This window comes from Arachis stenosperma, chromosome 5, assembly GCF_014773155.1.
Source record: "Arachis stenosperma cultivar V10309 chromosome 5, arast.V10309.gnm1.PFL2, whole genome shotgun sequence".
NCBI lineage: Eukaryota > Viridiplantae > Streptophyta > Magnoliopsida > Fabales > Fabaceae > Arachis > Arachis stenosperma.
Genome location: NC_080381.1, coordinates 17210998 through 17283086, shown reverse-complemented (window position 1 = coordinate 17283086; position 72089 = coordinate 17210998). Strand labels below are relative to the sequence as shown.

Here is a 72089-nt window from a genome sequence, read left to right as displayed (position 1 = left end):
TGTATTGAATAAATTAACAAGTTTGATATTGTGCACTACTATATAAAATGCCTAATGTTAAACAAAATTATGAATTCTATAATAAAAAAAATAAAACAAATAATTAATAAATACTATAAATTTTAAATAGGCAATACATTCATAAGACTAATAATAACAATAACTTTATAATAAAATTTTGGTAACAACATATATCTTTTAAAATTAAATAGTAAAATTAGAAAAGATCTACCTTAAACACAAAATAACAATTATTGTAAAATAGTACAAAAAGATGTCTTATTTTATCTCATGTATTTATTAATGTATTGTATAAATTATATGGATCCTTTTTATTATAGAATCTTTACCCAATTAAAAATTTAATAGATACTAAAATTTGGTCATGGCAAAATGTGTTCTAATTTTTTAAAAAATATCAAAATACTATATTAAATATTATAAGTCAATAGGTAACTAAACTAAAAATCCTCAAATTAAAAATATAGATAACATTGTATATATTTTTATGAGTTACCGGATAAATTTTTATTGAATAACTAATTTAAGTACAAACTAAAAAAATGCTACTACAAATATTATTTAATGGCAATAACCGTAATACACATAACATCATTTAGTGATAAAAAATAAATCTTAATTAAATTACAATAACTAAATAATAAGTCCTTAATGATAAAAAATTATCAAATTAAAATTTAATAATGTATGGAATATAACATAAACACACAAAAAAAACAAAATAAAGTACAATGAATAAAGTAATTTTTAAAAATATTTTTGCAATTTTAGCGGACAAAAACTTCATCATATCGTTATTTTGTCATAATAAATTTAAAAAATTAAATTAAAAATATTATAAATTAATAGACGACATTCAAAACTTTTTAAAAAATACAATAGAAGCATTATCATTCTGAAAATACTTTTTGTATATTTTAGAATAGTTGAGAATAAAAATTTACTCTATCGAATATTTCACCTCATATATTACCTAGAACTTTACACTATGACGATTTTATATTACCTCTTTATTGTGTGGTTTTATAATTTAACATTTTAAAGTGTTTTATAGTAATTTTAATTTCAACAAAATATGATATAAATAAGATTACGTCAATATTAAAATAAAAAAATATTTATCTAATAAATTTGAAAAATAAATAATATATTAACAAAAAAATTAAATTAATTTCTTAAAAACAATAGAAAAGCGGCTGAACAGGCACGAAACGTGCCTGTTGAGCCGCTAGTTATAATAAATAGAATACATATTATTTTAAAAGTCTATTTTATTCTTGATATATGAAAAATTTCATTGACTATATCTTTATTCCTTCATCTTCTTCTATCAACCTGATTCGTATTTTCAACAAAATTAATTTATAATTTCATTTTCATTATCTAGAGCAAATTCAAACAATAAAATAAAATTTTACATAGATATATATTATTACAGTTTATGTCAAGAAGATTAAAGAAAGCAGCAAAAAAGAAGAGAAATAAAATTATAAATTGCAAAGATAAATGTAAAAATAAAATTATAAATTGTAAGAATAAATGTATTCTACTTCAGTAACTTGTATTCAGCCAATATATATACTCAGGATGAAGGTGAATAATAACAAAGATGAAGAAGAGAAAAGAGAGCCTTATTCGTAGAGAAAAAAAAAGAGAAAAATGAGATAAGGGTAAAATAGTATAAAAATATAACTTCATTTGTGTTTTAAGTCAAAAATTTGTGTCTTGCCTTTTTGAAGAGGCACAAATTATATGTATTTTATGGGTATTCATGTGTAACCGTGTCTCTCTCACTTTTGTGTCTTAATAACCAAACAGTGAACGTGTATATCATTTGTGCCTAGCCATTACCACACATTGAACTTGGATGTGATGTATGAGAAAACTTCGTACTCGAACACGAGGGTCGAGGATTACAACACAGATGACGATATAGAGTTTAGGGTTGGTCATAGATTCAGGAGTAGAGAGGCAGTGCTGCAAGGTGTAAAGAATTATAGCATTCGAGGAAGCGCAGAGTATCGAGTATTTGAGTCGGACCGGCTGAAGTACCACGTACGATGCAGGCAGTTCACCGATGGTTGTCATTGGATCCTCTGGATCGCCCTCGATAGAATCTCTATTGGTGAGTATTACTTAAGTTTACCTTGTCTTTAAAATTGTTATGGTTATTCTGGTTATATTTTAATTTCTTGACTCTTAACAACTTTAGAGAAGTGCGTAAATTTGGTGGACTGCATACGTATCTAGCCCCACCATGTTGCAAGATCATCGGCAGTTGGACAGCCACCTCATAGGCAGACTCATCTTACCGCTCATACAGTCAAGTCCATCAGTATCCATCCCTGTTCTACAAAGTACAGTGAGACAGAGTTATCACTTCAAGCTGTCGTATGAGAAGGTATGAATGGCAACACAAAAGGCAATTGCGTAAATATATGGTGATTGGGAGGAGTCATACAACAGGGTGTCACGGTTGCTCCAAGCATTGCAGAGTTGTTGTGCAGGCACGATATGTGACTTGAGTGATGTGCCATACTATGATGGACACGTGATGGTTCCGAACTGCAGTCAGTTTGACAAGGTTTTCTGGTCGTATCCTCCATGTATTGAAGCGTTCAAGCATTGCAATCCCTTCATCTCGGTAGACGGCAGGCACTTGTACGGCAAGTATAGAGGGATATTGCATTATGTCGGCAAGTCGGTCACACTTGACGTAGTTGTCCGAATCTACCCATGGATGACATGTAGTAGTTGTTAATGTTGTTGTCATTTTATTTTGTACTTCAAGGCGTCGCAATGTGGTAGTGGATCCATTATGTTTCATTAAGTTGTTTTCATTTTAGTTTTGTCGTTGCCATTGTTAATGTTGTTTTCATTTTAGTTTTGATAGCTGCCATTGTTAATGTTGTTTTCTACCTTATACTAATGATTTGCATACATAACGGGTGACAAAAAAAAGATAATAAGTAAATAAATAAGTCAAGTAATGCCAATTCATACAACATTTTCAACCAACGAGTTACAAGATAACTACAGTAAACATACATAAAAAAAACTACTAAAGTATCATTCTACCACTATAGTAAACAAAAAGGATAAACTACGAAAGTATTAATCGTTAACGATGCTGGTCCCCATGGTAATGAAGACGCTCCCTGGTCCCACAAGGTGAGGCCGTGTCTAACGAGCAGGTCTGCAGGCATGCAGGTCTTGCTGAGCTGGTGGTGGAGGAGGGGCTGATCCATGTGACAGGGCGGAAGAGGCTGAGAATAGCACGAATATGCAGCATCAGAGGTTTGAGCCGAAAACTGTGGTGGATGTGGTGGATACTGCAGTGGAGGAGGAAAAAGGGAAAGGAGAGAAATGTGGGTCAGGAGTGGTCCCAACCCATCTGTCAACGAGTTGCTTTTATAGGCACCATTTGATCTTATCTCATTTACAGTATACATGAGATAAGTATGGTCATATCTCCTTTACACTGTAAACGAGATAAGGCATATATCACAACGCGTTTATAAACGTGATACGTGGAGACGTATCACAACGTGTTTATAAACGTGATGCATAGAGGTGTGTGCGTGCCTTATCTCGTTTACTATTTATAAACACGAAAACGTGATAAGTTAAAAATGGAAAATGGTAAAAATTCCAAAAATTACGTATTTTAGTAATTTTAATATTTATTTTATTTATTTAAAAAAATCATGTTAATTACTATTTTAGTTTTTGGTTACCAAGTCCATTTTTTTATTTTATATTACAGTTATAGTGAGTATATATATCAAAATCAGTCATTAAAATCAATTATTAACATAAAATATATACTAAAATATAAATTTTGATATACACAATATTTTTTACATTAAATGCTTTTTCCTTAACTATTTGCCAGAAAAATAATGCTATACATCCAAAATTTTTTATGGACTAAATTTAACCAAGTTAAATAATAAGATTTAAAATAATACTAGTGTTCATACCCCGACCCAATGTTAAGGGCCCAGGTCCAATCGAAAGGCATGATCCAATAGATTAAGCCTAGCAAAGCACCCACCTCCATTCTAGAGGTCGGTGTCAACCCGACTTGGTACGAAGAAGTCGGTTGTGAGATTAGCTGGCAGATAAATACTCATTCAAATGGGTAACCGCCCCTGAAATCTCTCTAACCACTTCATAAAGCCATATCTTAACCTCCCTAAGATAATGGGACGGTTATTATCCTAAAGATACGGCACTACTCCAACGGTGGTTATTGGCTCACCACTATAAGTACACTGACACACCTCAGGTATTCCTAAGTCCAATACTCTCTAAGACCTGCTTACACCCTTGCTAACTTAGGCATCGGAGTGTCTTTGCAGGTACCACCCCCCATTCACACGCGAGCACAAGTCGGACGGAGCCTCCCGAGTTGCGGACCTACCTGGAGTCCTCCTCCATCACTCACTTGGGCCGCCAAACGCCATCCCTTGGACTAATCTCCGGTTACCCACCGTAACAACTAGCTATAACTAATTTTTGTTATGTTAGACAAATTTGGATGGACTTGATCAATAAAGAGATTTGGATGTCTAGTATTATCCTTACTGAAAACTATGAAACATAGACACTTTAATGAGTTACTGTATCTACGTGTCAGACATATTTTGGACAAGACCCTACTCGCGTGGCTTAATAAAAAAAATAAAAGAATTTTTATGAACATGTTTGAACACATTTAATATCATCACGTGTCAACATGTACAACTTTATTTTTAATATGTATTATTGAAATGAGTTTAAAAATAATATATATTATTATTTATTAAAACAAAAAATATTTTAAAAATTTTATATAATTAAAAAATATTACAAACAGTTTAAAATATAACTTATATTTAATATCTACAAAATATTAAAATATTATTATAATTTATTTAAAAAATATTTTATATTTATCTATACCAATATATAAAGCCAATCCCAGAATTTGGTGTCCAATTTTTATAGATACCATTTGTCCTCAAATAATTCATTTTACAAATCAAATTTATGGACAAAATAGTAATAATATATTTTTGTTTATAATTTAAAAAAAGTCATTAACCCATTAAATAACTGCTGTAATCGTGAGGAAATTAAATAACTGCTCCACTTACAAATATTTTTCACTGTTGTCGATTCTTTTTTCTGCATCTTGCTATCTTTTGGTTCTGACATGTATTTACTAAGAAAGGGACACCTGCACATCATCGTGAGAGAATTTGACAAGGAAGTTGATACAATTTCTATACTAATTCTATTGCCAAATATAGGTACCTTTTGAAAAATAATAATAGACGTTATGATAATATAAGTGATTGGTATTTTATATTTACGGTTTATTTTATTTTTGAGTACTAATTTTTAATTTAAAAAAAAAATTCAAAGGACAAGTACTATTTATCTTATTCCATTTTTACATCTAAAGTTTGTATTTTTTTGTATAATTATAGATCGAACACTACTACTCAAATATATTCTATAATATTAAAATTTATCTATAAATATATTCTATATTTATTAAAATTTATCAATATTTTTTTTGCATTGTTTGATACGTATTATCAAAGTTTATGTTTATTAATTGATACTTATTATTAAAGTTTATGTTTATAATTTCCTAAACTATCTAAACTATTGATTATGTAGAGTATTAAATTTAACATTTATTTATAAAGAGTACTAAAATTGACATTTACTAATTTTTTAAGTTATTGCAAAAAGATTAATTAATTTAATATTATTCATCTGTCATATGATTGGCATATAAAAGATGTAAAAAAATTTATATTTACTAATGGTAGAATGAAAAATCTCTACGTATATTTTGTTAATTTTTTTCTTTATTTTTAATATGTTCTATATTATAAAATATTATTTTTTATTAATTATTAGATTGACATATAACACAATAAATATAATAAATATAGTAAGATACAATAAATATAGTAAGATACGAACTTTGTTAATTGATTTTTTAAATAATCTGACAACTTAAGATAAGAACTTTGTTAATTGATTTTGTTAATCTCTTTCTTATTTTTAATCTATTTTACATTGGATAATATTATTTTTTATTAATTATTAGATTGACATATAACATTTAAATGGGTTAAGATAAGAACTGTGTTATATATTTTTTATTATTTCAACTTTCATGATTATTTCGTTCTCTTTATTTTTCTATGTGATAGACCAAGTAAGTTGTAATTTATTAGTTTTCTTATATATATATTCTATTTTAAAAATTATTTTATTTTTTTAGGTTTTCTAATATGTTTTATTGTATTTTTCTTTTACTTTAAAAATTTTATGATCTGAAGATTAAATGATTCTAACCATATGATTAAGGAAGAAGTTCAAGATAATAAGTTTGAATTTTGGTAAATTCATTGAGTCTAATTGAAATAAACACATTGAAATATAATAAATAGAATCTTTACTACAACATTTATTAATGAATAATTACTAAAAAAAATATTATCTATACCAATGTATAATGGAATATGGAATTGTGGTATCCAATTTTTTCTTCTTATTTTACTCCTGTTTTCTTTTTATTAAAAATTGGCTTTATCATATGACAGGACTTCAAAATAGATTTCAATAAAAAAAACTGCTACTACTTACTCAATTTTTTATTTTATTTTATTTTTTTCAAAAACTGGACGACAGATTCAAAACTGATTCACTTTCAACCCACGACAGAATTTAAAGTTAATTCACTTTCAAAAAAAACTATTAATACGTACTCAATTTAAATACCGATTCACTTTCAATAACAAAAACTTCTGCGCCTTCAATAGTACTTTACTCAAGAGAGTTAAACATCTGTTTTACTTTCAATCGTGCTCTTGCAACCTTATGTTCTGACAAATATAATTGGAAAATTCAACGAATCAGCAATCATATTATATCAACTAATATAATTCCTATTTCAAATCCATTGTCAAGTACATAATTAGCTACAATTAGACAAATGGTAAGAGCCATCCATCATCATCATCATCATCATCATCATCATCATCATCATCATTTTGTTTTAGGTAACATAAAATTTAACATGTATTATGATAATTTAATTTTTTCGGCTATAAATTCAATTTTTGCTTAATATCTGTATTCTACTCTTTCAAAAATCTAGAATTGAAAGCGCATGATAATGGAGTTGGTCCAAATAACAGACGTCATAGTAACATAATTGGTTGGTATTTTATAACAAAATTAATTAAATTAATATACACTATTTATATATTTCTGATGCTTATTATTTAACTAAAAAAATTACATATATAACAGAGCACTCCTTAATAAAAAATACAAAAAATTACTAGAATTTGGTGTCCAATTTTATTTAGACTTCGTATATCCTTATATAATTTATTTCATAAGATAAATTTAGTGGACAAAATAATAATTTTTTTAATATTCCATCTTTATCATATAGTATATAAATAATTAAAAAATTAAAATAAACAATGTATTCATAAAACTAATAATAACAAATAGAATAAAGAGAAAAAAATTAATATATCACTTATTTTTTGCCATGTGTATTTTTAAATTTGAGTGATTAAATATATTTTACAAAGTAATAACTATAAAATGAAAATAAATTTATTGCTCTAAATTATTAAAAGAAGTATTGAGTACTCTTTAACTAAAATTTTTATTATAAATTTATTACAAAAAAAATATTTATGTTTCAAATTAATGTAGATGCTTGGGATAAAATATTAAAAATAAAAAAATATGCATTTGCATTCTCATATTAAAAAAATAAATGAAGTCATTTTAAACACAAAAATACTACTTTATAAGATAATTATAAAAAGTTGTCAAACATAATAATTTTATTATCAAAATAATATTTATATATTGTGTTAAATTAATGTAACATAATGATTTTTAATATATTTGAATTTAATTTTTTTAGTTTTTATTTTAATTTATATATTTTTATATTTTAAAATTTTGGTAATAATATATATTTTTTATAATTTTAAAATAAAACCAGGAGAATTCTGACTTAAATACAAACATAATGATAGAAGAAGAATACAGGAATATTGATATTTCATCTCATGTATTTAAATACATGGCATAAATAAAAATTAATCCTTCTTATTATAAAATTATTTTCTATTTAAAAATTTAACAAATCCCAAAATTTGATTACGGTAAAATGGGTCATAATTTTATAAAAAAAATCTAAATACTATATTAAATATTACAAACAGCGATTGGATAAATAATTTTCAAATTCTAAAATTAAAAACATAGATAACGCTTTACATATTTATATGAGTTACTGAATCAAATTTTATTGAATAACTATCTTAAATATCAATTATAAAAAAAATGCTACTGTATCAGCCAATAATAATAATAATTGTAACAGCCCAGACCACCCGCTAGCACGATATTGTCCGCTTTGGCACACAAGGCCTCACGGTTTTACCTTTGACGATAGGGATGCTAGCCGAAGCCCCCACACTCACTCGTCAAAACGCGTCATGCTAGGGAGAGGTATCTACACCCTTATAAGGCATGCTTCGTTCTCCTCCCCAACCGATGTGGGTCTTACAATCCACCCCCAGGGAGAGGTATCTACACCCTTATAAGGCATGCTTCGTTCTCCTCCCCAACCGATGTGGGTCTTACAATCCACCCCCCTAAGGGAGTCCAGCGCCCTCGCTGGCACATCGATCCGGGTTCTGGCTCTGATACCATCTGTAACAGCCCAGACCACCCGCTAGCACGATATTGTCCGCTTTGGCACACAATGCCTCACGGTTTTTGCATTTGACGATAGGGATGATAGCCGAAGCCCCCCACACTCACTCGTCAAAACGCGTCATGCTAGGGAGAGGTATCCACACCCTTATAAGGCATGCTTCTTTCTCCTCCCCAACCGATGTGGGTCTTACAATCCACCCCCTAAGGGAGCCCAGCGCCCTCGCTGGCACATCGATCCGGGTTCTGACTCTGATACCATCTGTAACAGCCCAGACCACCGGCTAGCACGATATTGTCCGCTTTGGCACACAATGCCTCACGGTTTTTGCATTTGACGATAGGGATGATAGCCGAAGCCCCCAACACTCACTCGTCAAAACGCGTCATGCTAGGGAGAGGTATCCACACCCTTATAAGGCATGCTTCTTTCTCCTCCCCAACCGATGTGGGTCTTACAATCCACCCCCTAAGGGAGCCCAGCGCCCTCGCTGGCACATCGATCCGGGTTCTGACTCTGATACCATCTGTAACAGCCCAGACCACCGGCTAGCACGATATTGTCCGCTTTGGCACACAAGGCCTCACGGTTTTACCTTTGACGATAGGGATGCTAGCCGAAGCCCCCACACTCACTCGTCAAAACGCGTCATGCTAGGGAGAGGTATCCACACCCTTATAAGGCATGCTTCGTTCTCCTCCCCAACCGATATCGTCAAAGGTAAAACCGTGAGGTCTTGTGTGCCAAAGCGGACAATATCGTGCTAGCGGGTGGTCTGGGCTGTTACAGACGGTATCAGAGCCAGAACCCGGATCGATGTGCCAGCGAGGGCGCTGGGCTCCCTTAGGGGGGTGGATTGTAAGACCCACATCGGTTGGGGAGGAGAACGAAGCATGCCTTATAAGGGTGTGGATACCTCTCCCTAGCATGACGCGTTTTGACGAGTGAGTGTGGGGGGCTTCGGCTAGCATCCCTATCGTCAAAGGTAAAACCGTGAGGCCTTGTGTGCCAAAGCGGACAATATCGTGCTAGCGGGTGGTCTGGGCTGTTACAAGAACCATCCAACCTTAACCCTACCCGCAGTCAACCCACAGGTATCTGACCTTATTTGCGGGTTTTCACAAATATACAATATTATTATATAACCTAATGAGCATGTAAAAAAAATTCAATCCAAAAGACATAATCATCCCACAAACAACACAATTGTCCCATAAACAACATAACCATCAAATGTTCAATTCTACATAAAAGTTTTTGCTACCACCCCTACTCTATGCTGCGTATGTTATTAATCGGCTTTCCTCACCTAACACTAATAATTTGTCACCATGTTAACTTCCTAATCATCATAAACCTAAACAAAACTTCTTGAAAGTTTCTGAATCTGTATGCTTTCCATATTTGAAACTATATTCTTCAAATAAATTTTATTATAAATCGGTTTTATTTGTATTTATTGGCTATGCTCCTAACTATAAGGGATATAAGTGTTTGCAAAAGAATGATAAAATTATTATTTCCATACATGTTCTTTTTTATGACTCCCAAGTTTTTTTTTATTTTGAGTTATTCCCTCAAACAAATCCATCACACCAAAAACAACGATTCTCTTAAACTCAACTTATCATGCCAATTCTTCCATTATCCTCCTCTACTTCACAACAATCCATCTCTTCTTCTCAATCCTTAACCAATTCAACTAATCTAAACACTTCACAGTCTGATACATCACCTCACCTCCTCACACTCGATCATCTCCAGAAACACCTGTTTGTTTGTCCTCAAGCAATATGTCACAACCACATACTACTTTATACTGTGACAACTTCCTATTCAAGGAATTGAAATTCAGTTTGGTAGTACATGTAAGACCAAAATCACTCAAAATTATCACCCAATGCAAACTCGATTTAAAATTGGCACCCTCAAATCAAAATTGTTTAATGCCACTATTGAAAGCTTAGATTTGATAAATAATCCTCTTTCTACTATTACTCAAACTTTGAAGTCACCATATTGGTATAAGACTATGCTTGAGGAACTTCAGGTTCTAAACAACACAAATGCATGGACTATGATCACATCACCACCTACAGTAAAAGTCATTGGGTGCAGGTGGATATACACCATTAAGAGGCACCCTATTGAAAGTATTTTAAAGTATAAGGCTAGATTAGTGGCCAAGGATAATCATCATAGTGAAGGCATCGATTTCGACCAGGTTTTTGCTTCTATGATTAAGCCAACTACTATACATGTTGTTCTAACTATTGCTTTTGCTTTTAATTGTCAAGATCGACAATGTGACTTTAATAATGCCTTTCTTAATGGTGATTTAAGTGGGTTGGTGCTGATAAAACAACTACAAGATTTTTAATTTGGTAATCCTAATCAAGTTTGTAAGTTGAATAAATCTTTGATGGCTTAAAGCAAGCTCCAAGGTCTTGGATCTTAAAGCTTTCGGTCACCTTAGTAAATTTTGGCTTCACTAAAACTCGTTCTAATCATTCCTTGTTTATCAAGCATTAGGGCACTTTGAAGTTGTATATTCTTGTTTATATGGATGATGTTTTAATTACTAGAAATGATTCTAGTACCATTCAATCTACTATTGATTAATTACAAAAAGCTTTTTACTCAAAGATTTTGGTGAACTATCTTAATTTTTGGAAATTGAGGCTCAAAAGCTGCCTTCTGGAGCTTATTACCTCTGTCAGACCAAATATATTGGTGATTTACTTAATAAGTTGGAATAAATAATTCTAAAGTTGTGGCTAACCAATGGTTACTAATTTGAAGTTATCCAAGCATAGAACTGGCTTGTTTGATAATCCAATATTGTATCGATCTATGGTTGCTTTTTTGTAGTATACTACTCTAATAAGACCAGAGATTTCATACAGTGTCAATAAAGTTATCTCTTAGGTTCCGTTGATTAGGAGATCATTTTTCACCATAATTCTAATTTTAGATTGTTTGCTTTTGCAGATTCAGACTGTGGGTCTGATGTAGATGATAGAAGATCTACATGTGGCTTTGGTGTTTATTTGATATCCAACATTGTATCTTGATTGAGCAGGAAGCAATCTTCTGTTTGTCGCTCAAGCATTGAGGCAGAATATAGAATCTTAGTTGTGCAAATGCTGAGATGGTGTGGATTCAAAATCTGCTCAGTGAACTTTAGATTTACATTAATGGTGTCCCAATACTGCAATAACATTAGTACAGTTCTCCTTGTGGCTAATCCTATTTTCTACTCAAGGGCTAAGCACTTTGAATTGGACCTTCATTTTGTGAGAAAACGTGTTAATCAGAACCAATTACATGTTACTCATATAAGATTCCAAGAACAAGTTGCATATGTGTTTACTAAAGCTCTCCTTATTGACCCTTTCACAAGGTTGTATGTCAAACTTAAAATTACTTTTTGTTAATTTGAAAGAGGCTAATAAAAGATACAATAGTATATATATATATATATATATATATATATATATATATATATATATATATATATATATATATCATCCTCATGCATTGGTGATTAGCAGAGTAGTACATTGTAAGCAATATATCATATTATTTTTTTACTCCTTTCCTGTAATTCTTGCTCCAAGCATCTACAACAATTCGTTTTCTTCTTCTTTAAATAATGGTAGCAAAATTCCTTTATGGTATCTAGATCCTAGGATTTGTAAAGATCCATGAATCACCTTCAAAAGATTCAACTCACTCAGCAAATACAACACATAACAATAACAACAATAATTCTGTCAACAATTCAATTTCTCTATAAATTTTTAAATTTCAACGAAAGGCCTTTCAATTCTATTGAAGACAAGTTTGGAGAAAACAATCACAGAATATGGCAGCAATAAGCACTTGCTGCCATTAGAGGTCAAGCATTAGAAGCATACAAAGATAAAATTTCATAACAATTTTTAGATTAAAATCATCAAAATGCTGGTATTAAATCTCTTCTATACAAACAATGGATCCAAGATGACTAAAATCTGGTTTCTTAGTTGTTGGCATCTATGGATACAACTTTCACACCGAAGATGGTACATTATTCTTATAGCTATCAAATATGGGAGAATATTGAGTCATATTTTGTAAAATCAACAAAATTTAGAATCAAACAATTCAAAATAAATCTCAATATCATCAAGAAACAAGACTTACATCTTCAAAATATATTACCAAGATAAAAACTGTTGCTGATTCATTGGCTGCATTGGAAAAGCCTCGTAAACCAAAAAAGCAAATTCAAGCTATTCTTAATGGGTTAAATGAAGATTACCAGATGCTTCTCACTACTCTCAATACAAAACTAGAAACTTCTACATTGTGTGAGGTTGAAACTCTTCTTTTAACAGATGATCAATGATATACTTGAAAGATTTAGGAAGTAGAAAACACGATTATTCAGGTCAATGTAGCTCAGAGTTTATATCCAACTATTCCACACTTCAATCAAGGTAATAGAGGAAAAAGAGGAAGAGGTGGAGGATGGTGCACGAAATTGCAATAACACTTTTGCAATCCCGCACAACTAACCAGCAAGTGCACTGGGTCGTCCAAGTAATACCTTGCGTGAGCAAGGGTCGATCCCACGGAGATTGTCGGCTTGAAGCAAGCTATGGTTACCTTGTAAATCTTAGTCAGGATATCAGGAATTATCAGGATTGATTGTAAAAAGCAAAAGAACATGAAAAAGGTACTTGTTTTGCAGTAATGGAGAATAGGCTGAGGCTTTGGAGATGCTCCATCTTCCGAATCTCTGCTTTCCTACTGTCATCTTCATCAAACACGCAAGGCTCCTTCCATGGCAAGCTGTATGTAGGGTTTCACCGTTGTCAGTGGCTACCTCCCATCCTCTCAGTGAAAGCGATTGCATATGCCCTGTCACAGTCATAGCGGAATTCATCTGTCGGTTCTCAATCAGGCCGGAATAGAATCCAGTGATTCTTTTGCGTCTGTCACTAACGCCCCGCCTTCAGGAGTTTGAAGCACGTCACAGTCATTCAATCATTGAGTCCTACTCAGAATACCACAGACAAGGTTTAGACCTTCCGGATTCTCTTGAATGCCGCCATCAGTTCTAGCTTATACCACGAAGATTCCGATTAAAGAATCCAAGAGATATCTACTTAATCTAAGGTAGAACAGAGGTGGTTGTCAGGCACATGTTCATAGTTGAGAATGATGATGAGTGTCACGGATCATCACATTCATCCGGGTTAGGAGCAAGTGATATCTTAGAATGGAAGCAAGCATGATTGAATAAGAAACAGTAGTAATTGCATTAATCCATCAAGACATAGCAGAGCTCCTCACCCCCAACCATGGGGTTTAGAGACTCATGCTGTGGAAAGTATACAAGAAACGTGTAAAAATGTTATGAGGTCATCAGGTGTCGATTACAATGTCAAAAGATCCTATAAATAGTAAACTAGTATCCTAAGGTTTACAGAAATGAGTAAATGACAGAAAAATCCACTTCCGGGCCCACTTGGTGTGTGCTTGGGCTGAGCATTGAAGCTTTTATGTGTAGAGACGTTTTCTGGAGTTAAACGCCAGCTTTCATGCCAGTTTGGGCGTTTAACTCCAAGTTTTATGCCAGTTCCGGCGTTTAACGCTGGAATTTCTGATGCTGATTTGCTACGCCGGTTTGGGCCATCAAATCTTGGGCAAAGTATGGACTATTATATATTGCTGGAAAGCCCAGGATGTCTACTTTCCAACGCCGTTGAGAGCGCGCCATTTGGGCTTCTGTAGCTCCAGAAAATCCACTTCGAGTGCAGGGAGGTCAGAATCCAACAGCATCTGCAGTCCTTTTCAGTCTCTGGATCAGATTTTTGCTCAGAACCTTCAATTTCAGCCAGAAAATACCTGAAATCATAGAAAAACACACAAACTCATAGTAAAGTCCAGAAAAGTGAATTTTAAATAAAAACTAATAAAAATATAATAAAAACTAACTAAAAGATACTAAAAACATACTAAAAACAATGCCAAAAAGCGTACAAATTATCCGCTCATCACAACACCAAACTTAAATTGTTGCTTGTCCCCAAGCAACTGAAAATCAAAATAGGATAAAAAGAAGAGAATATACTATAGACTCCAAAATATCAAAGAAACATAGTTCCAATCAGATGAGCGGGACTATTAGCTTTTTGCCTCCGAACAGTTTTGGCATCTCACTCTATCCTTTGAAGTTCAGAATGATTGGCATCTATGAGAACTCAGAACTCAGATAGTGTTATTGATTCTCCTAGTTAAGTATAATGATTCTTGAACATAGCTAGTGTATGAGTCTTGGCTGTGGCCCAAAGCACTCTGTCTTCCAGTATTACCACCGGATACATACATGCCACAGACACATAATTGGGTGAACCTTTTTAGATTGTGACTCAGCTTTGCTAAAGTCCCCAATTAGAGGTGTCCAAGGTTCTTAAGCACACTCTTTTTGCCTTGGTTCACAACTTTATTTCTTTCTTTTTCTTTTTCTTCTCTTTTCTTTTTTTTTTCGAAATTTTTTTTTCACTGCTTTTTCTTGCTTCAAGAATCAATTTGATGATTTTTCAGATCCTCAATAACAGTTCTCTTTCTCCTCATTCTTTCAAGAGCCAACACTTTTAACATTCTCAAAACAACAAATTCAAAAGACATATGCACTGTTCAAGCATTCATTCAGAAAACAAAAAGTATTGTCACCACATCAAACTAATTCAACTAGTTTCAAGGATAAATTTCGAAACCCTGTACTTCTTGTTCTTTTGTGATTAAAGCATTTTTTCTTTTAAGAGAGGTGATGGATTCATAGGACATTCATAGCTTTAAGGCATAAACTTTAATTTTATTAATCATGAATTAAGAACAAGACTCAAAACTAAATATAAGATTAAACTAGAAAATAAAAATAGAGAACAAAATAATAAAAAAAAACGCAAAAACATAGGCTACTAATGATAGAGGTTTTCACAGAGTTAGGACTCAACAACCTTGATTCTGAGAAGTGGATGCTCCCTCAGCTTGGGAGGAGAGCTTTTGGCGTTTCATCTCTTGAATTTCACGCCCCTGCTTCTCTTGTTCCTTCAGCAATTTGCAGAGCATGCAGTTTTGATTCTGCTGTTCTTCCTTCAGTTGCTCCATAGTTTCTTGCAACTTGGTAATAGATGCTTCTAGGCTGGTCCAGTAGTCAATTCTTGGGAATTCAGGGAGAAATTCCTGCGCCCTCCTTTTGATAGAGTTGTCTTGCACTTGTCCTTCCATTGACTTCTTGGTGATTGGATGTTCAATGGGTATGAACTCATCTACTCCCATCTTTACCCCAGCCTCTTTACAGAGCAAGGAGATCAAGCTTGGGTAAGCCAATTTGGCTTCAGTGGAATTTTTATTTGCAATTGTGTAGATCTCACAAGCAATCACATGATGAACCTCCACTTCTTTTCCAAGCATAATGCAATGAATCATCACTGCTCTCTTGATGGTAACCTCAGAACGGTTGCTAGTGGGCAATATGGAATGCCCAATGAAGTCTAGCCACCCTCTTGCAATTGGTTTGAGGTCTCCTCTCTTGAGTTGGTTTGGGACACCTTTAGAATTGGTTATCCACTTAGTTCCAGGGAGGCATATGTCCTCTAGAACTTGATCCAATCCTTTGTCTACTCTCACCATCCTCCTATTAAAGGAGTCAGGATCATCTTGCAGTTGAGGCAACTTGAAGATTTCTCTTATTTTGTCCAGATGGAAGTACATAACTTTCCCTCTGACCATGGTTCTATAGGTATGGTAAGCGGTTCCAGTCATTCTCTGCTTATCTGTCAGCCACAGATTTGAGTAGAATTCCTGAACCATGTTCCTTCCAACCTTTGTCTCAGGATTGGTTAGAACTTCCCAACCTCTGTTTCGAATTTGCTTTTGGATCCCCAGATATTCATCTTCTTTCAGATCAAATTTTACTTCCGGGATCACTGACCTCAGACCCATTATTTTGTGATAATGGTCTTCATGTTCTTTGGTTAAGAACTTCTCTTGATTCCAAAGATTCTTTGGATTAGTCTCTTTCTTTCCTCTTAAATTGGTTTGTTTTCCCTTAGGAGCCATGATCTTGATGAATCTTGGCTTAGTGATCACGGAAAAGCACACCAAACTTAGAGGTTTGCTTGTCCTCAAGCAAAAGAAAAGAGAGAAGAGAGGGGGAGGAAGAGGAAATTCGAATGGTGTGATGGAATGAGGGAGCCAAACGTGTATTTATAAGGTGGGGAGGGGAGTTTTCGAAAAAGAAGAGAGAAATTTGAAAGGAGATTTGAGAAGATATGGAAAGGAATTGAGAAAAGGGTGAAATTTTTGAACAATGTTTGTAATTGATTTGAAATAAATTTGAAGAGTGGTTTTGATTTTTGAAGATTTGAAAGTGAATGATGAATGATTGAAGTGTGATTTTGTAGAAAAGTATGGGTGAGAAAAGGAAAGTTTGAAAAAAATTGAATTGAAAACAAAATGGTGGTCCCCCCACCAAGCTGGCGTTAAACGCCCAGAATGGCACCCATTCTGGCGTTTAACGCCCATTTGCTACCCCTTTTGGGCGTTTAACGCCCAGCCAGGTGCCCTGGCTGGCGTTAAACGCCAGAAATCCTTTATCACTGGGCGTTTTTCAGAACGCCCAGGATGCTGCACACCTGGCGTTAAACACCCAGAATGGTGCCCATTCTGGCGTTTAACGCCCAAAATGGCACCATTCCTGGCGTTAAACGCCCAGAATGGTACCCATTCTGGCGTTTAACGCCCAAAATGCCCCTTACTGGCGTTTTTTCGCCAGTAAGCTCATTTTCTCTGCTTTTTGAGCTGAATCCTTCTGTAACTCTGTGAATTCCTTCATTTTTGATACTTGCCTTTGTAAGAACTAATTATATACCCTCCTAATGACTGGGTTGCCTCCCAGCAAGCGCTTCTTTACTGTCTTTAGCTGGACTTCTGCTAAGAATCACTCAAGTCTCAATCTTGAGCATTCCTGCTCAAAATTGCCTTCAAGATAATGCTTGATTCTCTGTCCATTAACAATGAACTTTCTGTCTGAATCAATATCCTGAAGCTCAACATATCCATATGGTGACACTCCTGTAATCACATACGGACCCCTCCACCGGGATTTGAGTTTTCCTGGAAACAATTTGAGCCTGGAGTTGAAGAGCAGAACTTTTTGTCCTGGCTCAAAGACTCTGGTTGACAATCTCTTGTCATGCCACTTCTTTGCCTTTTCCTTATAGATTTTTGCATTTTCAAAGGCATTGAGTCTGAACTCCTTTAGCTCATTTAGCTGGAGCAGTCTTTTCTCACCAGCTAACTGAGCATCCATGTTTAGGAATCTGGTTGCCCAATAGGCTTTATGTTCCAGTTCCACAGGCAAATGACAGGCCTTCCCATACACCAGTTGGTATGGAGAGGTTCCTATAGGAGTCTTGAATGCTGTTCTGTATGCCCACAGAGCATCATCCAAGCTCTTTGCCCAATCCTTTCTTCGGGCCATCACAGTCCGTTCTAGGATTCTTTTTAGCTCTCTGTTAGAGACTTCTGCTTGCCCATTTGTCTGTGGATGATACGGAGTTGCCACTTTATGGCTGATTCCATATCTAACCATAGCAGAGTATAGCTGTTTGTTGCAGAAATGAGAGCCCCCATCACTGATTAGTATTCTGGGAATACCAAATCTGCTGAAGATGTTTTTCTGGAGGAACTTTAGCACGGTCTTGGTATCATTAGTGGGTGTAGCAATTGCTTCTACCCACTTAGATACATAGTCTACTGCCACCAGAATGTAAGTGTTTGAGTATGATGGTGGGAATGGCCCCATGAAGTCAATTCCCCATACATCAAACAATTCTATCTCTAATATCCCTTGTTGAGGCATGGCATATCTGTGAGGCAGGTTACCAGCTCTTTGGCAACTGTCACAGTTACGCACAAACTCTCGGGAATCTTTATAGAGAGTAGGCCAGTAGAAGCCACACTGGAGGACTTTAGTGGCTGTTCGCTCACTTCCAAAATGTCCTCCATAATGTGATCCATGGCAGTGCCATAGGATCCTTTGTGCTTCTTCTCTGGGTACACATCTGCGGATCACTCCGTCAGCACATCTCTTAAAGAGATATGGTTCATCCCAGAGGTAGTACTTGGCATCTGAAATTAATTTCTTTCTTTGCACATAGCTGTACTCCTTGGGTATGAACCTCACAGCTTTATAGTTTGCCATATCTGCAAACCATGGAGCTTCCTGAATGGCAAAGAGTTGCTCATCTGGGAAAGTCTCAGAGATCTCAGTAGAAGGGAGGGACGTCCCAGCTACTGGTTCTATTCGGGACAGATGATCAGCTACTTGGTTCTCTGTCCCTTTTCTGTCTCTTATTTCTATATCAAACTCTTGCAGAAGCAACACCCATCTGATAAGCCTGGGTTTTGAATCCTGCTTTGTGAGTAAGTATTTAAGAGCAGCATGGTCAGTGTAAACAACCACCTTGGATCCTACTAGATAGGATCTAAACTTGTCAATGGCATAAACCACTGCAAGTAATTCTTTTTCTGTGGTTGTGTAGTTCTTTTGTGCGTCATTTAGAACACGGCTGGCATAATAAATGACGTGCAAAAGCTTGTTATGCCTCTGTCCCAACACTGCACCAATGGCATGATCACTGGCATCACACATCAGTTCAAATGGCAATGTCCAATCTGGTGCAGAGATAACTGGTGCTGTGATCAGCTTAGCTTTCAGGGTCTCAAATGCCTGCAGACACTCATTATCAAAGATAAATGGAGTGTCAGCAGCTAGCAGATTACTTAGAGGTTTGGCAATTTTTGAAAAATCCTTTATAAACCTTCTGTAGAATTCTGCATGCCCAAGAAAGCTTCTGATTGCCTTAACATTGGCAGGTGGTGGTAATTTTTCAATTACCTCTACCTTTGCCTTATCCACCTCAATTCCCCTGCTTGAAATTTTGTGTCCAAGGACAATTCCTTCAGTCACCATAAAGTGACATTTCTCCCAGTTTAAAACCAGGTTAGTCTCTTGGCATCTTTTCAGGACAAGTGATAGGTGGTTAAGACAGGAGCTGAATGAGTCTCCATATACTGAAAAGTCATCCATGAAGACTTCCAGAAATTTCTCTACCATGTCTGAGAAGATAGAGAGCATGCACCTCTGAAAGGTTGCAGGTGCATTGCACAGACCAAAAGGCATTCTCCTATAGGCAAACACGCCAGAAGGGCAAGTAAATGCTGTTTTCTCTTGGTCCTGAGGATCTACTGCAATTTGGTTGTAGCCTGAATAGCCATCCAAAAAGCAGTAGTAATCATGACCAGCTAGTCTTTCTAGCATTTGGTCTATGAATGGTAAAGGGAAATGATCCTTTCTGGTGGCTGTATTGAGCCTTCTGTAGTCAATACACATGCGCCACCCTGTGACTGTTCTTGTAGGAACCAGTTCATTTTTTTCATTATGAACCACTGTCATTCCTCCCTTTTTGGGGACAACTTGGACAGGGCTCACCCAGGGGCTATCAGAAATGGGATAAATAATCCCAGCCTCTAGTAATTTAGTGACCTCTTTCTGCACCACCTCCTTCATGGCTGGATTTAGCCGCCTCTGTGGTTGGACCACTGGTTTGGCATTATCCTCCAATAGGATCTTGTGCATGCATCTAGCTGGGCTAATGCCCTTAAGATCACTTATGGACCACCCAAGAGCTGTCTTGTGCGTCCTTAGCACTTGAATCAGTGCTTCCTCTTCCTGTGGATCTAAAGCAGAGCTTATAATCACTGGAAAAGTGTCACCCTCTCCCAGAAATGCGTACTTCAGGGATGGTGGTAGAGGTTTGAGTTCAGGTTTGGGAGGTTTATCCTCCTCTTGAGGAATTTTTGAAAATTCCTTTACTTCCTCTAGTTCTTCTTGATCAGGCTGAGCATCTCTGAAGATGTCCTCAAGCTCTGATTCTAGGCTTTCAGCCATATTGACCTCTTCTACCAGAGAGTCAATAATGTCAGTGCCCATGCAGTCATTTGGTGTGTCTGGATACTGCATAGCTTTTACAGCATTCAACTTGAACTCATCCTCATTGACTCTGAGGGTTACTTCCCCTCTTTGTACATCAATGAGAGTTCGTCCAGTTGCTAGGAAAGGTCTTCCTAGAATAAGAGTTGCACTCTTGTGCTCCTCCATTTCCAGCACCACAAAGTCAGTTGGAAAGGCAAAAGGCCCAACCTTGACAATCATGTCCTCTATTATGCCTGATGGGTGTTTAATGGAGCCATCAGCAAGTTGGAGGCATATCCTGGTTGGTTTGACTTCTCCAGCCAACCCAAGCTTTCTGATAGTGGATGCAGGTATTAGATTGATGCTTGCTCCAAGATCACATAGGGCTGTCTTGGTACAAGCACCTTCTAATGTGCATGGTATCATAAAGCTTCCAGGATCTTGAAGCTTTTCTGGTAAGCTCTTCAGAATGACTGCACTGCATTCTTCAGTGAGAAACACTTTTTCAGTTTCTCTCCAATCCTTCTTATGACTTAAGATCTCTTTCATAAACTTAGCATAAGAAGGTATTTGCTCAAGTGCCTCTGCAAACGGAATCTTTATTTCAAGAGTCCTTAGATAGTCTGCAAAGCGGGCAAATTGCTTATCCTGTTCCGCTTTGCGGAGTTTCTGAGGATAAGGCATCTTGGCTTGATATTCTTCAACCTTAGATGCTGCAGGTTTATTCCTTACAGAAGTGGTTGAAGAGGCCTTGTTAGAAGGATTATTATCAGCACTCTCAGGTGTCTGATTCTCCCTTGGCGTTTGAACTCCAGGATTGGGAGGAAAATGGGCGTTTAACGCCAACTTTTCCCCCTTTTCTGGCGTTTGAACGCCAGAACTGGGCAGGGAATGGGCGTTAAACGCCAGCTTTTCCCCCTTTTCTGGCGTTTGAACGCCAGAACTGGGAAAGGAATGGGCGTTTAACGCCAGCTTTCCTTCCCTTTCTGGCGTTTGAACGCCAATAACATTCCTCTCTGGGCTCTTACTGTCCTCAGAGGGATTTTGAACAGTGGTTTGGTTATCCTCTGTCAATTGTTCCTTGTTTGCCTTCTTGCTCCTTTGAGTAGTGGTGTTCAGTGTTTTCCCACTCCTTAGTTGAACTGCTTGACATCCTTCTGTTATCTGTTTAGCTATTTGCTATTTTGCTTGATTCAACTGCAGTTCTATGTTCTTGTTAGCAACTTTAGTATCATGGAGCATTTCTTTAAATTCTGCTAACTGTTCTGTCATCAGGAGCAATTGTTGATTAAGCTCATTCATCTGTTCTTGAGGATTAGGATCAGTGACTAATGCCATGACCTCCTCTTTTGGAACGAACTCACTGCTAGAATATAAGTATTGGTTTCTAGCAACAGTGTCTATAAGCTCTTGAGCTTCTTCAATTGTCTTCCTCATGTGCATAGATCCACCAGCTGAGTGGTCTAAAGACATCTGAGCTTTTTTTGTAAGCCCATAGTAGAAGATGTCCAATTGTACCCATTCTGAAAACATTTCAGAGGGACATTTTCTAAGCATACCTCTATACCTCTCCCAGGCATTATAAAGGGATTCATTATCCTCTTGTTTAAAGCCTTGGATGTCCAGCCTTAGCTGTGTCATCCTCTTTGGAGGGTAAAAATGATTCAGGAATTTGTCTGATAACTGTTTCCATGTTTTTATGCTTGCTGTAGGTTGGTTATTCAACCACCTTTTAGCTTGATCTTTTACAGCAAATGGAAACAGTAATAGTCTGTAGACATCCTGATCTACCTCTTTATCATGTACTGTGTCAGCAATTTGCAAGAACTGTGCCAGAAACTCAGTAGGTTCTTCCTGTGGAAGACCAGAATACTGGCAATTTTGCTGCACTATGATAATGAGTTGAGGATTTAGCTCAAAGCTGCTTGCTTTGATGGGAGGTGTACAGATGCTACTCCCATATGCAGCTGTATTGGGGTTAGCATATGACCCCAGAGTCCTTTTGGACTGATTAATTCCACTTGAGTCCATAATGGACAAAAGGGAAATGATAATGATTGCAAAGAGATAAATTTTGTTTTGTTTTTTTTTTTTGAATTATCCGAAAATTAAAATAAAAACAAAAGGAAAATAAATAAAGAAAATAAATTCGAAAATTAAAAGAAAATAAGATCAAGGCAAATTGAAAACTGAATCAATTAGTTAATTAAAAAGATTCTGAAAACAGCAATTAAAAAGATATGATTGAAAAGTTTTTGTGAAAAATATTTGATTTTTTTAAAAAGAGGAAAGAGAAAAACAACAAAAAGACACCAAACTTAAAATTTTTAGAAGATCAAACACTAATTTTCGAAAATTTTAAAGGAAAAACACAAACACCAAACTTAGAATTTTTATGAATCAAAAAGGAACTAAGAACAAGCAAAATCGAAAATTAAAAGAAAAGCAAAAGCATGCAATTGACACCAAACTTAGAATATGAAACTAGACTCAACTAAAAGACTCTAAACCAACAAAAATAAAACAGTCCTAATCTAAGCAACAAGATAAGCCGTCAGTTGTCCAAACTCGAACAATCCCCGGCAACGGCGCCAAAAATTTGGTGCACGAAATTGCAATAACACTTTTGCAATCCCGCACAACTAACCAGCAAGTGCACTGGGTCGTCCAAGTAATACCTTGCGTGAGCAAGGGTCGATCCCACGGAGATTGTCGGCTTGAAGCAAGCTATGGTTACCTTGTAAATCTTAGTCAGGATATCAGGAATTATCAGGATTGATTGTAAAAAGCAAAAGAACATGAAAAAGGTACTTGTTTTGCAGTAATGGAGAATAGGCTGAGGCTTTGGAGATGCTCCATCTTCCGAATCTCTGCTTTCCTACTGTCATCTTCATCAAACACGCAAGGCTCCTTCCATGGCAAGCTGTATGTAGGGTTTCACCGTTGTCAGTGGCTACCTCCCATCCTCTCAGTGAAAGCGATTGCATATGCCCTGTCACAGTCATAGCGGAATTCATCTGTCGGTTCTCAATCAGGCCGGAATAGAATCCAGTGATTCTTTTGCGTCTGTCACTAACGCCCCGCCTTCAGGAGTTTGAAGCACGTCACAGTCATTCAATCATTGAGTCCTACTCAGAATACCACAGACAAGGTTTAGACCTTCCGGATTCTCTTGAATGTCGCCATCAGTTCTAGCTTATACCACGAAGATTCCGATTAAAGAATCCAAGAGATATCTACTTAATCTAAGGTAGAACAGAGGTGGTTGTCAGGCACATGTTCATAGTTGAGAATGATGATGAGTGTCACGGATCATCACATTCATCCGGGTTAGGAGCAAGTGATATCTTAGAATGGAAGCAAGCATGATTGAATAAGAAACAGTAGTAATTGCATTAATCCATCAAGACATAGCAGAGCTCCTCACCCCCAACCATGGGGTTTAGAGACTCATGCTGTGGAAAGTATACAAGAAACGTGTAAAAATGTTATGAGGTCATCAGGTGTCGATTACAATGTCAAAAGATCCTATAAATAGTAAACTAGTATCCTAAGGTTTACAGAAATGAGTAAATGACAGAAAAATCCACTTCCGGGCCCACTTGGTGTGTGCTTGAGCTGAGCATTGAAGCTTTTATGTGTAGAGACGTTTTCTGGAGTTAAACGCCAGCTTTCATGCCAGTTTGGGTGTTTAACTCCAAGTTTTATGCCAGTTCCGGCGTTTAACGCTGGAATTTCTGATGCTGATTTGCTACGCCGGTTTGGGCCATCAAATCTTGAGTAAAGTATGGACTATTATATATTGCTGGAAAGCCCAGGATGTCTACTTTCCAACGCCGTTGAGAGCGCGCCAATTGGGCTTCTGTAGCTCCAGAAAATCCACTTAGAGTGCAGGGAGGTCAGAATCCAACAGCATCTGCAGTCCTTTTCAGTCTCTGGATCAGATTTTTGCTCAGAACCTTCAATTTCAGCCAGAAAATACCTGAAATCATAGAAAAACACACAAACTCATAGTAAAGTCCAGAAAAGTGAATTTTAAATAAAAACTAATAAAAATATAATAAAAACTAACTAAAAGATACTAAAAACATACTAAAAACAATGCCAAAAAGCGTACAAATTATCCGCTCATCAGAGGACGTTTTCAAAGAGATGGTAGAGATTTCTTTTAATCTCAAATACCAGAATGCAAAATTTATGGTAGAATTAACTATATAGCATGGAATTATTTTCATAGGTTTAATCAAGCAATACCATCTCTATCTCAACCTCAAACAACATCATCAAGAATGAACAATTTTAATTTTGCATCATCTTCGGCATCATCACAGTCTTGTTCCACATCCTTTATATGTAACACCCTAATTACCCTACGTCTTACCTCACGTCGTAAAGCAAAGGTTAATCAAAGGTTACGACAAGTCTAAAGCTTATACGTATAATATATAGAAGAAGTAATATATTCTAGAAGCCCGATGAAGGATACAACTCAAAAACAGGATTTGAAAAGCGCAAAACGTACTCACAAAGCTTCAAACTTAACGCACAAGAAATAGATATAATATAATAAAATATAAGACTATAATAGTATGAAGATCTAACCACGGCTCGCGGAGTTTAAGCCGGCTAGCTATATATAGACCATACAGACATCTGAAAGTTAAAACAGCTTATACAAGTTTTTCTCTCAAAGTAAGCCTCTAGGTAAAAGTAAATACAAAAGTGAGAGATAATACAAAATAAGCAAAAAGACTCCAAAACGGATAGAGATCCTCCGCTCTGCCACCACCAAAACAACTCATCGAGGTGGGTTACGACCTGCATCTGAAAAATAGCAACAGAATATGGTATGAGAACCGGAGGTTCTCATTATGGTAACAGTGCCCAATAAGTAAGATATAATGCTCTGGGATGCCAAAGGCAATCCTAGGACTTCACATCAAATACAGATATTCAAGCTTAGAATAAATTAAATAAGTAAAGAACTTAAACTATAAACAGGGTTATCTAAACTTAGGGGAAATTCTAACTAATACTAATCACACTGCTGTATCCCACAGCCTTCGCCAACCTAACCTCCATGCGATCCCATCGCCACCGCCTACCTAACCTCCTTAGCACCAGACAATCACAATTAATACAAACAAGTAAAACGCAAGTAATATACATGTACAGCAAGTAAAATAACTAGCAAATAAGCATATTATTCATTTAGGCAAAAGATGCAATTAGGCAAAGCAAACAAAACACATAGTAGATGGACATGATGAATGCATGTCCTACTGGCTTATGATATCACTTGTCGGTCTATGAATGTCAACCCGACACATCCTTGCGGATGTCGCTTTTCTGCCACGTCCAAGGATATAGCGCCTGGTATGCTTTTGTTCCGAGGATATAGTGCCTGGCACACTATCGTTCCGAGGATATAGTGCCTGGTACACTCTTGCGGCAGAGAAGGAAAACAACAACATCTATTTCATCATAAATCATTCCAAGGATATAGTGCCAGGCACACTATCATTCCAAGGATATAGTGCCTGACACACTTTCCACATCCAACAAGTCCATCCACCTCAATCATCACCAGTCATCACCAGTTCTCATCTCAATCCACTTTCATTTATCAATTCTCAACATTCCAAGGATATAGTTTCTGGCACACTTTCCTTCAAACACTATCATTCTAAGGATATAGTGCCTATCACACTCTCCACATAATTCAATAATTTCATCATTCCTTTCCAGGTTCTCAACTCATCACAACCATCATCAATTCATAATTTTCCATTCTGAACTCATTAGTTCATTAGTTTTCTCAATTCGTTGTCAGTAATTACCAAGTTCACTACTTTTCCTTCTCTCTCAACCAAACTCATCCTCAGTACGCCGGAAACCTAAACCTCCATTCTCTAACTTTCTAAGGTAATACCCAAATCAACTCTACCCAAGACCTTATCTATGTTTTAATATCCAAAAACAAACCAAAAGTCTTAAATAGGTGTCTCAAAAGTTTACAAGTTTGTTGGAAAGGTGAAACAGTTAAAAACAAGAGTTTAGCTGAAAAAAAGGGCATGTGCGTATGCACAGGGGTGTACGTGCGCACGCCCAGGATTTTTAAAAATACGTGCGTATGCATAGAAGTGTGCGTACGCACAAGTGTGAAAATTTTCAATTCTGTTCACTCACACAAGACGTGCGAACGCCCTCAACAGAATGCACCTTCCAACGTGTGCGTGTGCACAGGGCTGTGCGTACGCACAACTTGCAGAACTTTGTTGGTTATGTGCGCACACAGAGCGTGCTAGCGCTCTCATCAGTAGTTGTGTCCCCGTGTGTGCGTACGTACAAGGCTGTGTGTGTGCACAGATTCAAAAATCCACGGGGTGTGCGTGCGCACAAGGCTGTGCGTGCGCACACAAACCAGCAATCACAAAGTCTGCAGAATGCACATAATTCAGATTTTGACACCAAACTTTGAATGATCATATCTTTCTCTACAACATTTAGATTTCCACAAAATTTAAACCATTTTAAAGCTTGTTAAATTATCTTCCATTTGATATAAAATACATCAAATTCCAATAACCGTAGCTCAAGATATGATCCATCAAAGTTAACCCAAAACTCATTTTTACCAAAAAGTCACAAGTTCTCAACTTTCCAAAATCTCAACCAAAATTAAATCAAAACCATACCAAACTCCAATTTACTTCATAACTCACCCTTTGTATCACAATGCACCCTTCATACCAAATTTTCCTTCACATTTCATTATTCTCATTCTTAAATATCAAATATATACTCTATAATCATTCCTCCACCAACACATTCATCAAAAATTATTCTATCACTATCAATCTTCATCATCAACCTCATTCATACTCCATATCAATAATCAACAATATTACTCATCCAAATTCCTCAGACATCATATAATCAACAACATTATTTAACAACACTAACAACATCAATAATTCCTCATACATAAATACTTCACTTACCACCCATCATTATCATAAAAGTCACCCAATGCCAACCTTACACACCATCAATAACCCACCAACCTTAACACAACATCAACCACAAGATTCAAAATCCAAAATTATCATCAACATATATCATCACACATCACAATCATCAATATCCTTTACTCCAAACCATCACAAACATTTTACATTAACTTATTACCTTAAATTCTCATAATCCTCATTATTCATCAATATAACTAATCACCATCAATACTCACAAACACCAATAATCTAATACAACCAACAATTTTATTAATTCACATATAATTATTCATACGCCAATATCATTCAATCCTATCTTAGGGTCAACTAGCCTAAGTGTCCAGAAACATTACATATTACATAAAGAAAACCGAAACCATACCTTGGCCGATTATCCTCCATGCACGAAACCACCAAAAAGCCAAGACAACTCCAAAAAGCACCAAAGCTCAAACTAACAATACATATATCACCAAAATCAAAACCTAGAAATCACAACATACAACACTACAAGAGTTTAGGAGCCACTTTACCTTGTCCAAATAGGTTAGGGGCAATTCCCAATAATTACCCACTATTAGAGATCACCTAAACAACCAAAACCACAAAATCTCCTCAAAAACCATAACAAAAAATGCATAGAAACTAGGGCAGGAAACTGGAGTATGAGCTTCGAGTTCTTACTAGATTTTCTTAGATAAGAATGAATAGCTCGACGAGAGCTTCACGTGGCCACAAACGGCTCATCAATCGGAGTTTCATAGCTCAAGTTATGGCTCCCGAAAGGTGAATGTGAATAGTAACATCACCTCTTCTCCTCTCTTCTCTCAAACCGCGCCTCTCTCACTCTTTAAGCATCAAATGAGCATATATATGTTGGTTCTTGGGCTCGATTTGGGCTCGGTCTAATCTGTTAGCGTTTTTGGTCCATTTTGCCCACTTTGGGTCAAAACCTTTAAGATTAATGTCTGGTTTTCAATTCTAAATTATTTTTGTCTTTTCAAAACAACAAATTATTTTTCCAAAATCTTATTTTCCAAAATACGCGATACTGGACAGATTAGAGCCGGTACTGCTAGCTTAAGCGCTAGTACGCATTTTTACAGAAACTTTTCAAAAAAGATACATTTTCCAACTCAGTAAAATTCATTGAAACCAAATTTCACCTTTATATTTTTAAATTAAAACTTCTAGATTTTGAATCTATTCCGCACACTAAAATTATTTTATTAAAACGGTTTTACGTGAAAAACTCTGGTTCTTACATTATACCTCCTCTTTCAACAACATCACTCCATAATCCTCCTACTTATGTTGTTGTACCCTCAACCATTATTGATCCCTTTTGGTAGCTAGATTAGGTGCATCACATCATGTGACACCCAATCAATCAAGTATGCTCGCTTGTTTATATTATAATGGTCTAGATTAAGTTTGAATTGGCAATGAAACTGACCTCCCTATTAATCATATTGAACATTCTTTACTATATTTTTTTGATTCACGAAGATGATTTTCTTTATAAAAATTGATTCATAGTCCTGATATCACTAAAAATTTGATAAGTGTCTCCACTTTTGCTGAAGATAATAAGATTTATTTTCAATTTCATACATTTTGTTGTATTGTTAAATGTGAATTCACTCACAAAGTACTTTTTCACGGATATAGGAAAGGAGGTTTGTAACAATTCATCAATATAGCAATTTCTCACCTTATTTTGAAAAATAATTTACTTTTTGTACATTTTGTTCAATATTTTTTCTTTGACTTGTGGCACAACTATGACACTCAACCATTAAAACTATAAAATTGGTTCTTTCTCAGTATAATATTTATGTGAATAATGGTTTGAATAAAAGTTTATATTTATTATGTAATGTGTGGAAAAAATGTACTCATACTAAGATGTATAAAATTCCATTTTTTGAATCAATTACTGAATTTATTCATCCTTTACAACTTGTTCATTCTGATATTTAGGATTTAGTCTTAGTAATTTTACACCTAGACTATAGATACTATGTGATATTTACAGATGCCTACATACAATTCACATGCAAATATCTCTTAGTAAATGAATCTCAGGTTTATCGTGTATTCAAATAATATAAGATTTACATAGAAAACTTGACTAATTATTGAATAAAGGCTTTACAAATAGAGAATGGTACTGAGTATACATCTAGACATTTTATTGAATTCTTAACTCTAGAAGGCATACATCATTTTTATGCCCTTATACACATGCTAAATGAATAGAATGGATTGGCTGAGAGAAAGCATAGACATTTGGTAGAGATGAGTCTAGCTATGCTCTCTGTAGCCACCATGCCTTTGACTTATTTGGATGTGGTAATGATTTTTGCTAATCTTTTTATTAATAGACTCCCATATGCTAGTTTATCAAATAAATTCCCATTTGAGTTACTCTTCTCTAATACCAGATTATCATATACTTAAAAATTTTCGTTGTGCTTACTATCTTTGACTTAGGCCTTACAATAAAAGTAAGCTTGAACAAAGGTGACATAAATGTATTTTTATTAGATACTCACCAGATTATATGGGCTACAAATACTTATCTCCAAATGGTAAGATTTATGTTTCTAGAGATGTACAATTTGATGAAAATGATTTCTCTTATTTGTAATTGTTTAATTCCTCTTCTAATAACACTGCAATTGCATCTGATTTGGTGACTCATGATTATGCTCCATTATTCTCTACAACACTTCGCAAGATCTTTTAACAAAACAACAAACTGATATTATTTCTTCATCTAAAAGTAATTCTAATTCTAACTTCACAAATAGTGATATATTACAACATGAGTCTCATGGGAGTACACAAGAACCTATTAATCCACCATCATCCAATATTATCAGGTATAAAAATTCATCTCCCCTTTTTAGACATTATATCTGTAAACTCTATTATCCTTTATATTAGACATCACTACTCTACCTAATTTTCACTGTATGTTCACAAGGTACAAAAGACCAAAACCAATTCAACCAAACCAAAAGTCCTTCTTTCTATTTTAAAAACTAGTGATATCGATGAAATACCACCTAAGACAGCTACTACTGCTCTTAAAATCCCACATTAGCATAATGTCATGAAGGAAAAATATCAAGCACTAATGAAAACCAAGAGAATTAAAGTAGATAAATATTAAGGGACCATCAGAATTTATTATTTTTGGTCATTATTTAGTCCAGTGTTATCAAACTTGGCTCGACTCGGTCGAACGGTCATTTAGCCGGATCAAGCCACTCGTTAAACCGTTTAAGTAATCAACTCGGTAAAAACCGGTTGACCTGGCCGGGTTTCATGAAAACCGGTGACCTGGACCAGTTCATATAACCCGGATCGGATTATGTTTTTTTTTTTTTTAAAAAACGGTGTTGTTCTTTGTTCTCTCCATTGTTCTGAAAACTGGACCGGACCGACCGGTCGAACCAATTCAACCAAAAACCGGTATTAAAAATGGTCCGGTCCGATATTTATAATGGTTGGAGAGAAAACCGCTTAAAAACTGTCGAACCGGCCAATTACTGGTCGGTTGAATCGGACCGGTAACCGACCGGTTCGAATAAAACGACGTGGTTTTGCTTATTTGGAAAAAAAAAACAATACAAAACAAAAGCAGAACCCGTGAACCAAACCCCCCTATCATTCGTGCACTTCCAGGAGACCTCTGAAGCCAAGGAAAACCCTAGCCCTTCATCGCCGCCGCCGTCCGCAGGTCCTCAGCGCCGCCGCCGCTTCCTCTTCCCCGTGTCGTTTTCATCTTTGCTGGCACGTCGTATTCATCTTCGCTGGCACGTCGTTTTCATCTTCCTCTTCCCCAGGTAGCTCGGCACGTCGTTTTCATCTTCGCTGGCTTCTCGGCACGGAACCCAGGTTAGTGGCCCTGCTTTCAATTCTTCGCCTCCGCTTCTTCCTTTTAATTTCTGAATGTTCGGTCTTCTTCTTCGTTTGAAGTTCTGAAATTGTTGTTCAATTTTTGTTCCATTTTTCTTGTAATGTTTTGTAAATTGTAATTGTCTGCTGCTGATGGATCTGTCTTGTATTTGCTGGTTGCTGATGGCTGTAAAATTTTTTTTCAAATTTACTGATGGCTCCATGGCTCTGTTAGTCTGTTGCTTTCAATTCTTTGCTCTCTGTTACTGATGGCTCGATGGCTCTGTTAGTTGCTGATGGCTCTTAATTTTTTTGTTCAAATTTACAGATGGCTTTATTTGTAGTTGCTGGTTTTGCTGGGTGAAGGTTTAGTGTTTTGGAATGTTTTATAATGTGCTAATGTTTGTAATTGCTGGGTGAAGGTTTAGTGTTTTGTGATTATTGGTTAATGTTTTGGTTTAGTGTTCTCTCTTTTCCAGATTTCCCTTCTCCCTGGATTTCTGGATGTTGCTGAATTGGTAATCAATAAATTTGCCTTTTTGCTGTAAATCGGGACTTTACTAGGATTTGTTAAATTTGTTGCTGTAACTTGAATTTGTTGCTGAATTTGTTGCTTCCCAGTCACAGAATCAGAACAGAATGCTCAGTCAGTGCTTGATTGATTGGCTTTGCTCACTGATTGTATTTGATGATAAATTTTAAATTGATAACTTTTAAATTTTAAATTTGCACTGCCCATGTTACTGATTCACTGTTCTTTCAGTGCTTTTTGTTGTTGTTAATCATTGTGATGAGCTTTGTTAAAATTTGCACTGCCTATATTACTGAGTGTTCCCTCGGTGCTTTTTGTTGTTGTTAATCATTGTGATGAACTTTGTTAAAATTTGCACTGCCTATGTTACTGATTCACGGATTCATCCTTCTCGTCATTATCATTGGCATGAACTCCGAACCAAAACCCCAACTCTCTGGATAAAATTGTAACGAAAGCTGATTGGGACTTTTTCTTCTACTTAAGGTATGAATCAGAATGATGAGGCCAAGTTGTGAATACACAAGTGTCAACGGACTATAATATTGAGTTTGTGACATTAGAAGGGTGTAATAATAACAATAATGGAGTCATGTTATTTGAATATTGAGGTTTAACATTTAAACTCTCAGCTTCTCAGCCCTGTTTGATTCTTCATCTCAGGCAATTGAATCGAATCAACCAGGCCTTCCTTTTCTTTTTCTTTTAGTTGATTCTTAATTTTTCCAATATATGTAGCTTTCTGAATCAAGTGGATCGGATTATGTAGTTTTCTTGATTTGGGATATTTTCGGAGACGCATTAGAAGAGCTATTTTATTATTATGTTTGCTATAATAATATTCACATGTTCTGTATGCTTGTGATTGTTTCGGTGTTTACATTTTCTTTCCAAGTCACTTGCTGTGGTTGTTCTTTGAGTTAAGGCTTTGTACGTGTGTGTGAGAATGTGATAATGTTGAATGCTGTTGCATCTAATAGGAGTTCTTGGAGTACCCTCATCTTTAGTCCTTTATAATTTATTTATTATTTTATTCTAAAACGGTTTTTCAGGTTGAACCACCGGTTGGACCGGTTGGACCAATGAACCAGTGAACCAGTGACTAAAGCGGTTTGATAACCGGTCCGGTTTTCAGAACCTTGGTTCTCTCCCTCACTTACCCCCTTTGCGTGGTGCCCTAACCCAGAATCAGAACCCATCTCACCTCTCTCTTCTCTCGCCACTCTCTCCCTCAAGCTCACGTCACCCCCTCAAGCTCGTCGCTGCCTCAAGCTCTCGTCGCCGCTCAAGCTCTGTCGCGCTCTGTCATAGTTCGTAAGCTCGCCTTCCTGCTTCGGCCATCAACGCTTCCTCGGCCCTGAGTCTGGGTTTAGGGTTTCAGCTTCGGCCCGGGCCTTCCATCAACGCTTGCTTCGTCTCTCTGCCTATGTGAGTTTCAGCTTCAGCCCTGTTATTCCTCTTTCAATTTTATTGCTGTAAATTATTCGTACATCTTGAATTTATTGTTCAAAGTTGAGTTTGTTGCTGAAATTATGATTTAGCTAATGTTAATTTGCTGTAAATCATATTTGGAGAATTGGAGTTTTTTTTGTTGCTGCCTAAAAGTTATCATAGTTTAAGTTTTTGTTGCTGCCTGAAAGTTATCATAGTTTAAGTTTTTGTTGCTTATCATAGCTGAATTTGTTGCTAGAACTCTAGAAGTAGAATTTGTTGTCAACTGTAAGTTGAATTTGATGCTGAACATAGCATAAATGTGGCTGTTGCTGGATAATTGAGTTGAGTTGAATTTGTTACTGATCCTTGTTGTTGTTGTGTTGAATTTGTTCTGATCTCTGATCTTTCTCTCTTTTCTAACTCTGTTATAAATAAAACTCTTGCATCCCTCTAAAAAGTGTGTATAATTGATTCATTGATGGAAGTATAAGATGAAGTTAATTCAGTTCACTAATTTCTTGAAACTCTCTTTTCAAACTCTTCTTTCTCTATTTTTGATGTTCTGCATAATGCAATGTTTCTTATGGAAGATATAGACGCAAATTAAAATGAGAAAAATATTGATCAAGCTCTAAATTTGTCCTATAAAGATATATATGAAACTCCAAATCTTTTTCTGATGCTCTAAATTTATACTAGAAACTAGTTTATTCTCTCTTTTTACATCATTAGTTATGTCTAAAAATTAATATTTGATTATTATTATTATTATTATGTTTGTAAAGACTTACATTTTAATTTTTAATACATAATTTTAATTTCATTTATATAATTTTATATTTTTTAGATTATGACCGGATCAACCGGGTGAATCAGTGACCCACCGGTTGAACCAGTAACCCAGTGACCCGGTCATATGACCGGATTGATTGCCAGTTCGGTTCTGATAACTATGATTTAGTCATTAGTTCAATTTTTTTAGTGTAGTTATTTTAGTTTAGTAACGTAACAACATACTTTATCTAACTGGTCGCTTTGATTATTTTTCCTTTCCCCCCACAAAATGACGTCGTTTTGGTGGTTTTTTAAAAAATTAACCTAACCCTCAAAGTGCCCTCCATTGCTCCATTAGTGAAGTGAAGCTTGCTCTCTCTCTCTCAATCTCACATCCTCACTCAGCCTCCGCAGAGCCGCAGAGGCACTCTCTCTCACACTCACGATTCCGGCTCCTCTGCCTCCTCGTTGCCTCAGCCTCCTCGTCGCTGCGTCGTCGTCTCGCCTCAGCTTGATTTCTCTCCTCTCGCCGGCTGCGTCACCGCGCCACACGCGTCTTCCTCTGCGTCACTGCGCCACACGCGTCTTCCTCTGCGTCACTGCGCCACTCGCTCGCGTCTTCCGGCTGTGCTTACACTGTTCCGCCGGCCGTATCTCGGTTCTCTGTCTCCCTCTTCTCTGCGTGCGATCAAGGTGAGTTTTTTCAATTTTTTTTAGTTATTCAATCATTAATTTTTAATGATTTAGCCATTTGGGTGATTGTTGCTGCTGATCCTGGTTTGATGCAGTTGCAATGGTTATCTTTTGCTGATTTTGACCATCTCTACCTCGTGCCTCTTCTGGCTTTGGTTATGTGATCGGAATACTGTGACATTTTATTGGAAAACTGAGCTTTGGTTCGATTTCTGGACTTCTGCAGAGGTGAGCTTTTATTTTTCAATGTAGTGTAGAATAGATAAATCGATGTTAATTGGAATTTGTATTTGTATAGAATGACACTTGATAGCAAATTTGAAAGCAATTGGAATTTGTGTATAATTGTTGCTATTGTTTTAATGCAAGTTTAAGATAGAAATTTAATGCTAATTGAAATATGTATAGAATTGATTGTTGCAGTTGATTGTTACCATTTTAATACTTGATTATTGCTGTTTTAATGTAGGTTTAATCCTTCATTGATACTGTTTTAATTTAGGTTTTAATATTTGATTGTTATTCTTATTTGTTTCAATGTAGGTTTAATGCAAATTGAAATTTTTCTATTAGGTATTTTTAGAAAGGGTTTAGCTAACACTTGTCCTAACGGCACATGATAAGCTTACCACTAGTAGAAAGTTTTAAATATTTTCATTTAATGAATGCAAATGTATTAGAAACTTAAATTTTGTATGTTTTAAATGAAAACTTTCTTATTTTGTAATCTTAACATGTGCCCTAAGGGCACATGATAGATAAACCCTTTTAGAAATTGATAATTGATTGTAGTCATGTATGTTATATTAATTTAGGTTTAATACTCGTTAATTGATTATCTTATATTTTTTATTTATGTTGGACTGGTTTTATTGGTTTAACCAATGATCTATCGGTTGAACTAAGAAATCAGTATACTAAGACTGGTTTGATTATTGGTTTAGTTCTGACAACTAACTGTTTCTCACTTCACTGCTCAGCTGCAGAAGGAACACAAAGGTTTCACAAATTCAGAACACCAAAAATTTCCATAAAATAAAAATAAAACATTTTTAATCAACCTTTAGTTTTGATCGAATCTGTGATGCAACTTTTCTTGCATCATCAATGGGTTACCAATGCGTCCGGTGTAGCTTCCCAATTAAATCACTCTACGTTCAGTATTCCCCCGGCAACATTCGATTGATGAAATGCGTAAAGTTTTGCTTTTTCAATCACTCTTTTTCGTTAATTACATTTTTCTCTTCATTTTCATTTCAATTACTTAGAATTAGTGAATTTGAATTTTTCAATTTTCATTTACCCCCTATTTTGTTTTTCTGTGTAGGAGAAATGCAAGGCTGTTGCAGATGAATATATAGAGTGTGAAATCATGGTTTCTGATATCCCTTTATACTATTCGTTTCAAAGTTTAAATCTTTATTCCTTATTTTTTAGTCTTTTATATGATAGGAGCAAGGATTGCCCTGTTTTTCTTCCCCTTCGTTTTTATCTATTTATTTGATTTTTTTTTTCAGATTCTTATGATAGATTTGATGCTTCACAAGCAAAAGGCTTATAGACATCTTCTGTACAATGTCCTCAATCAACAAACATTGAAGTTTGAGGTATTGCAATATGTTGCTATGTAATAATAATAAATTATTATTATTATTATTATGGTTTCTTCTTTTGATGCTTCCTTTAGTGATTTCCTATGGTTGTTTTTACGGGAAATATTATGTGCATTGGTTTTTGGATAATGATTTTTCATTTTCCCTTGGGAGATCATGTTTGAGAATAAGAATTCTTAAGCATTTTGAAGTTTGAGCTGTGTTTTTATAATCTAAAGGCTGTGTTAATTTGTGTTACCATGCATTTTGTAAATAAATATGCTGCTTCATACTACTTTCATGATTCACATTTTCTATCACTAAAGTTGGTCACTTGGTAATTTTTGCAGGGGCTACACTGGAAATTGGCCATTATTTATTTTATTTTCGATGCTTGTATTCATTTGTATGTAGAAGCAAGGAACTCATCTTCATTAGTGTCAACATCTTGCAAGGTTCACACATATGTATCCATTATGTCTAACTTTTCACTCAACTTGGTTGGTTTGAATTTTCATGCTATTTTCTATGGAAGTTTTTATGGTTTTCATTAGCAGGTGTTCATGTATGTCGTCTTTGGGAACATCATGTTTCTTCTGACTTTCTTCATTATGGTTAAGATATTTCTCAATGCATCAATCAACATCTCCAGGTATATATATATTTGGTTATCATTCATCCCTTAAATTTTTTCGCATTTTGAAGAATTTGAGTAACCAATTGTCCGTTGGGAATGCGATGACCCTATCAGTCTTTAAAGAATCTATTTTTTCTGAGTGTTTGTGATGGACTTGGGTTTGGAGTCTTGTGTATCATGAATATTCAGAGTTTTTGGCCATGGTAAATATTGAATAAAATGTTCTCTAGTTTCGGTTTTGAAATGAGAATTTGAATCTGATAAAATGATTCGGATGTACAAGTGATTTGCACAAAAAGGCTAACAAGTTGCAAATTTAAATTTTGAAAGGAGTGATTACTAATAAGTTGATTCTTCAGTAAACATTCCATGCATACCAAATTCATATGTTAGTATCATCAATTTAACATCAGCTTAAATGTATTCAATCATGCAGATTCAATGACCTTTTGCTCACAATCATGATATCGTGTTACTTCAAGATTTTTCTTATTGCTATGTTGGTAAGTTTCTTATTCTATTTCTTTGTTAACACATTCCTGTTCTTGTCTTTGATGTGTTTTGAATTTGTCAACCATCTTTGACCTTCCAAGTATGTATTTTCATGTAGGTCTGGGAATTTCCGACTTCTGTCATCTTCATCATAGAATTATTTTGTTTATCATCTAATGCCGTGGCATTGAACGGTTAGTAATCAACTTATCATGATGTTCTCTCATATAAAACAACTCCCCTCCGCCCCCCCTCTCCTTTAAATGATGTTCCTTTAAATATATGTTAAGAAAGGTTTAATTTTGGTACCTTGAATATAAGCATCAACATTAATGATAACACACTAATCTAATTCATATAGGCAATTCCACCTAGTGAAAGGCTTGTATGTTTTAGTTTTTCATCTCTCTCTCACATGGGTATTGAGATGGGCTTGATTATGTTGTTTATTGTCAAATGTCGATTATTATTTGAGACGATTTATGCTGATTGCATGTATTTTGTGCACATAACTCCTAGAGATTAGTTGATAGTACATTGACACACTTACATTAGCCTATGTTAAGATTTAAATTATTCGACACTCATGACCGATGTATTTTATAAAATCTGACCCTATGTTTTTTTTATGTGAATTTCAAAAACCATATGCTGAATTTTTACGGAAAGAAAACCGCTTATCGTTTTCTTAGCTGCATGTCAACACTGCTGTGGAAAATGATGTCTGAATATGAGAAACATGCTTGACAAGGAAAGCTGATAAACAATTTTTCTGTGATCCAGTGATGACTGAATCGAGTATGAGTCGATGTGTTTGGGCCTGCTTCGGTGCATATGCTGTAAAGCTTTTTGTCACTCAAGTTCTAGATCTTAGATTTTTAGAGCAGTTGATAAAAGGGTGGATTCAAATGTCCTCCTCTTCATGATCTCTTAATTTATATATTAGTAGCAGAATTTTGAAGTTAGAAATTGTATATTCAATTATCATATACTTGTTAATAGAAATAGTTAGTTTTTTCAGGATATAAGAGATAGATGGATATGAAGTTGTGAACACTGCCATGTCTTAACTTTGTCCAGAATAATATCAATGAAACAAAGTTTTGATGCAGAAAGTGATATTTTAGAAATAACTTGAAAACCATTGAGCATTTGTACATTTGATTCTTTTGAGGATTTGATTGCTAATATGATGTGTATGGGTCTTGTCTATATATATTAAAAAAAAAAAACACAATAACAAAGTTGTGTACATGTGATTTTAACCATGGCTAAAAAGTTTATATATGGAGGAAATTTCTATGATTTCCATAACCCTTTTTTTGGGAGTGTTTCTCCAAAATATGGAGCGAATTCTGAATAGGCCCCGACAAATTATATCATGCATCATATTCATGCAAAACACCATATTGTACGCAGTCGAGGTCTTGGATAAACAGCAGCATTACCTGCCTGGCTGCCTCATTGGGAGCTCTACATGGATTCGAGTCCTCAATGAGATATATAAAAGTATAAAGGGAAGTTTTGTGGTGCTTACCAACATAATTATCATGTCATGCGGACTGTATGCATCGCTGTTGGAATGTGACGCATGGTTGTGGATAGTGGTCAAATGCACTGTGTTTATGTGGTAACCATAAGGGAGCGTCATCGTAGTTCCCTTTTCTGTTTGTGCTAAATTTGTTAATTAGGGTAAATGAAGTGTTTATATTAAGTAATAGTTTGGGCGGGTTCAGTGTCTGTTATTGGGCAATGGGTTTGGGGTTCCAGTAGTTGGATTTTTGGCATTTTGAGTTGTAATACTAATTTAGTCTTGTAGTGTTACAACAAAAAATAATGAAAATGACTTTTTGGCATAGTTCTCAGAACCGAACTGGTGATCAAACCGATTAAATTATTGGTTTATTGGTTTATTGGTTCAATCGATAAATTACTGGTTGAACCAATAAAATCGGTCTCACGTAAATATAAAATATAAAATAGTTAAAAATTTAAAAACTTAAAATTAAAATTTGAAATACATATCTTCACTAACATTTTATGAAGAATCAAGTCTCAACTTCTAAAAATAACTAATATAAAAAAAATCATAAAATTTATTAGTAATACTACAATAGTATCTTAATTTGACACAATAAAAAAATAATTAATTCACAAAGCCTATCATCTAACTATAATATCAATAGATTTTAACACTAATATCAAAACAAATAACCTTAATCACAATATTAGCATTGAAATAGATCAAGTAAATTAATATATTTTCAGTAAAATTTATATTTATATTAATAATGGTATATAATTAAAACATAATTAATTTGAAAAATAGAAAAATAAAAATTAAATTAAATTAGATATTTATGTATATTATATAATTAATATTTGTCATATTTAGTAATAAGAAGCATAATGGTTGAGTGGCAAGTGGAGGTTGTTTTTGCTCAGAGGTTCTTGGTTCGAGACTTGGTGGAGATATTTTAAAAAATTTTTCAAGCAGACCGGTTTGCAACTGTTCTCGATTTTAACCGATTTGATCCGGTTCACACCGATTTTCTTCCTTAAACAGTCCAAAAATTAAACCGAACCAAATTAGAGTTCAATTCACCAATTTTTTGGTCGAACCAGCCAGTTCGATTCGGTTTTTATAACTATGTTTTCTGGTTCAAAGGTCCTTTTTGCATTTTGTTTAGAAAAAGAAGACCCAACTTCTCGTCCTCAGTCACCTGAAACCCCCCCCCCCCCCCCCCAAAAAAAGCCCCGTTCCTGATTCCCCAGTCTCAGTGTTATTTCTCCCCAAAACACAACCCTAGCCTCAGCGCGCCGCCGTTGATGTGACCGTTGCCGCCTGTTTCGTCGTGGTCAGTTGCCAATCCTCGTGTTTCGTCGTGCTCGAAGGCCCTTCCATTCCCCAAACGCCAGGGTCTCCAGGTCATGCTCCACCGTCGTCCCTCTGTCGTGTGCGTCGCCAGCTCCCCGTCGTTCGTCGCCAGCTCGGCAGTGATCGTCGCCAGCGTTCCGTCGTCTGTGGCTCTCCCTCAAATCTTTGGCTACGGCGCGCCGTGGGTGGAGGCAGTGATGGCAGCGAAGCCACAACTTCTCTCGCTTCCAGATCCGAAGAACAACGGCGTTTGCATTGGAAGGAAGAATCTCTCGGCAGCCATGGCCCATGGGAGAGTTTGAGTTCGTTACAAGAACCTCTGGGTTACGATAGGGAATCGGGTTCTGGTTCGAGTGGGTTGGGTATTGGGGGTTCGGGTAGGTTTCATGGGCTTAGCCCAAGACAAAAAAAAAAAACCCTCCTGCACTGAACTCGGCTCCACACCCGCAACACGACAAAACTTGTTACTTCAACCGGGTCGTACATGGTATACTCATTGCATTGGGGTAGAGGCTCATTGGCTCAGCTACCACCGGCAGGCGGCAGTCAACTGGTTTAAAGCTAATCTGTGGTCTCCCTTCCAACTCCAATTCCAATTCCAATTTCGTAGCCATGGCTGCCTCTTCCTTTACCGCTTCTACCATCCCACACCCTTACCCCTTCGCTACTACCACCAAATCTAGTCATCTTCTTCCACTTTCTTGTTCTTTCCCTCGCAATCCTACCCCACTTCCTTCCTTCCGTCTCCGAGCATCATCCACTACAGTCTCTGCCTCCGCGGTTTCCACCAAAATCGAGGATTCCAGAGTGTCCGGCACTCCGTCGAAGGCTCTGCCGTTCCGGGTGGGACACGGCTTTGACCTCCATCGGTTGGAGCCTGGTTACCCCTTAATCATCGGTGGAATCAACATCCCCCACGACAGAGGCTGCGAGGCTCATTCCGATGGTAAAATCTCCGATTCCAACAATTCTCTTAATATCATTATGTTCTGATTCTGATTAGTATTATGTTGTGTGCCAAAAAAGGGGATGTTCTGCTTCACTGTGTGGTGGATGCCATTTTAGGGGCTTTAGGTCTTCCTGATATCGGCCAGATATTCCCCGATTCTGATCCCAAATGGAAGGGCTGTGCCTCCTCTGTCTTCATCCAAGAATCTGTCAGTTTCTTCTACTCTTTATATATTAATCAAAATCTCATGCTTAGTTCAACTGATTCCGTTTAATTATGTTATTAATCATTCTGAAATATGGAAAGAGCTTAAATTAATCAAATTAGGTTTCACGATGGGTTTCTTCTTTGTTTATTACAGGTGAGGCTAATGCATGAGGCAGGTTATGAGATTGGGAATTTGGATGCTACATTGATTCTTCAGAGGCCTAAGCTAAGTCCACATAAGGATACCATCAAGGCCAATTTATCTGCACTGCTTGGAGTTGACCCTTCTGTGGTGAATATCAAAGCAAAAACTCATGAAAAAGTGGACAGCCTTGGAGAAAACAGAAGCATTGCTGCTCACACCGTGGTTCTTCTCATGAGGAAATAATAACAAATCCACTATACAATTTATCAAACTTACTGTAAATGTTTGTTATAAATTCTGCTTAGTCCGTACTCCTCATAGAGATCTCAAGTAATGAATTATACAATGGCTGCTCAGTTTTCATTTAATTTAGCGCAAGGGGCGACTTGGTAAGATTTGGATGCTGTCCTGTGCAACTCTGTATTGGTTAAAACATTTAAAATAAAGCATTGTCAAATGCGTTCGTTAGTCCTCAATCTTCACCATTATTTTAGTGTTTATATATTTGGTCGTATTGGAATTAGTCCCGGATCAGTTTATTGCTACTCTCAGTTTATTTACCTTCGTTTTTACAACGCAGCTTGTATGTCATACTAAACCTTCTTTTGTTATCAATCAAATACATAAAATAAAACGAAAGTGAATTTGCACAAATAGAAATCCTATATATATATATATATATATATATATATATATATATATAAGATCATTCTGTAACTATATAGTGAATATGATATTTTAAAAAGTGGGGTTAAAATTAAACGAATATTTTTTTTATTATTTAGCAGTATTTTTTAAAAATTATGGCTAAAAAATGTTATCAAAATATAAAAAATATTAATTTTAACACCATTTTATAGTCACTGTAATTATTGTAAGTATAGATATATTAGAATTATATATATATTAAGTCCAAAATTTTTAGGTGACAAAGTAGTGAAACCAAAATTACTCATAGAAGCCCACAAATAAGGGAGGTCCGAGGTCCAAGATATAGAATCTCGATATTCCTTAGGCATTCATAATGAGCACAGAAAAATGGTTTTGAATACCAGAAAACTTCCTAGGAATAAGGGTAATTGTTATAAAGGAGACAAGTGAATTGAAGAAGGTAAATCTGATTTTTCATAACCACATCCACATGATACAAAAGCTAATTTAACTATGAGTGTGTCTTTTGTTAGTATTTTATGAATTTTAATATTTCATTAAAATCGGAATAATAAAAATACTCCTAACAGATAGATAGTTATATAATAATTATTGATCAACCGTCAACATGATAGGTAGATATAGCATTGGATATAAAAATCACTTTGTTAATTTGCAAAACAAATTAACTATTAAATTAAATATTATATATTTACGTTGTTTAATTTATTTTAATATATACTTACGTTGTTTAATTTTTTGTATGAATATATTTCACATATATAACATTGAATGATAGAAGTTGAATTGCAAAATGCAAGCATTAAAAAGAAATTTGAACAACAAACATGATGAAAAGATGGAAATTAAAGCTTACTATATATGCAGGACTTTGACGGAGTACGCTTCTACTTTCTACTTTCTAAATTTCCCGGCGGTTTTTGAATCACCCCATCCTCATCTTCATTCTTCCAAGTAACGTTGTTGTTTTTTTTTTTTTATTAAAGATAGGAAAATTTGAATCCATAATCTAAAAAGTGAGTATGAAAAAATATACTATTTGAATTATAATTTATTGGCTAACAAGTAACGTTTAGTATCTCACTTTTTAGTTTTTCCGTTTTATTTGGAAGCAATAATATATCATTATAATGTTTCAAAAAATATTATTGAGTTAAAAAATTAACTAAATTAATTAATAATGACAAACATTATTTTATTAGACTAATTAACTAATTAGTGTTGATTATTTATGATTAAATATTGTAGGCCAAAATTCATTGCAACAACCCAATATGAAACAAGTTGAATCTATCTTTGTGGCCAACAATTTCAATCAAAACCCAATTGCAACAATTTCAATCAAAGCTCAATTGCAAATAACAAAAAAATCAAATGGGTTGAATGAAAAGAACCAACCCAAGCCTGAATTCATCTTTCAAACCAATCCCTCCAATTTGCTTCTGGTAAAGCAACGTTTACCTTTTTTCTTCTTCGGTCAGAATATAGAAAAGTGAGAGAGAAGTTCGTTCCTAAGTCTTTTCATCAAAAAAGAAAAGAAAGAGAAAGGTTAAGCAAAAGGTTAAAGTCTAATCACCAAAATCAACCCATCTTAGGCTAAGGTAGAGGTCAAAGGTAACTTATTTCCTCTTGCATGCATATTATTTTCTTCTCCTCTTCTCCAACTCTCTGTCACTCTAAATTGGGATAAATGAAGAAAGGAATCTCTGTTAAGTTCTGCTGCAAATCTATGGTCAAATTTGTGTCTTGGGGACCAAGTAATATTTCAATGGTTTAAATCTGGATTTACCATTAAAAATAATTTTCTTTGCTGTCCTAAGACTTTCGATTAAGAAAGAAGGTCAGAACTAAAGTTTCTAATTTGAAGATTAATGGAAAAAAGTGAAAAAGTGAGTTGGTGAAACACACAGCTCGAGGGTTGACTTGGAAGAGAGAAAAATCAGCATCATACAAGGAGATACAAAAGAAGATTTTTCATCTTTCAGAAGCTAAGGAGAGATGATAACCAATATTTTTGAAGTTTATGTTCTGAGAAGAATTTTTTGAAAAAGTTTATCAACTTGGACAGTACTTCCTAGTCAAAGGAGCATTCCGTTAGAATGAGGAACTAAATTAGAGGCAAGCAAATCTGGTTCATCACATAGCAAAGATGCTGTTGAAGCATCAATCTCCTTCATATTTTACAGATTGTAATTTTTTTTTTCAATATTTATCTTTCTGTAATTTCTTGAGTGGTAAAAGGCTGAAAGAGATAGCTTATGAAAAAGTCAAAGAGTGATAAAAGGCTAAGTGAAAGCCTAAAGTGATTTCAGATTTCTTTAGATTGATTTTGTGTCTTGTATCTTGTACCAATGAAGTACCCCTTTCTTAGTTGGGTGAGTACTAAAAGTGAAGAGTTAGGTATTAACATAACCAAGTCAAGTTAGGTTAGAACTTGAGAGTGAAAGGATTGTGTCAATCCTGTAGAATTGATGTACGTAATACTTTAACTATAGTGGAAACTAGATGTAGGTTGCATTGCATAAGGCAACTGAACTAGGATACATGATGGTGTCAGCTTTTCTCTTCCCTTCTCTGTTTTATTTTCTGATATTCATGAGACAAAATGAGATAAATTTTCTGTTGCTGAGTTCAAACAGAATCAGACTAAAAATTTATTTTAAAAAGTTATTTTATTAAAATTAAAGAAAGTCATAAATTCAACCTCCTCTTCTCTAAACCTTCTAAAACCTTCAAATATTCGTTAAAATTAAAGTAACACTTTTCTATTATTAAATAACATTTTTTTAATATTACTAAAATATAAAAAAATATAACTTTAATTTTAACAAAATTTACATGTTCAGCATAATAACCATAACATAGTCAAATTAGAATCCACTTGTATAAGTCAATCTCCAAAACTGAAAATCTCAAGTGCAATACAAAATTTAACTCTAGACTCTCTCACCAAAGCCTTTGAAGAGTTTCAATGGCACTTTACAATTGGCTTTAGTTACTAAATGTGCTCTTTTAATTTGTTAAATGCTTTTTTTTACAAGAAATCAGAATAAGAATAACTCCTATATATAGTATTTTCTCTTCTCTAAATAGTTGTCTATTTTACTTTTTTTTTATAAATTTATTGAAAAATTAAAGGATAGTCTCACAGATCGAGATTCACATACAGGCCAGTAAATTAGGTTTGAGGAAATAGAACGCTGGTGTACAATCCGCTATTATTATGATAGTATTTGTATCTGGCAATGTGCTCCGTAGTGTTGTATGTGTGTTGACTGTTGACCATATAGAGAACTCAAAGTCTCTTCAAAGTTCAAACTTCAAAGACAATGAATGAAAGGAGAAAACTCTAGAGAAGAAAGCTGGCATTATTAAATGCTCCCTAAAATACGATAGGTCTTAATTTATTATTTGCCCGGCTGCTAACTACTACTTTCCCAGATTTCAAACTAGTGCTAATACAAAGGAGAAACTCCGCCGAGGTGGTTTAATTTTAATTTAGAGCCAATATATTAATAAACGTGCTTAACTATATATGCATAAAAACAACAAATATCGCATGACATCTAAAATAATATATATCTAGGAAGATCTAGTATATATGACTTAGTAAGAGGATAAATTATTTTTTTTTTAGATCACCTTTAATTTATATATGGAGACGAAAATTATATTGACTTTGAATAAGGTCTGGTAAAATTTGTTGTAACTTTTGTTGTTGAGTTTAAAACTTTTTGAGTGGCTAGCGTGATTTTTTTTCATATTAACAAATAGATTGGAAGTGAGTCAAACTAATTTACGAGTCAGATTAAGTTTGACTTGTTAATAGTTCGATAAACTGAATTTGTGAGCTGGTGAGGTGAGCCGAGTTTGAATCTAAAATTAAGTTCATAAATTAAATGAGTCGAGTTTAAAGATGGATAAGATCATTAGTTCGTATATATATATATATATATATATATATAGAGTTAAATTGGGGATATAAGAGAATAAAATATGCATATTTATATATTAATGTTCTTAATTTTTTAAAATTTTATAATTATTTTTTATATATAATTTTGATGTAAGATATAAATAAAAAATTTATAATTAATAGATAGATAACATATTAAATTGACTTTTTAATATTTTTTAATATATATAAGTTATAATTTATCGATATAAAATTATAGATTATGTTCCTGTTATTTAAGCCAGTTCGTGAGTTCGAGTTCGTTCGTGAGCTTTCGGTGAGTCAAGTCATGAGACAAGCTCAATTTTTGTGAGTCGAGCTTGACTTTGGTTTACCTCGACTCAATTCGTCTCACTTTCAGCCTTACTAATAATGCTACATGGTTAATAAATATTATTATTTTTTATCAGTACTTAACCAGCAATCATTTATACCCATGCATATTTATATATATTTTACACACAAGAAACATATAGTTTGCACCTATATTTACTAGATTTTTACACACATGAATCAATCCAATTTGCACTCACATTTTTCAGAATTTACACACTTAAATTAGTAAAATTTATTTATTAAAGATAATTTAGTATTTGTATTGGTCAAATGATGTAACCTTACACCATTAAAAACACTAATAATAACTAGAGTTAAGTACGATTTTGATCCCGAGGTCGAAAATTTATTTCGTTCCTAGCCTTTTTTTCGTTACAAAATGGTCTCAAAGGTTTCAGTAGATTTTAAGACTAAGTTAAACCTTTGGAACCATTTTGTAGCGAAAGACTAAAGACTAAAGACAAAATAAATTTTCGATATACTTTAAATTGATGATTATAAATTACAAAATTTATTTGCTCTAACACTTCTTATTTTGATATACTTTAATAATAATATGTACATATTTTTTTTATTCGTTGCATAAAAAAGTTAATACAAATAACACATTCCAGAAAACATAAAAATAAGTTTTGTGTATTACGTGAGAAGTAGGAGTAACATGCAGGAATTTGAAGTAAAGGAAACTTCATTATAAATTATTGGAGGAGTGAGGTTGTCTTCAGCTTTGAAAGTCAAAGTTAATTTGCGGAGGACATGCTGCAAGTACTATATAAACACCTGTCTCTTAGTGGTAGACACATCGCCTAATCATAAACATATATACCTGCAATTTGTGGAGGATAGACGACGCTTTATTTGCTTTGTTTCTCTGATCTCTACTGTGATTTATATAACAAAGAACATTGAAATTAAATAATACAAAGATGGAGCAAGCAGGTGAGTTCCTACTGTCAAAGATAGCACGAGGTGATGGACATGGTGAAAACTCGCCATACTTTGAAGGGTGGAAGGCTTATGAAGATGACCCCTTTCATCCCATCAAGAATCCCAATGGGGTTATCCAGATGGGTCTTGCTGAAAATCAGGTACTGATATATATACATATTATTAATGAAAGTTTTCATTACTTATGACAAAAATTAAAAAAAACCTACTTTTTAATTTGTATGTTATATATTGTTACTTAACTCTTACTTCTTCTTTGTTGTATTGTATGTATGTACGTATGTGCAGTTGAGTTGTGATTTGGTGCAAGAATGGATAACAAGTAATCCAGAGGCTTCCATTTGCAGTGTAGAAGGAGTGCATGAATTCAAGGATATTGCTAACTTTCAAGATTATCACGGTCTCCCACTCTTCCGACAAGTGAGTAGTGCATTCCATTTCATTTCATTATTATCAGATAATAAAAAACAAAGTAAATTGAATTGAGATTGAAAATATACACAGGGAGTGGCTAAATTGATGGGGAGAACGAGAGGGAATAGAGTGAAGTTCGATCCTGATCGTATTGTTATGAGCGGCGGAGCAACCGGAGCCCACGAGGTCACTGCCTTTTGTTTGGCTGACCCCGGTGATGCCTTCTTGGTACCCACTCCTTACTATCCAGGGTAATCTGCCTATGTCTTTTTTTCTTTTAATTGACTTAATCCATTTTATGGATCCATAATTTCTATATCCAAATACAAAATTGAAAAATAAATTTCTTTGCCCCACTAAAAACAAAATTCCTCCAAACACCATACAAGCAATTTTTTACTTCTCGTTATTTCTAAATAGTTGAGTTAGTTGAGTCTTGTTTCTTTTATATTACGTTCTAATTAATTAATTAATTAAGTTGTGTCTAATAATGCAGCTTCGATAGGGATTTGAGGTGGAGAACAGGAGTCCAACTTATTCCGGTGACATGTGAAAGCAAAAACAACTTCAAGTTGACAAAGAAAGCGTTAGAATCTGCATTAGAGAAAGCCAAAGAAGATAACATCACAGTCAAGGGCTTACTCATCACCAATCCATCAAACCCGCTTGGAACAATCATGGACAAAGAAACCTTGAAAATGGTTGTCACATTCATCAACCACAACCACATCCACCTAGTATCTGACGAAATATACGCCGCAACGGTTTTTAGCCACCCGGGTTTCACAAGCATAGCTGAGATAATAGAAGAAGAAGACATTAAAATGGAATGTGACCGTAACCTCGTTCACATTGTTTATAGTCTCTCAAAGGATATGGGCTTCCCTGGTTTCAGAGTTGGCATCATATACTCCTACAATGACAACGTCGTCAACTGTGCTCGCAAAATGTCAAGCTTTGGATTAGTGTCCACACAAACTCAGTATCTGATAGCAGCGATGCTATCAGATGATGAGTTTGTGCAATGCTTCCTTGCAGAGAGCGCAAGGAGGCTTGCGAAAAGGTATGGGATTTTCTGCCAAGGGCTTAGACAAGTTGGCATAAAATGCTTGCAGAGCAATGGTGGTTTGTTTCTATGGTTGGATCTGCGTCCTCTTCTGAAGAAGCAAACGTTCGAAGAGGAGATGGCGCTTTGGAGAGTGATAATTCACAAAGTTAAGATCAATGTTTCGCCTGGTTGTTCCTTCCATTGTTGTGAGCCTGGTTGGTTCAGGGTGTGCTATGCAAACATGGATGATAGGGCTGTGCAAGTTTCATTGGCCAGAATGCGTGGCTTTGTGCTCCAGAACAAGGACGTGATGTTATCTTCAAAGAAACCTTGCAGCCCAAGAAACTTAATGCTGAGCTTCTCATCCATGAGGATGGATGATTTCTTGATGTCACCTCACTCTCCTATTCCTCAATCGCCTCTTGTCAAAGCTACAACTTGATCTCTCACCTGCCACTAGATTACTATAATATTTATTAATTGCATATTCCTGCTTTAAGGTTTTACATTCTAGACTATTAGGAGCTGTTTTTGCATTAGCAAGAGCGAGCTGAGCTTTTAATTTAGTCACCTTATTAACTACTAGGAACTCTTGACATGTAGTTTATAAGATATAGTCACACATATTTAATTTGTACTGCTTAATAAGTTAATAAAGATTAAAGTACAGAGCATTGAAGAAGGATTCTTATGTATGCCTAAGCGGCAATTAAAAGAGGAAAATCGACTTGCTGTATTATCATAATTAAACAATTGCTGTATCGCTATATCTTGGCTACATTATTGAATAAAGATATTAAATATACAATTCACTACTTTTCTTATTCATATATGTATAGCTAGAATGTATTATTATTGGGAGCAAGATACTCAACTTCTACTTCATCTCTAGATGTAGTGCTTTCCATACCTTGAAAAGTCGATCTCTAATTATTGGCTGCATGTAGCATTGCATCCAACCAATGGGGATAAAAGAAATTTTTTTTTCCTCTTTAAAATGAAATACTAAATTACTAACTTAAACAAATTATTTTAGGTTGAGGTTAAATATATATCGTCTAAAATGGTTAAATTTAAAAATACATATTTTACTTTATTATTCCTATTATATTACCTAAAAGTATTTAACAATTTTTATGTATCCTAACTTACAGCAATAATTATTTATTATTGACTAGAATAATACAATCATATTTGATATTTCCATGAATCCTCAATAGTGTTTCTAGGGTGTATATGCATGTGTTCCGTCCGGTGAAAACTAACGTCCCAATAAAACAATTGTGTCCTCCATGTGAAGACCTTCTAATAATCAGCCGCCGGCCATTATTATATGAAATTTATCGATGAATCAGAGAAATAGTTTTGTGTCTGTGTGGATGGGTATTTTTTTTTTTTTGCTAATATTAAAAAAATAAAAAACCAATCCGTCCAAATAAATAAAATTTATTTTTATAGTATTTATTTATTGCAGGATATATTAAATTAAGTTAAAAGCAATAAATTTTAACAATTATTTATTAATATTATTTTTGTTATTAAATATTTTTGTTTATTGAAAGGTTTTTTTTTTTTGGGATTTTGTTGTTAAAACTTAAAACCGACGGCTAAGCGTAGTTATTATATGATGATTGTACAGCTGTTAGGCTATAAGATCAATATAAATAAGGAGATTTGCTACGCATACCATTTTTTTTTATATATAAATCTATATATAAGACAGTCCAAACCTAATAAAAATAACTCTCAATTTAAAGAGCGTGTAAATACGCGTTTTCTCAACTTTGAATAGCGCGAAATGAGAAATGGTTCTTCTTTAACGTTTGTATTCCACGTTTTTTCTCCTGCTCCTTCTCCTTCTTCTTCTCTTTCTTCTTTGCATTCCTCCTCATTTTTTCTTCTCATCCCTTCTTCTTCTTCTACGCGTTTTCATCCTCATCGTGGTTCTTTTTATTGTTATTATTGTTGCTTCATTTTTTTCCTCCTCCGTTCTTTCTATTGAATTTGCGTGCAACATTATGTATTTTTTTTTCTTTGATTGATTTTTTCTTCCAAAAAGAATTATAAGAAAACGAAATAAAAAGATGAGGAAGAAGAAGCAGTAGAAGATGAGAAGGAGGAAGATGAAGAGTTTTGAATTATACAAAACTTATGTGAATAAAAATACACCCAAATTTGTTGCAAATACAAAAAAATATTTTTCCTAATGCTGCATTTTTTTTCTTTTTTTTCTTTGTTTCTTTCTTTCTTTTAGTTAAATGAATATAAGTTCATCCTCTTAAGTAATTTTGCAATATTATGTGTTTTTTCTCCTTCTTTGTTTGATTTTTTTTTGTTTTTATTCTTGTTAAGAGAGTAAAACAAGAAGAAACTTGAGAAAGTAAAACAAAAAGAAAAAGATGAATAAAAAAAAGAAAAAGAAGATGGTGATGATGATATAAAAAAAGAAGAAGAAATAGTAAAAGATGAGGAGGAAAAATAGAAAGAGTTTTGAATTATACATAACTTGCCAGAATAAAAATACACCTAAAATATTTTTGTGTTATACCCAAATTTGCTGCAAATATAGAAAAATATTTCCTCTAATGCTGTATTTTTTTCTTCTTTTTTTCTCTTATTTCTTTCTTTCTTTTAGTTAAATGAATGTAAGTTCATCCTCTTTCAAGTAATTTTGTAGTATTATGTGTTTCTTTTTCTTCTTTGTTTGATTTTTTTGTTTTTATTATTTTTAAGAGAATAAAACAAGAAAAAACTTGAGAAGGTAAAATAAAAAAGAAAAGATGAATAAGAAAAAAAGAAAAAGAAGATGGTGATGATGATAAAAAAAAAGCAGTATAAGATGAGGAGGAGGAAGAAAAAGAGTTTTGAATTATACAGAACTTATCAGAATAAAAATACACCCAAATATTTTCGTATTAAACCCAAATATTTCTGTGTTATACCCAAATATGTTGCAAATATAGAAAAATGTTTCCTCTAATGCTACATTTTTTTTTTCTGAATAATAAAAGGAGGAGAAGAAATTTCAATGAAAAAAGAAAGAGGAAAAGGTGGTGTTGATGGTAACGATAACGAAAAAGAAAAATAACAAAGAAGATCGTGCGGTAACAAGAATAAGAAGAAAAATGTGTAGTAACAACACAAAACGCATGAATATAAATAATTTGTAAAGACTTGTATAAAAAAAAATGTCCATACGTGAAAAATAATTCATAAAGAATAAAGAAGTATAGAGTTCACTATGATAATAATAGTTTATATATGTAGTGTATGTAAGAAATGATTTGTCTAGTAAATTACTATAAATCTTTGATTTAATTATAAATTATTACTCCATGCATATAGAGAAGCTACCTACAAATTATTAAAGAGCAGCCAGCTGGAAAGTTAAAGAATGATACAAGCATTTGGATTGTCTTCGAGACTTCGAACGTTATAGTACATGGTCATGTGGGGATTGTAGGTTTTGTATAGCTTAACAAGCTCCGCAATTGAATCATCGTCCTTGTTATTCTTGTCATCACCATCTTTCTTCCCTTTTTCATTACTGCCCTCATCCTTCTTATTATTTGTCGGTCCAAGTGACACTATATCTGTGTGACATACCTTTCTTAATGTGATTACCACTTTCACTGCGTCAAAATCACCAACCACCGTCATTTTCTTCTCCTTCATCTCCATCGCTATTGACTCAATTCCTATCATTCAACTCATATATATGAAAATAAGTACAATCCATAAAAATTGCATTATGAGTTTTAGAGTATTTGTGTGTTAGTACCTTTAATGCTAGAAACCACTTTCATGGCCTTCTGCTTTGCTTTCTCATCATGCAAGTTCACATTTAGAATCATCAACTAGAGAACAAGAAGGTGCGTGACGATTTCAATGGAATACATCGGACTAAAGGAAGAGAAGAGGGAAACAGAATGTGGCATAATAAGAAGAATGGGAATTCTTACCTTCATTATTTCGTCACTCAGCTTCATTTGACGATGATGAGTTGGACTATTGAATAACTGTTATTATTTTAAGAAAGGTAGAGAGGCATAGAAGTGGAAGTGGAAGGGTGTTAATTATATAAAGCAAGACAATGCAAAGAAGAATGGAACAAAAGGCAGAAGAAAGGTATATAAGGAGCAAATTCAATTACGTGTTGTAGAAGGAACTATCAGAAGTTGCAAGGACTGACTTTCTATTTGTTCATACATGATTCCAAAACAACTCAAACTACTTTTCCATAGCAAGTGTAGTACTGTAGTGCTCCTAATTTGGTTTCCGTCAACATTTATTCCCCTCACGTTATTTATATATTTTATTTTGTGTCATAATCATAAGATTTAAATTTTGATATGGTTCCTATATAACATTTTTTAATTTTTAGATTTTAGATGTTGCACCTACTGCATTCCTTAACCCTACAGCCTCGGCCATTCACGTGAAAAGTTTCTACTTTCTATGTCTGTGAATTAAGTTTAACTTTTTACCAATAGTACAGTAAAACTTTGTTTAGTACAGATTGCACTGTAAAAATTACACATTCCAACTAGTTAAGGGTTAAAATAAGTGTTACTTTTCCAGTACTATATCTACATCGTTATAGCCAGCCAAGAAACTAACATCACTATTCTAGAGTTGATTGTGACCCAATAATTGAGTTCCACATGATCAAAATTTAAATCTTAGAAGCAATTCTTTGTGTAAAACAGTAAAAGTATGGGTTATTGATACGCTTCGCAAGTAACACACCACACACCCTTGGCCCTTCAGTCCATGCGGAGATATTACTCAATTCGCCATCTAAGTAAACAAAAGGGCAAATTGCTTGAACAAATAAAATGGAAACTAAAAATGATCCGTTTACAACATTTTTTAAATGTTATATTTCAGTCCTAAATTTATTTTATATAAACCCATTATAGGGGGTAGAACTTTATAGGATTTAGGAGTTTATGAAGAAACTTAAGCAAATTAAAATAAAAACTAGAATGTGACCCACGCGATGCGTGGGACGGTAAATTAATAATAATATATAATAAATACTAAAAATTATTATGTTTTGTAGAATTAAATGAAATATGTATAAATTAAAAATAAATTTAAATGGTATTTTATTTAAAAGAAATAGTAGTACAAAGTATTTGGATGTTGGAATTGATTTTTGTATTTGGTTTAATTGATGAAATTGGTCTTCTTATGTGGCACTCGTTCTCCTTTTTTTTATTGGTTGTTATTAGAGCTGTTGCTTTCTTCTTTCTATAATAGGTTGTTATGAAGGCATGTTCCTTATGAATTGGTGAGTTGTGTGCACTTTCTTTTGTGTTGTTTGCTCCCTCTTTGCATGTATGGTCTTCTTCCGAAAATGTGTCTTGAATTTGTATCGTTTTTTTTCTCCTCAACCTCTTAATAGGTATGTGATATTCGTCTGATGATATTGGTGTTGGCGAAGTTGGTTCCTATAATCAATGAATAATATAAATTAGAAATAAATGAATTAATTTTTGAGAGACTTATTAGTTATGAAATATCCATAAGTCAACTGTGTGAATTCTTCAATTTCTGGATTGATATAGATTTTTGTACGTTGTGCTAATCTAATAATCACCTAATATTATAATATAATAGGTTATATAAAATAAGATTGTGTTGTATTGTGTCAATTAATGTATTATATAAAATATAATTCTTTGAACTAAAAAAAATAATAAATTAAATTTTTTTGAAAAAGATCATACCTTTATATTCACTAACCAATGTTGATGTGAGTGCAACAATTTTTTGGCCCTTGATTTGTGTTGTAATTTCTTTATTTATCTGATTTGAGAGATTTCTCCACAACGTGACTTTCAACACGATGTCCCTAAAATTAATAGTATTTTGTTAATAACTATATATCTAAATGAAAAATGAATTGGTTGTATATTTTTTTACTCTTTGAGTATCAATTCCATTCTTCGTATTTTTGTGGGTTTTCCTTTAACATCTACTTGTTCTTCTTCTCCTATTGCATGCAGTTTTTCAATGACATCTATAATAAAAAGAACAAAAATGTGTTGATTTTTTTAATAAATTATTTTTAATAAGAATAATTGAAATAATATAAAATAAAATTACCTGTTAAAATTTGTCTTTGACCCACTCTGTCAAATAATGTCTCAAGTGATGCAAATTCAAAATAGTGTTGGAGAATGTTCAAAACTGGATCTTTGATTTCTTTCACAATAGTTGTTATTAAAAAATTTGTTTTCATAGTACCTTTAATTGCTCTATATAAATCATTTGCATCTTCTATTTTCAAATTTTTGATAGTATATACTTTTTCTTCTTCTAACAAATGTTTGAATTTGTTTATCATATTTTTTTTCACAATTACATGAAGAGGTGTTCCTTCTAGTGTTAGTAAATCATTGTTAACAATTAGTTAAAAAAATGATTGCATTTATTTTTTTAAATTATTAGAAAAGGAACAATGATTATCAAATTGAGAGAAGTTTAACTTTAACAATATTAAAATACAATTATATATAAAGTATTATAAAATAATATTAAAATTATAAAAAACAAAAATAATTAAAGCATTTTTTTAAATTCAATTTAAAAACAGAATAAATTTGTTTATTTTGTACCTTTTCATCTAATATAATCATTTCTAAGAAAAGAGGCTCCTCTTTATTTTAGGGTGTTAATGTTTTCCATAGACGAACCACACGAACTTTGATAAACTAATTGTCCGTATGTTTGATTATATTGTCCAATGAATGATGCTCCATTGAGTAAGTTTGAGATGTTGTATAGTTTGGAAAGAAATTTCTTATGGTAAATTTGATGTTATTTTAAAGAATAGTGATTAGAAACTTATATAAGTAGTTCAAATAGTATATAATTTAAATATTTGTAACGTAAAATTTATTTTGATTAATAATATTATTATGACATTTATTATATGGATATTTATTACATTTAATGATTGAGTTTATAGAAATTAATAAATTAATTATTGGTGTTATAAAGTTATTATATTGTTTATAACGGTAAAATATAATAAATATAAGAATATAGATTTAATATCTTTATAGGTTACAAACTTAATTTCAAAATTTATAATTTAAAAGGACTTGGTTGAAGAATATTTGTATATTATATGAATTTAATAAAAAACTTCTAGATTTATATGGACTTAATAGAAAACTTTTAGGCTATTTGCAAATGTTTAAGTTTTAGGAAGTTTTAGAATACTTCACCTACATGAATGAAATACACCCGATGTTTGGTGTGACTATATGATACTCTTTTTGTATTGTAGAGATCCAAAGTTGAGACCTATGTTCACTGAAATAATGGCAGTAGTGAAGTAATATGCAATAATAATGATATAAATTTTTAATGAGTTAATTTACATAAATTAATAAATTAATTATTAGTATAATAAATTTATTGTATTATTTATAACGGTAAGATATAATAAATATAGGAATATGATTTCAATGTCTTTATATGTTACAAATTTAATTTCAAAAATTTTAATTTAAAAAGACTTGATTAAAAAATATTTGTATATTATATGGACTTAATTGAAAATTTTTAGACTAATATTAATAAAAAATATTAGTCCTTAACGTTTCTCTTTGAACAATTAATATATACTAACGTACCGAAAATGGCGAAAAGTTTATTAGCAGTAATTCAAAATTAATATTCTAATTACTTAATTAAATGACTTCATAAAATTTTGCAGTTAGAATAGAAGCTAGTACATCTTCTTTCTGCCCATTTTTTCTTATCCCACTTTTAAAGTAATTTATTAATTAATAATAGTATTTTTATCTGTAATCATTAATAATACCAATTATTTCTAATAAAATACATAAATTAGCAAGTTGAATTAGATAATATCATATTATTAAATGTGATCGGTCTTTGGTGGATCAAATTGAATGCCGATATCTTAATGCCAAAGATGACCAAGCATTCCACCTAATATGATATTGTCACATTTAAATATATATTTCTTAGTAAAGTAATATGCAATAATAATGATATAAATTTATTTACTAACTAATAAATTATTATAAGCTTTAAAATGTAACTTTAACCTATTTAAATTGTTATATGTGATTAAGAATATTACATAAATTTCATAGACCAATTTTAAGTGGTTTAAATTATGATTTATAAATGATATGATTAAGAATTTTGTAAAAGAAAAAAAAATAAAAAACTGTAGCATAATATATAAATAAATTTAGAAGTATACAAAACTAAGAGGAAAAAATATCCTTAAATTCAACCCATGGTTATATGTGCAATGTCTAAAAAGAAGTATTGAGATTTAATTTTCGGACCAGTTAGAGCATTGTAGAGGTCGACCTTATTTCGAAGTGTGTTATACCTGTAGATACAACCATTTTCACAAAAAATATGTATGAGAAATTTTAGAAGAAAGAAATATAAACATTACTCCAGACATAAAAAATTGATTACTTATGAAAAAATATATTATCGCAAGTTTTTTCAAAGGAGTTTGGTATGAAATTACTCATCGACTCACAATGTGTAAGAGATGACTTACTTTATAGAAGATATATTCTCATGAGTTTGTTGAAATGCCATTGATATGGAATCAAGTACTGCAAGCATAAACGACTGGGAAAGAATAAGTTTATGAATAAAAAAGATAAAAGATAGGTTAAGTATATCTACTTTTAATTTCTTATATAAAATTACCTCAATGTTGTAATCCTTAAGAAAATACTTGGCACAAATTTTCTTCGTTGGACGAATTTTTTTAGTTGGTCTGGTTTCTGCAATTGATGCAATGCGGAGAGGTGCCAAGAAGAAGAGAGTTTCGAGAAGTATGAGAAGAGTAAAATTTGATTCGAGAAAAACACAATGGCTCATACCGGAAGAGCATGGAGGAAATAGGATCTTGGTATGGAGAGGTGCCAAGAAGAAGAGGGTTTCAAGAAGCATGAGAAGAGTAAGGAGTTTTCAGGCGAGAAGCATGAGAAAAGTAATGAACTCTTTGGTTTTCAGAGGTTTTTTGGGGTAAATGTTAATTTGTGTTTTTGTTGTTTTTTTATTCTGTTTTTTAGTTTTTTTTTTTAATTTAAAAATAGAAGTTGATTTGGCAAGATTTGAGTGGTTGAAATTTGGCAAGATTTGATTGGTTGTTTCTAAAATTTTGCCACATAAGCAATATTGCTGACATGGCGTTAGTAGAATAAGAGGAATAACTTAGAAGTAATGTGGTGCATGCTTATGTATCTACTTTTATATATTAAGAATAGATTGCAGCACCCTATAGGGTATTTAAACTAATAAAATAATGAGTTTTGCTAATAAATACCCTAAAAATAAACCACTTGTAAAGGTTATTTAAAGTAGATATTTTTTAAGATTTTTTTTTAATAAATATGAATTAATATTTAAAATAGTCGCTAAAAATTTCACTTCCGACTTAATTTAGTCTTTTAAATTTTTAATTGACGCAATTTGTATCATGAAACTTTGAGTCGTGATTCAAATTGTTCTTTTTGTTCATTTTCGTCACCGAAAAGATAACGTGACAACTTTAATTGATACCTGGCACTATGTAAATGATGTCGTGTAGTTGTTGGTGTCCAAAATGTTGTAAACACGACGCCGTGTGAGCCCTAGCTTTCCCATTCTCTTTCTCAAACAAAACATCAGCAATAACACTCTCTTCTCTCTCACACTACCACGTAGCCACCTTCTCTCAACACCGTCATCACCTTCCTCATCATCATCACTGTGTCGCCAGCCATATCCCTCACTACCGACATTCACTTGAACCACCACTCTCATGCCACCACCCTCCCTTTTTTCTTTTCTTCCATTCTCCCTCTCCACCCCTTTCTCGCAGTCTCTTCTTCCTTTATTGTGAACGCAGCACCGAACCATTCTCTTCTACTGTCTCCCTCTCATTGTCACGTCGTCCATACCAATTGTCGACTATCTTCTTCTTCTTCTTCTTCTTCTTCTTCTTGCAATTTTCGACCACCATCTTCCTCACCCACCACCACTGGCGACCCCTCCCTCCTTTCCCTTCTTCTTCTTCTTCTTCTTCCATTATCACTGTGGATCATCACTGAAGTCCTCCCACTTTCTCTCCTCCTTCAGTTATAGCTAGATTTCTCTCTCTCTCTCTCTCTCTCTCTCTCTCTCTCTCATGAAAATAGGATCTGGCGAGAGGCGCGGCGACGACGGTGGAGAGTGTGCATTGACGATAAACGGATCAGAGGTGGGTTAAGCTGTTGACGTAGCTCTGATGGTGTAGTGGTGTCTGGGCCAGGGTGAGTAGTGAGCTCCCAGTAGTTTATGTTTTGTGAGAGACTGAGGGTGAGAGAGATTGGAGTGTAGGGGCGATGTGCTTCAAAACGGTGAGAGATTGAATCAAGTGTCAACTAAACATGCCATATTATTTTTCAATGACAGAAATAGATGGAAAGAATAACTTGAGTCATGACTGAAAATTTTAAGATACTAATTGAGTCAATTAAGGTAATCTCGAAGATGTTAGTTAGGAGGATGAGAGTAGTTATGCTAGAACTAGTAGGCAAGATACAGAGTGCGTTTGTTAAGGGTTAGAAGATTCATAATGGGCCCTTATCGCGTGCGAAACGGTTCAGTGGATCAAATTGAGGAAGAAGAAAGTGGCAATAATAAAGTTAGACTATTCCATAAGGCTTATGACAGAGTAAAGTGGAGTTTTGTAGACCTAGTGTTGTAGAAGATGGGGTTTAGATGAAGATGGAGGGAATGGATTATGAAATGTGTGAGTTCGTGCTCCATGTCAGTTTTCATAAACGGCTCGCCCTCTAAGCCATTCAAGATGGAAAGGAGCTTACGACAAGGTGATCCTCTGTCTCCATTCTTGTTTGTTCTCGTTGTTGATGTCCTACATAGAATGTTTGGAGAGGCTGTTAGGAACGGTAGAATATCGCCGTTGTTGGTTGGGAGAGATCATATTGAGTTGTTGCACCTCTAGTTTGCTGATGATACTATTTTATTCTGCTCTCCTGAGGAAGAGACCATCAAGAATTATAAGAGGCTGCTTCGTTGCTTTAAGTTGATGTCAGACTTAAGCATTAATTTTGATAAATCAAGTTTGATTCTCATTAACTGTGATGATTAGTGGGTACAACATATGTGTAGTGTGTTAGGCTGCAAGCAAGACACTCTTCCAGTTAAATATCTAGGCATCTTATTAGGTGCGAACCCAAGGTTGGTTAAGATGTGGAAGTCAATAATAGACAAAGTGAAGGAAAAGCTGAGCCTCTGGAAAGCCAATGCGCTAAATAAATCCGATAAGTTGGTTATCAAAATCTGTACTGAATAGTCTCCCGGTGTATTATTTGAGGCTATACAAGATGCCGAAAGCTGTTGTAGAGAAATTAATTTTTTTGCAAAGCAGATTTTTATGGAGTAAGGAGGATGAGAGAAATGGTATGGCATTGGTTAAGTGGGAAGTGGTCCAGACTCCTAAAAGACTAGGCGAACTGGGAGTTGGGGATGCTGTGGTTCGCAACAGAGCCCTTCTGTTTAAGTGGTGGTGGCGGTTCTTGAAGGAGGAGTGTCCATTGTGGAAGAAGGTAGTTTACTCCTGTAATAACTTGAATCCAAATGAGCTTCTATCCTCTCAAAAATTGTCTAATCGGGGGAGGAGTCCGTAGAAGGATATTTGCTAGTTACAGTTCAAGAATCAAGAAGTTAGGCAGAAGATGATTACTGGGTTGCCTATAGAGGTGGGTGATAGGAGACGAACTCGGTTCTGGAAGGATGTATGGATTCTTGGAGGGTCCTACAAAGATCATTTTTCTAAGGCTCTTCTCTGTTTCAAATAAAAAAGGTTCTGTGATAGGAGATTGTGGGTTTTGGGATGGATTAGTCTGGATATGGAACTTCCAATGGAGGAGGGAACTATTCCAATGGGAATTGGAACTAGTGAACTAGCTTCACCATATTTTGAGGCTAGTCAAACTTGCATATGGCAAAGAGGATAGAGTCGTGTGGAAATATGATAAACAATGTGTTTTTTCTAATAACTCATTTGTGCAGGTGTTGCAGGTGAAAATGGCGCTAGAGGATATATCAAGTTACAGCTTTACTAGAACTATTTGGAAAGGGCTTGTCCCACATAGAGTGGAGTTGTTTGTTTGGTTTGTTTTGACTGGTAGGGTCAATACGAAGGAGAGATTAAGTCGGTTCGAGGTTATCAACCAAGAAGATACTTTATGTGTTTTATGTAATAGAGGTGATGAAAATGGTCACAACTTGTTTCTTGGATGCAGTTTTTCTTAGCAGGTATGGTGTGCTTGGATATCATATGTTGGTATGCTGTGGACTTATCCGGATACAGTCAAGGAGCATTTTCAGAGTTGGTCTGAGGTATCAAATAGGAAGGAGGAGTGCAAGAGATGGATGGTGTACTTTTGTCTCATTGTGTGGAACATATGGTTGGAGCGAAATCGAATGATCTTTTAGAATAAAAAAAAAGGAGTAGAGAAAATTATCAACATGTCCTTTTAGAGCTACACTGAGTGGTTAGGTGTGGATCCTTTTTGTTGTTGATGATAATGCCGAAAATGACATTGAGGTGTTATGGCCATAATGGGTGCTTCGGATATTTTTATTTTTATTTTTCTGTTTTGTTTCTTGGCTTATTATTCTTCTTGCTCCACTCCTTGTATTGAGCTCCTCTTCAAAAAAAAAAAAAAAAAGAAAACTAATTGAGTCAACTAAAAATTTAGGAGCTAAATTAAATTAGAGGTCAAATTTCAAAAACTATTTTAAATATTAACTCACCATAAAAATATTAAAAATTAAACATTTTTAGATTTTCATAAAACTTTCTATATTTAACGTCATTTAAATATCACAGATATGTTAGTAAATCTAATGTCTTAATTTTGAAAAGATTTCATAACATATTATATATAAAAGAATATTGTTCTTAATAAATTATATATGATTAAAATATTTTTACACATATTTATATTAATATTCTGTTCAAACATTCAATACTTTAAAAAATATAGAAATAAGAAATTAATAATCATCTTAAAAATTTAATAGAAAAAATCATGTTAAATATACACAATTTTCTTTATAATAATTAAAAATGTCAATATCAAACAAAAATATGATAAAGTCAACTAACAAATAATAGGCGGGTATTGAATTTAGAAAGAACTGAAATTTCGTCGGTTAATTATTACTTATTATAATATTCGTGTTTAAGGAAAATATTTATTTTCTACTCCATACATAGTAACAATAGAAAGAAAAAAATATTATACTTGAAAAGCATGAAGGACATGATTTGCGCATGAAAACTTAGCATTTGTCGTCGTCTAATTAGAATTTGTTCATATAATATCCTGTGGGGTGCTGCGGTTTTTATTTTGCAAAATTTCTTCATAAATTCTTGCATTTTATATGGTTTTATATTAGGAAAAGTTTAGGGGGCTAGCAGTTTTGTTAAATTTTGGTCAGCATATAACCAGCAAAGAAATATGAATCATTAGATGAAATTTCACACCAATCTCACACCATTAAATTATCATTGATGGCTATTTGCTGGCTACCAATCACAAAAATTGTTATTCCCTGACATTGCTCATTATATTATTATTCAGTTCTTTATAAATTCCTGTACTATAATATTTTATGTTGTTAATCAATTTTTTAAAATTGCGACACTCTATAAGATTTTACGTTCAAAGTGTGAAAACTCTATATTCTATTACCGTTTATATAAAGTAAATTTATGAAATATTGTAAATCCGTAATTTTTATCTCCACCTTATTTATTTATACAATTTGCCCAAAATAATTCTTCCATAAGTAGTACTATGTAATCATAATTTACTGGCCATTTGTTTTTTTTTTTTTGACTTAACAAACTAAACAAAGGAAAAGAAAAGGAAGAAAAACCAGCAGGAAAACAAACACGAAGAACATATCCCTCAAACTCCTTCCACAAACCGGAAGCTCGACATGCTGATGCTTCATCTTCAGCGGCGTCTTTGTAATAATATTTACCACTAAGTTCGTGTCTGATATCTCTCAAAATTAATCTAAGTTCAACACACCAATACCAACAACTTGAATGGCTGAATTTGATCCCGCTTGAGCATCTAGATTGTAAAAAAGAATATTTTCTTTCAAAAATTGATTTAAAGGGAATATATATTCTTCACATGTTGCTTACCATGCAACCAAAGATCCAAAATACAATGACTAGTTAGAATAAAAAATATGAATATAATCCATCTCATAAGAAAGCAATCGTTCTTTCCTCCACTTGAAAAACTAAAAATTTTGATCAATCCCATTTATACACCAAGCAAAACTCTCCCTCAAGACACCCCAAATTTTACACAAGCTAGCTTTTCCAAACATGAGATCCCTTACTTGTCAAGAAACTAAAATTATCATCCTCGAAAGATTGATATTTGGTAACTAACAATTGGATTCATTACTTATCTTGTTGATAAAATAATTGCCACACTAATGTCCCAAGTAAAGCAGTATTGGTACAAAAAGGGTCTCTTATCCCCAAACCCATGTACTTCTTTAGAGTGACTAAACCCTTTCAACTGACAATATTTAATCCTCTACTATTAGACTGTCCTTTCTAAAGAAAAGTCCTCATCATATATTCTAATTTACTTGTGATACTTCTAGGAAAAAGAAAAATACTTCTAGGAAAAAGAAAAACTTGCATGTACTTCATATCTATCATGAGATTCAAGCTTCAAAACATAATTAAATTTAAAACCTTAACTTTGAAACCACAGTGAAAAAGGATAAATCTAACTTAGTGGATTTCTAATCTAACAATTCTTCGCTGTCTCACAGTCTTCGCCTGCCTAACTGTCATGCAATCCCATCGCCACTGCCTTCCAAACCTCCTCAATTCCAGTAAAAGTCACAGATAATAACGATGCAAGTAAAGCACAAGTATAAGTAGGTATATCAAGTAATTCAATAAGCATTTAGGCATGTTGTACATTTAGGCAAACCAGACAAGTCGGCAAAGCAAGCAAATAGATAGAATATGCACATAATGAATGACTGTCCTATTTGGCTGTGGTATCACATTGTCGGTTCAACTGTCAACCCGACACATCTCCATGGAAACGTTGCCTTTCACTCTCATATTGGGAACCCTCGAGATATGGTGCCCGGATCATGGTCCAGGATGTTAGTGCCTGCACACTATAGTGATTTCGAAAGGATGCGAGTGAGATACTCTTACTACGGACCTCACATCTCAACGTAAGCGGCATAAACCTACTGTCTTATGCCGCCGCTGCGACCTCGACAGGCGGGGTCAACCTACCGTCCCTGCTAGGCGCATAGCGTCTCAACAATCTCATTAAAAATTAATACACCAGTGGTTTCAGAAATCATTTTTCAGTATATCAGAAATTCATCATTCCACTCCGAGTCCCAAACTCATCTCAACCACCATAAATTCGTAATTTCCACAATTCATTATGTCAATCGTTATTGCAGTACTCCTCCATCTCACTCAACAAATCCTTCCTTAGTACTCCAAAAACCTAAACCTTTGTCTTGTAAATTCATGTAAAATTCACCTATTTAAGTCACTAATCCTCCTCTATTAGTTATTAGACCTAACTACAAGATGTTACCCTTAAACTGCAATTTAAGTAATTTTGGAAAGTTAGAGAACATTCAAAAACGGAGAAAAATCACGTTTCAACAAAACAGGGGTTGTGCGTCCGCACACGAGTAAAACGGGTGGTTGCATACGCAACCCCCTGCTTGCGTACGTGAGTGTCCCAACTCGAAGGGGTTGCTCGCGTCGCGTGTTAAAGTTTGCGTACGCAAGGGTTAAAAATCCACTTGCTCGCGTACGTAGGTAGCGTTCGCGTACGCGAGTTCCCCAACCCGAATGGGTTGGTCGCGTCGCGCGCCCCTGTCGCGTAGGCAGCCAATACAAAACTTAGAAAAATTTCAAATGTTGCAGAATTCAGCTTTTAGCACCACACTTTAACCAATTATAACTTTCTCTATGAAAATTCATTTTATTCAAACTTTATATCAATTTTAAAGCTCTCAAAGCAACCTTTAATTTAAAACAAAGTTCATTCAATTTCAAGCTTTGAGATTCAAGTTATGATCCATCAAAGTTCACCAAAAACTAGTTTTTACCAAAAATTACAAGGTTCTCAACTTTCCAAAATTCATAACCAACTAAACCAAAATCACACCAAACCTCAATTCACCTTAGAATTTACCCTTTTGTGTCTCATTTTACCAATCTTACCATATCGCCATTCACATTACATAATCTTCAACTCCAATGATCAAATATATCACACTAAAATAATTCCTCACCCAACACAATCATCAATCATCATTGTATCACTAACAAATTATCAACATCAACCTCATTCATACTCAATATCAATATTCAACACTATTTGTTAACATCAACAACAATATTCATCCAAAATCATCAAAGTCATCAATTCATCATACATCATCAATCAACAAGCTCAATAACCAATTCAATCCAAACCTATCCTATAGGTCACTAGCATAAGTGTTCAGAAATACTATATTTTACATAGAGAAAATTGAAACCATATTTTGGCCGATTCTCAATATGCCAAAATTCCAAAATTGAGTCCAACTCAAGCCTCCAATCACCAACAATCAATCCAAAGCTCCAAATAAATGCCAACAATCACAACTTCAAGCTATATATACACATAACTTATAACCAATCAACCTAGGATTCACCATAATTACAATTTTACAAGATAAATAGTTTTCTTACCTTTCTCGATGGTGTTTGGGGCACAAACCACTAATTGTCCAACCTTAAGTACCACCTAGACAATAAAAAAACACAAAAATTCATTCAAAATCATTATCCACATTTTCGGATTTTTAGGGCAGAGGAGATGAGATGAAAATTCGAAATCTTACCAACAAAGGTTAGATAGAACTAACGGGCTCCGTGAGAACTTCGCGTAGCCGCTGACGGCACGCGAATCAGAACATCGTAGCTCGAGATATGGTCGATTAAAATGAGAAGTGAATAGTGTTCTTCTCCTCTTCTCTCTCAACTCATGCAGCTGCCCTTAGTGTGTTTCTGTTGTATTTGAGGCTGAATGACCTTCATTTAAGCCTATATATATGTTGAGTTTGGGTCTAATTTGGATCTGGTCTAATCAGTTAGTGTTTTTGGTCCGTTTGGCCCAATTTCGGACCAAACCTTTAAAATTAGTGTCCGGTTTTTAATTCTAAATGTTTTCCTAAGGTTTTTTACTGTTTTCAATTATTCTCACATAGTACCAGACAGATTTAAGCCAATACTACCAGTTACTACTATAACCGAATCAACCAAACAAAGTCTTTCAATCCTGTTGAATAATTTACCCTTCTAGCTGGCCAATCTTCTCCTAACCTTATTGAAAACTTCATTGAAGGAGGCGCGAGTTATTTTGGAGTGACTGAGATTAACTCTAAGATATTTTTTCAAATCCTAAACAAATTTAATAGAGCAAACACTAGTAAAATTGTCTTTTTTTTCTTGATGAAACATTTTTGGAGCACAACGATTTGGACTTCTCTTACATTAATTTTCATCCTCGAAATTTTGCAAAATTTTTTCATGACTGTCATTACAATTTTAACTTGCCATTTCCTTATTTTAAAAAAAGAAGTAAATCATCCGTAAACATTAAGTGAGATATTTTAGTTTCCCTCTAGAAATAACAACTGACTTCCAAATCCCTTCTTTACTTGATGATTAATAAAACAAACCAAATGCTCTATACACAACACAAAAAGATACTGCGACATGAGATTTTCTTGTCTAAGTCCATGCCTAGGAGAGAAAGCATTCAATCTATCACCATTCCAAAAAATAAATAAAGAAGAGGTTATGACACAATTCCTAATCAATCTGATAATGAAACGAGGGAAGCCAAAGTCAGTTAGCATTTGTTCCAAAAATCTTTCGTCTACTCTATCGTAAGCCTTTTCAAGATCAGTTTTAAATGTCAAAGTATCTTTCTTCAATTTAGTCTATTTCATGAAATTTAATTTCTCTTCCTAGAATAAAACTTCTTTAAAAAAGACTAATAATGTCTATAAGGTAAGGACGGATTCTATTGACCAGAATCTTTATAATAATCTTATAAATAATGTTATACTGACTAATAGACTTAAAATCCTTCATAAATACCGATGCTTCCACCTTTGGAATAAGAACAATTATGGTCTCCATCATGTTGGAATCGATAGCGACCCTCAAGAAAGCCTGTCTGGCCATATTCTAAATATTAAAATCAATAATCTTCTAGTATTCTTTAAAGAAAAACTCTTGAAAACCATCCAGCATAAAAACTTTAAAGGAGTTCATGTTAAAAACAGCTGCCTTAACTTCCTTCATAGTCACTGATGTTATAAGACCAATGCAAGCCTCCTCATTAAGCAAAGGATCGGAGTAGGCACATCACCTAGACAACTCAGGTCAACATCTTCAATATGACAAAATAATCTTGTTTCTCTTGTTTCAATTCATTCTCTTGTTTCTCAATTCTTCAGATCATTCTGGAGAAGAACCGCATGGAGATCTGCAAATACCTATCCCAAGGTTCGCTCATTTTGTTTGATATATTCTTCTACTTAATGAATTCTAGATTGAATGAATGCATTTGTAGAGGGAGTATGCTACGTGAAGAAGGACTTCAATCTTGCGAAGCACCCTGAGATCGATGTGCCTATTCTGCAGGTGATTAAGCTGATGCAGAGCTTCAAATCCAAGGAATGTTAGGGAGACATTCACCTGGATGCACTATTATTAGTTCCTCTCCAACTACGCATCGAGCATCTCAGGACATACCTTAACCTTCCTTCTGGGATCGTCCCCGCCACTCTCAAGAAGCAGGCCAAGCCATCTAGAAGGCCTTTTGGCGGCCACCGAGTGACCGTCTCAGGAAATTCATCATTCTTGCCTGCTTGCTTACTCCTGTTTTTCATCTTGTTTCATTGCCAACATGTGTTATGGTTGATTGAACAGGGGTTCACCTCGCTTTGAGAGAGAGCACAAATTTGGTGACCGTGATGGATACCGTGGAAGAGACAAGAGTTGTGCTCCTGCTGAGTGCTGACTACAGACTTTCTTTTGGAGTATTTCACATGCATCCTTGTTTCTTTGGAATTGGCATTGTTTCCTCTTTATTACCTTTTGGAATTTTGGAATGACAACTTTTAATGTTTTCATGTATTTAGTAACTAAATACCATCTGACTTTAGTTGTGGTGTTTGTATGTGTGCCCTGTTTCTGATTGCAGAATTGCCATTACTGAAACTAGTTTTTTTTTTTTAGTTTGTTTCTGTTTACTGTGTTCTTGTTAGTCTAAGATGTTTTGTGTGCGACGAGCAAATTATTGTGTACTTCCATGCTTGCTTAAAGTTTCAAGTGTTGCACATTATTCATTTGTTCATATAACTGAGGTGAATATGCACCAAGTCTATATCGTTTTTAGTGTATTCACTGGTAGATGGTTGTATATTTTCTCTATTCTATTGAATGCTATTTGATTATTGTAGAGAGCAATGTTGCATCTTCTACGTCCATCTTATGATGTTTTGAGTTGCTGAAAATTTTACAAACTCGTACTTCTCTCTGTAATTCAAGATGTGGCAATTTTATGGAATGATCTGATACAATTTGATTGTTGGCATAATATGCTAGTACAGTTTTGTTTAGCACTATTGTTCGGTATTCACAACAATTATGGTTTATGCTGGTTTTTGGGTGTAGTAGTATTTCTTAGATCTCATGCTTGTGGAAATTGTCTTCTACATTTCTGAATGTTTTGTTGAATTAGTTTGTCTGCTTTCTCCATCATCCAGGGTGCTGGTGGAAGGCCTGGCTTTGGTCGAGGTGCTGGCGGTTTTGGAGGTGGTGCTCCAACAAGCTCAAACGCTCCTTAAATGCTTTTGACATTTGTCCTTTTTTGCTGTTAGATGGCGATAGTAGTTTTCTATCCAAAAATTGGATGTTTCATCTGTTATTTTATATACATTTTGTTATTTATGTACTTAAGATTTTGATTTGAGTGTTTTTGATAATTAGAATGAGTAACTTAATTTCATGCTTCATTATGGGACTATTGTTTGGATATTATAATTGATTTTTCAGATACAATGGCATGGTGAGAAAGGATCTAAAAGTGATCTAAAAGTGAGAGAAGTGGACATATAGTGCCTGGTTTAATTCTATAATCCGAATAGGAAAAGTCTGGGTCAGCACTTTTTTAATAATTTGACCAGCACTTAATCATAAAAAAAAAGTGAGTGATCTTCCACCATTAGATATAATCTCACATCATTAAAAACATTATTGATGGCCAATTGATAGTTACAAAACGCAAAACTTGCTGGCCCCTAGCACTCCTCATCCGAATATTCCTTTTTATGAAAAGAGCACAATTATTATTGAAATATTAAATTAGTTTAAAATTTAAGTAAGATTATTTCAAAGTACTATGCTACTATTCTTGTTTGTTTATGTTGGGAATATCTCAACACAGGTTTAAATCAAGAACCTGTCTAACAGCGGAAGCACCAAAAATAATTTTTCCACAACCTGTGTGATTAATGGGCAACACCAAAGATACTCCAAGCAGCAAATATAATGGCAGAAAATTAAATAATCAGACACCAGAATTTTAACGTGGGAAAACCCCCAAAAGAGGGACAAAAAACCCACGGGACCTAGTCCAGAAAAATCTTCCACTATCAGAATAATGGGTACACAATCAGTCTTCCTAGTAACACTAGGGCATCTCAACAATCAACAAAATACATCACCAAAACTGGTGGAATCAACATAAACCCTCTACAAAAGTGGGTATCTCAAATCAGACAAAAGAGAAGGCAATACAACAAATAAGTTATATTCTAATGTTCATCTCTACACCAGGAACAACATACTAAAATTTCATAAGAAATGGAGCAAGTTTACCAAGTCAATGTAATCAAGGTTGGCTTGCCCTTTTCCCCCAAATTTCTCTTCTCCTCTCACGCCGCAGCACTGTGCTTTACTTCCTTCCTTTCTTTCAAATTGAAAAAAGTTCACACTCTCTCTCCGTGGCTTTTTAGCCATTTCTATTTTCTTTTATTTTTTTTTGTTTTAAAAAACTGTGGGCCCCACTTAGTTGGGGACCCACCAACAAATCTCCCCCTCACCAACTCAAGTGGGGACAGGCTGTTCCACCAGGCCCGCCTTCTCTTTGCAGGAATCAAACTTCACTGCAGGTAAACTCTTAGTCATCATATCTGAACCATTATCATCAGTATGGATCTTCTCAAGTGCATATGACTTCATCTCAAGCGCTTGACGTATCCAATGATACCTCACCTCTATATGCTTCGATCTAGAATAAAACGTCGGATTCTTGCTGAGATGGATAGCACTCTGACTGTCACAAAATAACACAAACTTCTCTTGATTGATGCCTAACTCTTGTAGGAATTTCTTCATCCACAAGAGTTCCTTAGAAGCTTCAACAACAGCAATGTATTCTGTCTCTGTAGTAGACAAAGCAACACATTTCTGAAGTCGAGATTGCCACGACAGAGCTCCCCCTGCAAAAGTCATCATATAACCAGAAGTAGACTTCCTTGAATCAAGATCCCCAGCCATATCCGCATCTGTGTAACCATCCAACACAGGTTGGCCACTCCCAAAGCATAAACAAACTCTGGAAGTACCATTAAGGTATCTGAGAATCCACTTCACTGCTTGCCAGTGTTCCTTGCCAGGATTAGAGAGAAACCGACTAACAACTCCAACTGCATGAGCAATATCCGGCCTGGTGCAAACCATAGCATACATCAAACTGCCAACTGCAGATGCATATGGAATCTTCTTCATTTCCGCTTTCTCTTTCTCACTTGTAGGACATTGCTGCGAACTCAGCTTGAAATGACTAGCAAGTGGAGTACTAACAGGTTTGGAATTACTCATGCTAAACCTCTCTAAAACCTTCTCAATGTACTTCTGTTGTGACAACCACAGTTTCCCATTCTTCCTGTCACGAGTGATACTCATGCCAAGGATTTTCTTTGCAGGACCCAAATCCTTCATAGCAAAGGATCTGTTCAAGTCTTTCTTAAGACTTTCAATCTTCTTAGTGTCATGACCAACAATCAACATGTCATCAACATAAAGCAAGAGAATTATAAAATCACCATCAGAGAATTTCTTAACATATACACAATGATCAGAAGAAGTCTTACTGTACCCATGAGCTTCCATGAAGGAATCAAACTTCGTGTACCACTGCCTTGGTGCTTGCTTCAACCCATATAAGCTCTTCTTCAACTTGCATACAAGGTGCTCCTTTCCTTTAACCTCGAAACCCTCTGGTTGCTCCATATAAATTTCTTTATCTATGTCACCGTGAAGGAATGCAGTCTTCACATCAAGCTGCTCAACCTCTAAATTCAAGCTAGCCGCCAATCCAAGCACAACTCGAATAGAGGACATCTTCACAACTGGAGAGAAAATCTCCTCAAATCAATACCTTCTTTTGCTCAAAGCCTTTCACAACCAATCGAG

General features: G+C 34.4%; 4 protein-coding genes and 1 pseudogene across 9 annotated transcripts; 4 read left to right on the top strand and 1 right to left on the bottom strand.

Moving 5' to 3' along the window:
• The first annotated feature begins 31517 nt into the window (after positions 1-31517).
• On the top strand, positions 31518-39109 carry LOC130982499 (protein ARV 2-like). Of its 4 annotated transcripts, none has more exons than XM_057906533.1 (12): positions 31518-31741; positions 33326-33701; positions 34840-35174; positions 35270-35402; positions 36155-36368; positions 36502-36549; positions 36692-36781; positions 37117-37221; positions 37324-37418; positions 37840-37906; positions 38014-38089; positions 38565-39109. In XM_057906533.1, the coding sequence occupies exons 5-12, from the start codon at positions 36282-36284 to the stop codon at positions 38585-38587; spliced, it is 591 nt and encodes a 196-aa protein (XP_057762516.1). In that variant the 5' UTR covers positions 31518-31741; positions 33326-33701; positions 34840-35174; positions 35270-35402; positions 36155-36281; the 3' UTR covers positions 38588-39109. The 4 variants fall into 4 exon arrangements, with proteins under 4 accessions (XP_057762516.1, XP_057762515.1, XP_057762513.1 ...); XM_057906532.1 differs by having other exon boundaries at positions 38588-39107; XM_057906530.1 differs by having other exon boundaries at positions 38679-39065.
• A 2167-nt stretch (positions 39110-41276) lies between these two features.
• On the top strand, positions 41277-42550 carry LOC130982292 (2-C-methyl-D-erythritol 2,4-cyclodiphosphate synthase, chloroplastic). Its single transcript, XM_057906244.1, has 3 exons — positions 41277-41719; positions 41800-41930; positions 42084-42550. Exons 1-3 carry the CDS (start codon positions 41386-41388, stop codon positions 42315-42317), a joined length of 699 nt encoding a protein of 232 aa, XP_057762227.1. The 5' UTR covers positions 41277-41385; the 3' UTR covers positions 42318-42550.
• A 5474-nt stretch (positions 42551-48024) lies between these two features.
• Positions 48025-49955, top strand: LOC130982993 (1-aminocyclopropane-1-carboxylate synthase-like). Of its 2 annotated transcripts, none has more exons than XM_057907152.1 (4): positions 48025-48125; positions 48274-48405; positions 48490-48650; positions 48896-49955. In XM_057907152.1, the coding sequence occupies exons 1-4, from the start codon at positions 48105-48107 to the stop codon at positions 49887-49889; spliced, it is 1308 nt and encodes a 435-aa protein (XP_057763135.1). In that variant the 5' UTR covers positions 48025-48104; the 3' UTR covers positions 49890-49955. The 2 variants fall into 2 exon arrangements, with proteins under 2 accessions (XP_057763135.1, XP_057763136.1); XM_057907153.1 differs by having other exon boundaries at positions 48274-48409; positions 48494-48650.
• Positions 49956-52729: 2774 nt separating this feature from the next.
• LOC130983286 (heavy metal-associated isoprenylated plant protein 39-like) lies at positions 52730-53554 on the bottom strand. 2 transcript variants are annotated; one of them, XM_057907504.1, is made up of 3 exons: positions 53410-53554; positions 53229-53304; positions 52730-53145 (listed from the first exon to the last, which is right to left on the bottom strand). In XM_057907504.1, exons 1-3 carry the CDS (start codon positions 53434-53436, stop codon positions 52835-52837), a joined length of 414 nt encoding a protein of 137 aa, XP_057763487.1. In that variant the 5' UTR covers positions 53437-53554; the 3' UTR covers positions 52730-52834. The 2 variants fall into 2 exon arrangements, with proteins under 2 accessions (XP_057763487.1, XP_057763488.1); XM_057907505.1 differs by having other exon boundaries at positions 53229-53267; positions 53410-53539.
• A 7283-nt stretch (positions 53555-60837) lies between these two features.
• On the top strand, positions 60838-69457 carry LOC130980485 (40S ribosomal protein S10-1-like; annotated as a pseudogene).
• Positions 69458-72089: the final 2632 nt, after the last annotated feature.

Coding starts and splice junctions, on each gene's coding strand:
- LOC130982499 (XM_057906530.1), top strand. CDS start 36,282: ATGGGTTACCAATGCGTCCGGTGTAGCTTCCCAATTAAATCACTCTAC. Junction 36,369..36,501: donor ACATTCGATTGATGAAATGC/GTAAAGTTTTGC, acceptor TTTTCTGTGTAG/GAGAAATGCAAGGCTGTTGC. Junction 37,907..38,013: donor TTTTTCTTATTGCTATGTTG/GTAAGTTTCTTA, acceptor ATTTTCATGTAG/GTCTGGGAATTTCCGACTTC.
- LOC130982292 (XM_057906244.1), top strand. CDS start 41,386: ATGGCTGCCTCTTCCTTTACCGCTTCTACCATCCCACACCCTTACCCC. Junction 41,720..41,799: donor CTGCGAGGCTCATTCCGATG/GTAAAATCTCCG, acceptor GTGCCAAAAAAG/GGGATGTTCTGCTTCACTGT. Junction 41,931..42,083: donor CTGTCTTCATCCAAGAATCT/GTCAGTTTCTTC, acceptor TGTTTATTACAG/GTGAGGCTAATGCATGAGGC.
- LOC130982993 (XM_057907152.1), top strand. CDS start 48,105: ATGGGTCTTGCTGAAAATCAG. Junction 48,406..48,489: donor GTCTCCCACTCTTCCGACAA/GTGAGTAGTGCA, acceptor AAATATACACAG/GGAGTGGCTAAATTGATGGG. Junction 48,651..48,895: donor CCCACTCCTTACTATCCAGG/GTAATCTGCCTA, acceptor CTAATAATGCAG/CTTCGATAGGGATTTGAGGT.
- LOC130983286 (XM_057907504.1), bottom strand. CDS start 53,436: ATGAAGCTGAGTGACGAAATAATGAAG. Junction 53,305..53,409: donor TGAGTGACGAAATAATGAAG/GTAAGAATTCCC, acceptor CTTGTTCTCTAG/TTGATGATTCTAAATGTGAA. Junction 53,146..53,228: donor AGTGGTTTCTAGCATTAAAG/GTACTAACACAC, acceptor GTTGAATGATAG/GAATTGAGTCAATAGCGATG.